Source organism: Mesocricetus auratus, unplaced genomic scaffold (assembly GCF_017639785.1).
Source record: "Mesocricetus auratus isolate SY011 unplaced genomic scaffold, BCM_Maur_2.0 Super-Scaffold_100011, whole genome shotgun sequence".
Taxonomy (NCBI): domain Eukaryota; kingdom Metazoa; phylum Chordata; class Mammalia; order Rodentia; family Cricetidae; genus Mesocricetus; species Mesocricetus auratus.
Window position 1 is genome coordinate 28,257,204 of NW_024429195.1, and position 72,089 is coordinate 28,329,292.

Here is a 72,089-nt window from a genome sequence, read left to right on the forward strand (position 1 = left end):
CAATGGTCCCACCTGAGAAACATCTTTAATTAATGTAGACTTTATAATACTGAAATATAGATGTCTTTTGCCGAATGTGTTCACAAGGTGACTAGTAGTGTACTTTTTCATGATCCATAAGTGAATCCAACTGTTTAGCATACTGTGGTTCAAAGGACTATGCATTGCAGTCATCTCTTATTTTATGTACAAGTTTTATGTGTGCAGGTACATATGTGTGTCTGGATGATCTGCACATCTGTACATATGGATGTGAAGGCCAGAGGACAAGTTTAGGTGCCATTCTTCAGGGCCTGTTCCCACCTCCCTTTGAGACAGGAACCTGCGTTGTACTGGAGCTCACAAAGTAGGTTAGCATAGCTGGCCAAGGAGACCCAAGGAAATCTCTACACTATCTCCCAAGTGTTGTGGTCATAAATAGATAAGTGCAATTTTATTTTCCCCACTGCTTTACCTGTGTTCTGGGGACCAAAGTAAGGGCCTTGGGCTTGCAAGGCGTCTTATTGACTGAGTCATCTCCCAAGCCCACATCTCCCTCTTCAAAGGACGGTTTTGAAAGAATCCACAATAAACTATATCTTAATTTCCTCCTGGCCATGGTGTGGGTAATGCCATATTATAAGTACTTAGTACAAGAAATAGTTCACCACCACATTTAGGAATACTTTTGGAGGGGGCAAATGACATAATTAATTCTCTTAGCTCATTTATAATCAAGTAAAAATTAATTTTATTCAGGGGAAAAAGATGAAAAGTCACTTTTCTTTGTCCTTTAGATGATCAGTGATTCATAGGCAAAATGTTCTCCAAAAATTTGCCTTGACTTTTTTTCATATGAAGAGGTTGGTTACTCACATTTTCTTTATTAGCATCTGTATCATTCTACTGCTGGGAGTGGGCTGCAAAGCATGAGGGACTTGGGTGAGCTGTCCACAAGGTGGTATCTTAGAGACAGACGTCCTGTGTGAATTATGTGCACAGATTCACTCAAAAGCATCGTTGTAGAGCTGCTTATTACCAGACCCCAGCCAGGCAACAAGACAGAGTTACCAAAACACACCTGGCCTTGAGCCACGGACCCATGGTGAGGGTTACTGCCCAGGGTAGAAGCATCTAATCACCCATTAATCCTCAAATCTAAGAAAGTTTTCAGGGGCATCAGCCGCATTTTAGATGTTTAACAGCCACACATGGGCACTGTGTCTACTGGACAGCACAGATGCAAGGAGTTTTGTCACCATGGAAGATCCTATGCACACAATAATGATGAGAAGTTTGGGCATGCTAGTGTGTGGCTAGCTTAGCATGTAAGAGACCCTGGACTAAACCAGGTGTTGGTGGCGCACGCCCCAGCACTCGGGAGGCAGAGGCAGGAGGATCTCTGTGAGTTCGAGGCCAGCCTGGTCTACAGCGTGAGTTCCAGGACAGCCTCCAAAACAATACAGAGAAATCCTGTCTCTAAAAACCAAAGAGAGAGAGAGAGAGAGAGAGAGAGAGAGAGAGAGAGAGAGAGGGAGGGAGGGAGGGAGGGAGGGAGGGAGGGAGGGAGGGAGGGAGGGAGGGAGGGAGGGAGGGAGGGAGGGAGGGAGAGGGAGAGGGAGAGAGAGAGAGAGACCCTGGACTGAAATAAAGCAAAACAGCATACATTCAAATCATACCTATGTACCTGTGCGCTGACCTCTGTCCAGGCTTCTGTCCTGTAGTTCTCCAGCCTGTGTTGGTGGTCTTATTCTCATACTACCCAATGATGGGAGTCAAATTTAGCATTTGGTTCTCCACTTTCTCCTCTTGTAGGGTCACCCAAATTGTCTTGACTGTCTCAGTCAGATCATCTGCACACTAAAACTACTTTATATTTCATGTGTCTTCTGAACGTCCCCATGTGTTGACAATAGTGCCAACTGTCACTGGATGGCAGATCCCTAAAGACAGGGGCTTTTGTAGCTTCACTGGGTACAATGAAGGTCTGTGAGTTCGTACACTTTGTTGATTTTTTTCTCTTTTTAAATTTTCTTTTCCTCCCTTCCTCTCTCCTCTCCGTCTTTCCTTCCTCCCTACTTTCCTTCCCTCCTTTTCCCTCCCTTCCTTCCTTTTTCTTTTCCTCTACTCATCCCTTTGTTTTATACTAGATATTGAGTTCGAGGCTACTTCCCCAGCCCCTTTCACTTTTTATTCTGAAACAAGGTCTCACTGAGTTTCTCAGGCTGGTCTTGAACTTACTCTGTAGCTCAGGCAGAGCTTGAACTGTCATTGTCCAGCCTCTGTATCAGTTAACAGGCTTGCAACACCAGGCCTGGCTCATTTGCTTTTATTCTAACTAATGCTGTGAAACATTTAAAGGCAAAAAATAAAGAAATGGTGGATATAGAAAAAATATAGATAAATATTAATTCTACTAGTAAAATAGGAAATGCAAAATGTAAAAGAGAAAATTTACTTTAGCTACACTTCATGGGTGGATCAGAATTGCAATTTTCTAATATTGGAGGATATGAAGAAAACTAACTTTACTAACACATTTAAAACAGTATAGGAATAAATCAGGCAAGTCACAATAATATGGAAGTGTGTGACTCATGCTCTCTCCTCTCCCCCATGCATGTGCATACCCAAATTCACCTGATTGTAGTGTGTATTATTTAAAACAGTATCTGTATGGTAAAACTCCAACGTGGGAGCGGAAAGAAATCACAGTCCTAGCAAAAAAAGAGTCTCCTTTGACTGGTTAGTAAACAGCACAAAACAGAACTGCATGGTTACTGGAGAGTGTCCACGTTGCTTAATCCAATTTCCTTCAGAAACTCGTTTGGTGCTCAGGGGTCCAGGATGGGTATAAGAGCTGCTGCTTTCCCAGGGACTTGGCCATTGTTCTTACAAAGACATCCTGTTCTCAGGGAAACTCCGCAACATTATCTTGTGTACCTGAACACTCAGACATGCATCTAACAACATCGAGATACTACCACAAAGCAGATTAGGAGTTACAAAGGACAGACGTGGCCTTCTAATGCTGGAGTAAAACAGCCAGCAGAAACTCACAGGAGAACAAACAAGGACGGACTAAATGACTAATGGACAGGACAGGAACCCAAACCAGCAAAACAAACAGGCAGAGAAAACAACTGGAGATCAAACAAAGAGGCATAGTGAGCCCTGGGCCCAGGAGCATGGCCTCACCTGGGGCCACCTGCCGAGCTGGTGGAGGAGGCAGCCTGGGTTGCATCCCTTTGTGACTCCAGGTAGGGTGTGGTAACTAGGAAAGCTATGCCTGTGGTTTTTACTTGATGGAAAACTCATAAATATTTTGTTATCAAGAGCCCACAGACAGGCCAGTGGTAACAGCAAAACAAAGGCATAAGAAGGATGGACTTAAATGCAGAACTGTAATGCTTATCCCATTAAAATAAAACTTGTGCTGGCTGTGAAACTAGGGTCTCACATTTGAGGTAAAGGTGGCCCTGCGCGATTGTGAATAAGTTTATATTTGTACTTTATTTGCAATAAAAATAGCCCTCCTTGGGGCTAGGAATTTAGCTCACCCTTAAAAAAATCAATACAATGAATTTATCCTTTTCTGATTTATCTACAGGTTTTTTTAAAAATAGCAGTAGTATATAACTTCATTTGCCTAATGAAATTACATTGCCCTTTGCAAATTTTCTTTTTTCTTTTTTTCTTTTCTTTTTTGGTTTTTTGAGGCAGAGTTTCTCTGTGGCTTTGGAGGCTGTCCTGGAACTAGATCTTGTAGACCAGACTGGTCTCAAACTCACAGATATCCACTTGCCTCTGCCTCCCAAGTATTGAGATTAAAGGTGTGCACCACCACTATCCGGCTAGCCTTTGCAAATTTTCTTAAGGAAAACACCTTACAGGTAAGTTAGAATGATTTCTATACTATTCAAATTTAGCCTGTTCTGCATATGAACTATGTCTTGTGACTACTGAGCCAGAGTGAGGTTACTGTAGCAAACATGGCCATTTCTTGCAACAAATGCAAAGAGGGAAATAGTGGCATGCAAGAGACAGTACCTACGTGAAAGCAAAATCAAAGAACATGGTGCCTGAGACCTGCATCCACCACCACTGTTCTAAAAGCATGGCCGATAGTAGACCTAACAATATTTGCATTTCATCATCTTCATAAATGCTTTTGCTTAAAATTTATTTTAAATTTCAACCAGCTTGAGACTGGAGAGATGGCTCAGTGGCTAAGAGTACTGGCTGTTCCTCCCAAGGACCAGAGTGCAGTTCCCAGCACTCATGTTATGCAGATCACAACCACCTGACACTCCAGCTCCAGGGGATCGGACTCCCTGTTGTGTGTGCATGTATAAATGTGCACACACATGCACATAAAAAATAAGTTTAAAAATTAAGCTACCATGCTGAGTTGTTGCTTGAAAGCTTAGAAATCTATCCACAGAATCAGACGGTGGGAAAACAAACTACACACACACACACACACACACACACACACACACACACACACTACCACTCAGTACTACTTGCTTTGAGAAACTTTGAAAATACTTTCTTTACTCTACAAAGGAAAGTCTTTTCAGGTTGCTGTGCCAGAGAATCACAAAGCAGTGACTTTCTTGGCCCTGAGAGCTCTGAGCTCACTTCTGCAATGCTCATGACAAGGGGCCGAATCCATCTCGGTCCATTCGTGTTGACCTTTGCACAGAACACACCAGAAAGAGGAGTTGGGAGACTTCGCTGATTAAAAATATTCCCCCCATCCTTCCTTTGGGCATTCACTGTTTCCCCAAGCCGGCTTTCTCACCAAAGCTGTTTTACTCAAGTCAACATTTTCCCCAAATGCTCTCTGCACCCTGTGTGCACAAAGGAGTTCTGTGCATATCTTGCAGGTCAATCCAAATAATACTTCTTGCTGGAAGCCTGGCCCAATTACCCAGATGCAGTCTCTTCTATCCTACCTCTCAGTCCCTCAGCTCACACAGCATAAGCTCGCCTCCTATGCTGCAGTGTAGACACCTGTAAAGAACCATTGTTTTCCTAGATTAAACTTTTCCTTGCCATTTCTGTAAATTCCCGTGAGCTGTAATTATTCCAAATTAAAGCGTTCAGTTAAAAAACTATTAATACATTTTGCTTCTTAATGTTTTATTGGTATGAAAAAAAAAGTCCTTTAAAAGAAAGGAAGCAAGCAAGCCCATCCCTAGAAGTTTTCGGGTTTTTTTTAATGCAAACACCGACAATCTATGATAGCAAGCCTCCATGAAGGCTGTGGTTGAGTGTCTGCATGGACATACAAACAAGTAGAGGAGGGAATTTGAGCCAGGACAAATCATTTAGTCTTGTTAAATCTCCAGTTTTTGATCTGGTAACAGGCAGTAGGTTACTTACTGTCACAATTGAGTGATCTATGGAAAGTGTTTGTATTTCATGAGTCTTGGTATTATACCACAGGTGGTTGTTATGATGGTGGTGAAGCAGGCACACACACAGCCTTTGAGGGTGCTTGGTACAGGGGTTGCAGCGTGTAACTCTGGTTCACTGACCATGTTTTCAGCTTGTCACAATTTAGGATATTCCAGAAGAGTTCTTCCTTTTCCATCACACACACACACACACACACACACACACACACACACACACACACACACGATCTAGACTACCCTTGTTCTTCCTTTTCCATCACACACACACACGGTCTAGACTACCCTTTGGGTAAGACATACAATCAGCTGGAAGTACAGAAAACTGATTCACCATCATGAAGTTCAACCACAGAGAGTTTGAAACATTGGTTTTGTGTTCATAGTCAAATGTTTTCAATTTGATCTACGTATGTTCTGATCACTGTCACACTTAAATAAAATGCTTGTGTGGAAGCTGGTCCTGGCTGAGAAATGTTAACTCATGATTATGGAGCTCAGAAGCAAGCCACAGTAAATTCTGACATTTGTAGGCTCCTTGGGGAAGGCTATGGGTGATCTTTTGGGAGAGGAATGTGAGGAACCTCACAGGGACAAACTTCACAAGTCAATGGATGGCTAGGGCCTGACCCCACGGCACCTGGTGATGGTCTGAGCCCTCAGATGGTTCCCTGGCTCAGGCTCTACCCTCCCCTCTAACAAAGAGGACAGGATGGAGGAGCTGTGTGTCCCTTATAATAGAAATCAAAGCAAGGTCAGAGGAGTTGTCCTCCAGCAGGAGCTGAGCTGACCTGAAGTCCACATGCCCTGAGTTAGAACCAGAGGTGTCCTCAGCACCCAAGCAGTTGCTGCCCTGTGATGTGCCCAGTCATTGCTAAGACCCAGGGGAGACACAGCGGACATACTCTCTGAAACACTCAGGAGACCCACCCTCAAGACACCCTGCTGCTCTGAAGGGAGACTCCAGCCAGACACACACTCTGTGCTTTTGTTACCTGACCCCCCGGAACTGGTTGGTAAACACTTCCTTACTGCCCTCAGCCCACACCTCCCCAGAATCCAGCCTCACCAGTGCTGCCCAGCTGTGCCACCAGGGTGCCATAGGTACTCTCTAGCCCGGTGTCTCCTCCCTTTCCTCCATGCTTTGGCACCAGCTGACCTTCTGTCTTCACCCTTGAAGGTGGAAGGAACCTAGAGGAGATGCTCTGTGCCGTGAGCTGGAAGAAGAATCCCCTTTCCCATGGTGACAGTCGCTCTAGCACAGAAAATCCTGTGCCTCTGCACTCCAGCAGGAGTCTCTGGCCATCCAGGGCTTTGCTGTGATCTAACTGTATACGTCACTGCTTCTGAAGCTTTCACGGGACTATGAATTTACACTCTAAGCAAAGAATTTGTTCAGCACATCCAGGAGAGGTCCATGTGGAGACCAGCTTGGCTCCCTTCCTACTCCACTACTCCGGAAGAGGCCCAGTTAGTACTGGTTGGATTAAGGAATGCAAGTTAGGGGGTATCGGATTTAGAGCCATAGCTTCAACTTCAGCTGTCTTTCCCTGTTCTTGGATACTATGCTTCCCTCATGTACAAATTCCTTAACACTAAATTTGACCACACATTGCCTCTTATTCTTTGATACATTAAAATACGAAGATAATTAACACCATCTCCCTTAATTTGGTTAGAGGCATAGTGACGGCATTTTTCTTCCCTCTTCACTGAGCTCAGTAGTTAGATATGATTGATTTTGCACTAAAAATAACCAAGATAGTATTTGGAAGAAATCAGAATGGATGGGCTGATAAATTATTTATAGGAATTTTAAGCAGCCTGCCAATCTGTTTTAAATGTAGTAGAATCTTAATTTTTAATGCAGAAATCTATGAAAATCAGCTGTGGTGGAAATGATGACCCTCTGGATGATGCTGCGGGAGCCCAGCCTGAACTGGGCCCTTTCCCAGGGTTTCCCAGGCTTTTACCTCTAACCTCCAGCTGACCTTCCCTGGACAGGTTAGAGGAGCTGCCTGGTACAAAGCCTGACGAAGACAGGAAAGGTGAGGGAGGGAGAAGCCAGGTCTGAAAGGCAGTTAAAACAAACCACCTTTGGGAGCCGTTGTTGCTGTCTCAAAGGTCTGTTCTGACTAATGCGCACAGCTATTCATCCTCGAATTCTCAGTCTAACGCATCTGTTCTCAATAATAATAAAATAAGATGGGTGGAAATCCAGGGACAGTGAGAGGGAATTCATGAAGACAAGTAAGGTAAGTGAGAGAGGAGAGCAGCCCCACAGTGGGGCTGAATAGGAACAGGTTCAAGTCCTTACCAAGGGCTTCAGCCCAATGTACCCGACTTACATGGTTTGGCCTATCAACTCACTCCCACAAATTGGTAAAGGGGGCTTTGGCTATTGAGGGAGCTCTGTCAAGCATCGTAGTCTGCCAGGGCCCTTCCCTTCCTTGTTAGGAAAACAAAAGGCAAGATCCAGAAATACTTTGCAGGCTTTTCTTTTTTGAGATGAGAAGGATTGAACCCAGGCTGCGGGCATGGAGCATTTTGTCACTCACTCACATTGCTGGCACATTTTATGGACTTCTTATTAATTTCCTCCAAAGACTTTATGGAAGAGTTTGATAGTTTCAAATCAAATATGTCCATAAAGGAATGGTTAGAGTATTTCCTTCACTTGAAGTTTTTATGTATCTGCAGCATCCTACAGTTCATAGAACAGGTTGTGTTTTAATTCAGGTGTTATACAGTTTATGCTTTGGGTTGTTCAACATCAGAATTTACTAGAATCCTGGAAATCATTTGCTTTGATGCCCTCACTGTTAACTTGGGGAATATGAGGCTCAGAAATGTTAAGTGGCTCATTTGAGGTCACACATCCATATCCTTGGAATCCACATTAGGATTTCTCCTCACCCACAGAGACTTCCACACCTAAGCTTAAGTAGCCAACATCCCTGAGCGAAGGCTGACCCTAATCCACTCTCTTCCTCCAGGCCCTCCTGTCTTACTCAGAATAGCTTACTTACACCAGCAAACTATGAGAGACCCCAGACAGATAAAGGTGGCATGCTTTGACAACAGACTCTTCATATGGCAGGAAAGTGTGACACGTGAGGAAGCTCTCTCACGGGAGGGCCATTCTGCCTGAGGAGGCTCGAAAGCTGACCTGCACTTCCACCAGAGCAAAAAGCCAGACTGCTTGGAAGAATGGGAAGTAGAGACATCATCTTCACTCGTATGAAACACCAGGTCCTTTGACTGAGCAGACAGAGAAGGCTATGAATCACTAGGGTGGTGGAAGGTGAAACTCTGTTTCAGACTCATAATGAGAAAATTGTGTTAGAAATTGCCTGTGTAAAATAAACTTACTGCAGTGTTGCAACATGCTAGAGAGACGGCAGACATGGCTTGAAAATTCTTAAAGGTCTAAATGCCTTCAGCTTTTGGAGGAAGCTTTGTAAATTGAAATCTAAATCCGTGATCCTGTTCCTACCTCGGCACACACAGGCTCACTGGATAATGGCCTCCTCTCAGGAGCTGTCAGTTATGTTGATAATATTGTAAATTGGGCCTTCATTAAATGCAAGCTTGTTTTAGGATGTCACCGCCGGCTCTGGGTTTTGCCATTACCGAGGAAAGTGCTGAGAAATGAGGCGAACAAATAAAAGAGCCATTTTCTGTGGAGTGAAACAGGATACAAATAAAAAATCAAATTATTTTAGCTCATCAAAGTAATTTTTGCACTTGTATTGCTCAGACTGTCAAGCCCACAGTGAAGCCAGTGTGTGCCCTTGAGCAGCTGCGCCCACCGCACAGGTGTGGGGATGTGTAACATTGCCCAGTTTGTCTCATACACTCCTTTTTAGTGACGATTTTACAAGTAAGCCCTAAACATCAGGGAATTTCATCTCTAAACATTCCTAGTGGAGGTGTTTATTGGGAATATCTTATGTAACAATTCCAGGGTCACAACTAAAGTAATTGAGATACATTTTCTAATATCCCCTAGATCCCACGTCTCACACAACTTTCCCAACACATATTTGATAACTGGGTTTATTTAAGACAAGACCCAATTGAAGCCACATATAACTCCTGCCTGCATTGACTGTTAGACTATCACAGGATAGACCAACCCCACTGTCCCCTCTCCCACATCTCTTCACAGGATTGAGGACAGTGGCCTTTTCTCCTATACTTGTATCTGATAATTTTCTGGTAGTGATTTAACTTTTTTCTTTCCTTCTATTTCCTTGAAATTACAAATTGGACCAGAAGATTAGAATTGAGTCAAATTCATGAGTATTTGAGGGACTGTGTCACAGGAGACCTAAAAATTCTACTTATGGTATGCTCAAGAAAAGCAGAATGTATTTGCATTTTTAAAGACTGTCAAGTTAACTTACGGTGTTAGAGATCAGAACAGGCAGCATGGGTGCTGTCTACAGAAGATCTGGAGGGAACTTTGTGCTGATGGGCAGGGCCCATGTGTTGATCCGGGAGTTGTAACATGGGCACTCTGACTCTTCAGGACACATTGAACTACTTTGACCTTTCTACTGGGCACGTGACACTCTGGTGAAAGAAAAGAGTAGTGAATTGGCATACCTAATATTGAGCTTTTTTGGATACTTTTTGAAAACAGTCTGATTTTGAGGGCACAAAATTATGCTGAGCCTTCTGAGGACTCAAAAGTGGGTTCTTCTTCAGTGAGAACAAAGGACGAGGATTGGATGATCCAGAAAAGAAATCCAATAGCACCAAGAGGAATAAAAAGGCTGATTCTAGAAGGCAAGAAACTCGGAAGAGAAAGAAAAAAGCCAGGAGAACTTGCCCACCAACAGATGGCCAAGCCCCAAACTGTTTTCTGTCAAGGTAGGACAGCTGAGTTCCCTAGGTGAATGAGAGTCTGCCAAGGCAGACACTTGTCTTCCTCCAAGGCGTGGCTGCAATTTCTGCAGCACATGTCTTTCTTTAGTCTCCTCCTCTTCTCCTCAGGACAACAACTCCAGCCACACATCCTGACCCCCGAGAAGGAAACTGAGACAGGGGATGGTCAAGCAGCATGGGAGGTCATAGGCACTTGTCAGTACTCAGCTCCATGAGCTCAGTACCCCACCAACCCCATCACAGGTGTGAAGACAGGAAACTGACTGCAAGACTTTGTCCTTGTGATCACAAGAGGGACCACTGTACCGTTGACACCAACATCAGTATTCCTCGAAGCAAAAACTGCTACTCAGAGCTGCAACTAGTGGCCTGACTTCTCTCTATTGGTGCTGTCTCTGCACAAAGCCAGAAACGCAAAGTCCAGAGCCTTAAAGCCTATCTTTACACAGTTGGTGGGATGAATGACATCATCAAAGTGTGCCTCACTCCACTCTATAAGTGACCCACTACAGATACCTGTGAATCATCCCTTGTAGAAAGATCTGGACTGTCTGACTTCCTTCTTCTCTGTGAGACCTTGGGCCCCCGATCCCCGCTGTACATATATGTTCGGATGTGATCCTGTGGTGAGTGCTTTCAATGAAGGCATCTTTCTGGGAGACATTCTAGGGTCTTGGAGCTATCGTCCTCCCGAAGCTTTTTCTTAATGGAGAAACAGAAAAGTACAGTTGCTGAAACCCTTTCTGAATTAAAGCCTATCCTGAGGTTAAGTGAGAAATCAAATAAGTAGGATGCTATCTCACTGTAAACCAAATGATTCAAAAGAGGCTAATTCTCCACTAGTTCATGAACGTCAAGCCACTCCATCACCCCTTGGTTTACTCATTTAATTTTTTAGTTTTTACTTTCTCTGGAAGAGACTTAAAAATACACTCAGTTTCATGGGGGAAAATAAAGAGCTGGACAAATAATAGAAGAAAGAGAAGGAGAAAAAAACTTGGAGAGGTAGACACTTGACTAATGTCTTGGAGTAGTAAGGTACCAGTGGTAGGCACAGATGTAGTCCTGAACCTGCTGTGGCCCTCCACTACAAAGCAAAAAATACCAGAGTCTCAGGTAGACCAACTAAGTGCTCAGCAGGCCTTCCAGTGGCTCCTTAGGACAGGGTGCTGTGGCGACGGCACAGCTAGTCTGGTGAGTGGAACCCGTCTATCTCCTTCCCATTGATTGACACTCCAAGAGTGTGGCAAAGTCTGGAGTTGAATTTAGTCAAAGAAATCAAACAAAGAACCCTTGTGTCCTCCCAAAAGAGTGTAGTCTGAGCATGGTGTAAGTCAGACAGACTTACACAAATGGTGGGCAGCTGTTTTCATCTCGGATTTTTTCCCCTTGGGTATTTTTCATTTGTATATGTGTTAAGATGTGGAGAGGAGAGTTTTTTAAGGTTATATTCTTTGGCAAGGAACAATATGAAAGCTCATCTTTATTGAGTACTTAGTGTGTACCAGGCATTCTAAGCACTTGCTGTGTACCATTAGCTAATGTGATCTCCATGGAAACCATGTGATACTGTTGCCTTCATTCTTGAAGATGAAACAGATGAAGGAGCAAAAGAAACTAAAGGCCAGATAGTTATGGATACCAAAGAATTAAGATGCAGCTGTCTATTTTATCCCGTTTTGAGGTGATTTTAGTAATGACTTTGATGTGTCCCGGGTTAGGTTCAGTCCTAGACTAGGAAGGCATACATTTTCTCAGGTTCAGCAGATGGTCCTACACCCATCACATACAGGAGGTACTAGGTGCTTTATTTTGGGAGGGGCACATGACATTGTGACAGGGAGAGATAGAGAAGATAGGAGAGGATTAGAGGGTAGAGCATGGGGGGTAGATTTTATCAGAATGAATTATACACATGTATAAAATTCTCAACAAAAATAATTGTGAAAAGGCAATAGCCTAAAGTAGAATACAACTGAAAAGATGCAACTCTTATGTAGTGAAAAACTACAGAGCACAGCATTGCCATCAGTGGTCACCCAACTGCTCAGTGACACTCTGCCGCCTCTGGAAGCAGTGTAAGTTGAAAGTAGGTGACCCCAGCTTTCAGATGATCAGCCTCTAGAAGTTCTGCATGAGGCTGTGTCGCTTTTCTTGGCCAGGCTATTTCACTTAATGCCATGATCTCCAGATCTCCATGTAGTCACACATGACCAGGTTCACTCTTTTTGTGGCTGAATAGTATTCCACTTTGTACACATACCACGTGTTTTGCATGTTCACCAGCCTGTGGACACTTAGGTTGTTTTCCTTTATTTATATAGCAAATGTGTCTATTTTCAGTCATTCCAAACATCTTGCAGAAAAAGATCCATATGCGAAGATGATATATGCGAAGAGAAGTAAGCTTCCTGAACACAGATGCCCTTCTATAGTGTGAAGGAAATGAGGGCTTTCCCAGACAGCTGCCATATAGCCTGGGATACAATCTCAAGAATTTCAGGTTAACTTTAAAAATGCAGAGAGGGGCCCGTTAAAGTGTTCGCAGTTGTCTTCCATTCGCTGAAGAAGGTTTGAGCCCTGACTCTGCTTCTCAGAGTAGAGCTTTTGCACCAGTAGTATCTGTATTTCTGCCAGAGAGTACTTGGAAACTCTGAACTGAGTCTCAGCAATCTGAGGTCTAGGGCAGACCTAGGTGACTTGAGTGTATACTAAGATCTTCAAGTGTTGTAAGCCAACACTCTCTGAGAGATCACAGGGTGGGGGGACTGGGGGGAGGGTGGTTGTGATCTCCCAGGTGGGGCTCCATTCCTGCAAGTCAAGGCAGCCTGAGAGATAGGAGAACCTAGAAAAAAAATAAAAATAAAGGTCTGTCACTGCCAATGTCTCATGTGCCCATCCCTGTAATCTGCTAGTCAAGTCTGTCATCACTTGGGAGCCTTGAGAAAACTTCACAATCTGGGACAAGTGAAGGAGGGTTTTCCCCAAGGGATATTGAGTTATTGCCACCAAAAAGAGACGGAATGGATTGTAGGAGAACAAGTGAGCCAAGGGACAGCCATTGTAGAAACTATGCTCTGTGGAAGCTGAGACTTGAGGAAGTCCACACAACTAAGAGAGGAAATGGCCTTTAACCCAGTTTCTCTGACTCTGGGTGTGAGTTGGCTCTCCTGAGGGGGTGCTTTCTGCAATGTCAGCTTATCTCTCACTCTCTTCCCATGGACAGAAGCCACTGCGGCTGTGGCCCTGCTGTGTTTGTGGCTGTGTTCGTGCCTTGAGTCTGTTCACTACCTATACTGGAGCTACCGAAGGAAAACGGTGAGCACATTCTGCTTTGGAGGTAGAGGTGAGAGCCAGGAACTGGGTGAGGGAGTGAGGGTGGGGTGAGGGAATGCGGGTGGGGGCCAGGGAATGCGGGTGGGGGCCAGGGAGTGGAGGTCTCCATGAGGGAGTGGAGGAGCCAGGGTGGGATGAGGAACTGGGGGTGAGATTCAGGAACTGGGGGTCTCTGTCAGGAAGTGGAGGAGCCAGGGAGTGGGAGTGAGGTGAGGGGTGTGGAGATCTTCATACTTAGGCAGACTCTTGCTTCAACTTGAAAATGCCCCAATCCAGTGACTATGGGGCCCATTGACACCTGGTTATTTGCACGATGTTAGAAAACTCTGTGACAAGCTGATACCACTAACTACAAGGCATTCAGAGCACTCAGAAATGCTGGGTGATACCAGCTAAATCTCTAGATCTCTGAGTTTTCCCAAATTTTGAAGCAGACATAAATGCCAAAGGACAAGTTACTTAATTCTCTGTGCCTTGGTGTCCTTGTCTAACAACAATAGCAATGTCCCTTAAGGAAATGTCAGGCAAATGAAGAAAATGGATATATGTAGCCCTTAGTGCCTCATGATGTGACATGTTATAACTGATGGCTCTTTCTTCCCCTCTCTCCTGGTCTTGTTGGTCTTAGTGTCGGATGAGGTGATGTGAGGTGCTCAGTGGTTATGGATGACATCTAAGAGCTAACTTAGGAGCAGCTCGCCAGTATTCTGCAAGTGACCAGCTGCAACCTTCTGTGATTGTCCCATGACTGACCTGGGGCTCTGTCCTGGCTTGTGCTCATCAGTCTCATGCTTCCTTCCTCCATTGCTTCCTCCTGCCAAAAGAAGAGCAGGGGATTGACCTTCCTCACCAACAGCCCTCTGCTGGGCTTGGGGGGGGGGCAGACGGACACACATGAACATGTCAATGCACTAGCTCCTATCATACCTTCTGGAGGCTCAGTGGACTCAATCCACTTTAGACTGGCAGTCGGGCTGCACGTTAAATAGTTTTGCAATGGTGCGTTTTGAATAAGCAGTAAACATAGAGGTGAAAATAATTGTTTTTGGTTGCTCCAATTTTGCAACATTGAGACATGAATTGCATACTTTTAACATCTATCTCACAAGTGTGGAAACTGGCATCTGTGCCCCACTGAAATGGCTACCAGGCTTCTGTGAGTTTTTCTGGTCACAGGTGGCATGTTTTTATGCAGTGATGGTGCACACATGTGTGGTCTACCTGACCCTCTCCCCAAGCCCAGTTCCCCAGCCACCATCATTACTAATAGTCACATCTTAGCCCGTAGAGTCAGGGGATAGCCAAAGCATTCACAACAGAGAACACTGAACCAGCACCTGTGGAATGTGCCCTGACCACACACTGGGTGGCCCAAAATCCAGTTGCTGGACACTTGCCCTGTGTCACAAAGACAGGTGTTCCTGAGTGGCATTTTGTGATGTGAGCATTTGAAGAAAAGTACCCTAAACATATCTCACAGACCTTCCTCTGTACTGTGTGGTCATTTGATTAGTTAAAGGTTGGTGCTCTCTACCCAAACTCTCAGCAGCTTCTGCCTCTTCCGTGTGCCAATATACTCCCCCCCAAAAGAATATAACCTACAGAAAGGCAGTAGAAATGGATGGTTACACGACTCCGGGAGACCCAGGGAAAAGCAGTCACCTTTTCGAGGGTTCACTTTCTCAGAATCAGATATTGGTACAGGCCGCAGCTACAGTTTCAGGTCCCCCTCAGACCGCCAGCAGGGCAGTGTGAGAGGGAAGGACGATACAGCGATAGCCTGGGCTTTCTCATGCAGTTCTGCTTTCCTCCGGCGTGGCTCGGATTCGTGGAGTGGCTCATCTGTTTGTTTCCCAGGAGTGTCCTCCTCTTCGCGTACAAGCGACTTGTTGTTCCTCCATCCCGTCTGCCTCCTTGGTGACAGACAGATGAGAACTGTGCCCTGTGCTCTGGGGCTCTAATGTGACCTGGGTTGAGCTGGTGGGGGGGGAAGGGGGGTTGTGAGTTGGGGGACAAGGGGAGGTTAACACTGGGGAAACCAGTCTTTCTCAGGAAAGAAACATGCTCCTGTTCTGGGGACCCTAGTCGGCTCTCACAGCTGTTATACTGTTGATCTAGTCACAATTGGGGAGATGTTAGCCTCACTCTTCTCAGCAGGAAAGCGAGCCGAGGAAATGGAGAACTCTTGTTTTTCTTCAGATGAGGCAACTTAGAAACTAAATAGTACCGAGAGGGCAGGCGGGGGGGGGGGGGGGGCGGGGAGGGCTCTTGTTCTGTATTTTCAAATAGATTCAGGAATCTTGAAAGCCAGGAGGTTCCAGACTTAGGACTTTTAGAGTCCACTCCAGCCAAGGACCTCGAAGCTGGGCTGTGTACTAAGATCTCCACCTGGAGAGGCGATCTCTAGATACATAAACAGGAGGGATCGGAGGCAAGGAGATCAACAGCCTGCCTAGATTCCCATGCTAACGTTGCTGGTGGGGCCGGGAACTCCCAGGACCTCACCTGTCTCGTGACCTGAGGCTTGCCTGCACTGCCAGTCTCTCGCAGACACTCTGCTGACATTTCCATGGGCAGCCACACCTGGAGTGTTGCAAGAAGTCACCTTATCTAACAAGCAGGTCTTCTAAAGACTTGTTTCTGCCGTGTATGCTCTAAGCACAATGTTTCTGATGCTTGCCTCACCCTGCCCTATAAGAATTAGCATCTTAGTGTAGAAGAAGCTAAGGGCTACAGTCAAGAGACTGCCCACAGAAGAGAAGGGAGCTCAGTGTATTGGAGCCCCTGACTGCGCCCTGTCAGGCCGCCAGAGCTGAACTCACTTTAGGCCATGCTCCTTCCTTTAGATTTTTCTCAGGGAGAACTTTAACCAGCCAATCCTGACTCGGTATGTTTATCAAAGACAAACAAAAGCACAACGTGTCTTGCCAAATCAGAGAGGAGAAATGAGATCAATTAAGTGTCTAGTTGTGGGTTTTAGGAAGGGGGTAGAGGAGAAGAGGGGTATCCCCTTGGCCTCATTCACAATCTTACCCGGTTTGTTTCCAGGACAGGCTGCTGTCACCTGGGACAGTATTCAGCTTTCTAGGCACCAGGCTGCGGAAGAGAGAAGGCCCGACTGTTCCATTCTCTGACTACAGCCTTTCTGGGTAGACACCTTCACAGATACTCAGTGGTGCTCCTTCAAGCCCCCTCATCATTCCTGCTCTGGCCAGGACTAGTCATGCCCATGCCACCCAAGCAGTGTCCTTTATGCACAAGAGGAAAAGCATTCGCTCAATGTTGTTTGTTGCTTGTGAGGGCCGTTGAAGGATTGCTGGTGATGGCTACATTTTTTTTTTTTGTTCATGCCCCTGGGATAAGTCATGGTTCCACTGCCAGTGCCCCCTCCAACAGATCAAGCCACATATCTGTCACCCACATTCAGAGGCCTTAGTTCTTGAATTAATTTCTATGTGCAGTGTAAAATAGGCTACGTTTCTTGTAGGTTCCTTCTCCGAGGTGATCCGAAGCAGATGGAGAAATTGGTGTTAGAGAAAGGTCTTTGTACCTAACTGATGCAGTTAGCAAGTTTTTAGCAATGGATACCCTTGTGGAGACATGAAGATTTGGAGATTCTCATGGAGATGGCAATGCCATTGAGATACAAAGGACAGATTGTGATGGGGACCAGGGCACCTGAACAGAGAACGGAGTTCAGAGGTGATGTAGAGAATGACGGAGAGTCAGCATGAGAAATGGTGAGGAAGGAGCTACGTGTGACTGTGGCTTTGAAGGCTGAGTGACTGGAAGGGTCACTGGGAGGGAACTGTTTTGCAAGAAGGAACAGTATGACTAAGGTCAACCAGAGGTAACTTTGTTTAGAGAAATGACAAGTGAAACAATGCTGAGAGACTGGGGTGCAGCTCAATGGCCAGAGCACTTGCCTGGCATGTAGGAGAAGCCTGGGTTTGACCCCTAGCATAGTATTCATTGGACATGCAGGTATACAGCTATAGTCTCAGCATGGAGGAAGGAGAACCAGGAGTTCAAGGCCAGCCTCGGCTACAATATGGAGCTTGAGACCAGTTTGAGCTATATAAGATCCTGTCTCAGAAACAAGTAAGGGAAACAAAGCAAACCCACGTGTGGACACAGTAGAAGATAAGATAAAGTAATTTGGGGAGGATGCTTAAGCTTTTATAAAAAAGAGGAGGGCTGGTGGAGGGTTTGAGGAAGACAGCCCAGACAGAGATCAGGCACATTTCACAGTCGCTATGTGGATGCCCAGGAAAGCAAATTGTGCCGTGGAAGCAGGCGAGGTAAGTGATTTCATGACTATTTTCTTTGATCCTGGGGTAAGAGTCCTTCGAAGCATTTACCTTGCAGAGGCCATAAAACTACATCAAGACGAATCATGCCACTGTCACCCTCTGAGCCTCTGGCTCTGGTGGGCCTGATGTGATGCTAAGGTTTACTGAAATTTCAGGTCATCAGCACGGGAGAAAAAATCATTTCAGCAAACACAAGCCATTTGTGTGGAACTCCAGATCGACCCCCAATCAAAGTCTGTGTGGAGAAGAGGAGAGAGTCGCAAGCAGCTGCCCAGAGCCCTCTTGTGCCCAGTAAGCTTCACCAGGCTGCGTGGGGGTCCATTGTGTCTCACCCAGGACGGTCATGGCTTGAGACACCTTCTGCAGGGAGTCGTGGAACCTTAGCCGTGAACACCTCTCCTGGTTGAGGTAGTTTGTGTTTTTGTCCCCGGCATAATGCAGCCTGGCACTTAGAGGCACATTTTCAGCACAGTGTGTAGGGATTTAGCCACACACCTCCCATTTGAGTTAATGGAAATCCTGCCAGGAAATCTCCATGCTGGGCTACACTGCAAATCCACCCCTGATTGTTCTGTTTGATTTGTTTCACCTGTGTCTTCCTCCATTCAGCGGCACCGAGGATCTTTGCTGCCTCCTTAGTGGCGGCCTGGGCTCAGGGCTGAATCTTACTTAACCCCATGCAGAAGTGAGGAGCCACAGTGGAGGCAACGACTCAAGGACTGGGAGGGGCCTGTCCAGGAGTTGAAAGGCTGCGTTTGAAGATATATTGGTTACACAGAAAGCCAGTCATCTCCTATATGTGGCTCTTTGGGTAGGAATGCTGGTAAGTTCAGAGTTTAGTCTTACCGTGTTCCATTCAGAGTGCTTTTTTTAAAAGTAGTATCTCATCTAACTGGGGAGGCCCTGACCCAGCACCTTGACATCAGGACACAGAGGAGTCCCATAGATGGGAAGGACCCTACGAGGAGCCAGGGTCTCTCCCTTTCATACACAGGCCTTGATGGCATGACCACTGTTTACGTGGCGTGCAATGTGTGGAGAGCAGAAATTGCCCCTAACGGGCCTTCGTAGTTGTAGATTTTTCTCTAGGCTCTAATTTAACAGACCCCTTCGCATTGGCCCGATTTGTCTTGCCAGTCTGCGTCATGCCACGCTCATCACTGGATTTCTCTTTGTGACACTGGAATGTGCTTGGCAGCAGTGACACCAGGACTCAGTTGCTAAGTTGCTTCTGTCACCAGCCACCATCACATATCCCGTGTGATGTTCATGCTCATCAAGCGCCACTTGGCTTTGAACCCTCTCCCATGCTTCTGTGTGTCGATCAATAAATGAGACCAAAGCTGGGAACCCTAACCCTTCCCTTAGCACCTGTATGCTATCTGCTTAACCAAGAGCTTGGGAAGTTGATTTGGGATTCAGGTTTGAACTTGCTTTACAGCCTGCTCATAAAATGTGTGCTTAAGAGTGTGTGTTCTAGAGTCAGATTGCCAGGTCCGGTAGCCACCCTGAGTCCCTGAGCAGATTAGTCAACCACTTTGATTCCCAGGCCTTTGTTTTCCACCCCATAGGCAATTATAGTACCTGAGACAGGCACGGGGTAAAACCCAAGTGAGAGAAAGCATGCAAAAATAGTGTTTCTGTGTCTCCCTTACAGTGCAGGATCAAAAGTGCCATTACTTCTGCAACTCCCCAACTGTACAATGTTTATATACGGAAGCTAAAACCGTGGAGAAAGAACTGTGAGTATGCTATCTTTCATTCTGTGTGTTGTCTGATTCTTTATGTGTTCTTTAAAACTGAGTTTGTATGTTGACTAAAATATTAATTATATTTTAGCACCAGCAAAGACAGCAATGAGCCATTTCTGATTCCCACATAGGAATTCTGGGGGCCAAGGAGAAAGCAACACCGATGGTCTCCATGGTCCTAGAAACCATGAGTTTCCTCTCAGTTATCCTTTGAGCTCTCAGCTAACTCCTTAAACTGTCGGATGATGCATTTCCAACTTCAGGATTCCTGTAGCTTATTGTTTAGTGCAACTGTCAGTAGCAAGGTGGACATGAGTTTCTATTCTGGGTCCTCTGTCCCTAATTACAACTCTCCCAACACCTATCATGGGCCTGGTAAACATTTCAGAGTCATTTTTTAGTAGCTCCCTTTCCAACATTCTTTCCCCTCACCCAAGGGGAAAAAAGCTTTTGTAAACATACTATCACATGTATCATATTTTAGCATTCATCCCTCCTTTTAAAATACATGTGTTGAACACCTGCTCTATGTTAGGTATCATTCCAGGCACAGGAAGATGACCAAGGTCATCCTGTGAGAAGATGTGAGAACATGAGGAGGGAAGGCATTGCTGTAGAGAAGAACTCTAACTACCCCAGAGAGACGATGAAGAGGAAGGTTTAAACTAATATCCACCTATGATCCAACACACATGAAGCAGAAGCAGGAGGGTCGCTGCAAGTCTGAGGTCAGTCTGGTCTACACAGTAATTTCCAGGTAAGCCAGTCTATATAGGGAGAACCTGTCTCAAAAACACACAAACCTTCACCCACAACCAAGTGCATATGGGCTACATTAACCGGACTCAGTGGGTTACTAAAAAAGAATAAGATAGTAGTAGGCTGCTATGCTCATTCTAGGAATGGTAACAGTCTCTCTTCTTAGTCCCTGCCCCTCCCTCCATCCCAGAGGTCCCAGGATGGTTAGGTCAGTTTTAATGGTTAACCTGAAACAACCTGAAATCTGTGAAGAGAGTCTTAATGAGAGAGAGAGAGAGAGAGAGAGAGAGAGAGAGAGAGAGAGAGAGAGAGAGAGAGAGAGAGAGAGAGAGATTGTGTAGATCAGGGGGACTGTGATCATGTCTCTGGGAAGTGGTCTCCATTACGCTGGGGGTGGGGAGGCCCACCCTGGGTTTAGTTCTGGATTATCTATGTGTGGAGAAGGAAGAGAGCTCAGGTAAGCATGCATGGATTTTTCTCTCCCTCCATTCATCACTGTGGGTGCCACATATGCTACAAGATCCTGCTGTAACTTTCCTGCAGGAATGCACTATAACCTGGGATTGTAACTAAAATAAGCCCCTCTCCCTTCCTCCTCTCTTCTCCCCTTTCTCTCTCTCCCTCACAAAACCCCACCAAAACCATAAATCAAACCAAATAAAACATTATCCAATATACAGGTGGGCATATGGTGGGTATCAAAGAGTTGGCTGACAGGGTGTTGAGCTGCCGTCCTTCCGGCACATCTCTGGAAGCTTCCTTCCTACTTCCAGGAATGTGCTGCTGGTGTTCTCACTGAAGGTCTGTTGGCCTCTGGCTATTATTCTACAACAGACCATTGACACTGTCTCTGATCTTATTGGTTCTCTGGTCAAGGAATTGGACCCATGGGCCAGTGTAGCAGTATGGTGTCTGAGGTCAGGAGACACTCCAGGTTTACTATACTGAGAGGCATGTGAACCCTGCTAGTGGTAATTGTGGGAGGCATTCTGAGCATTATCATTTCAGCCTATGTACTGGATCAGCACCTGTGGGTGGGGACTTGGGCTTTCCACCTAGATCTCCTCATACGACAGGAGATAAGCAACAGTCTGTTTAGAATGGCCTCCCTGATGGAGCCGAGCACGATTGTGAGTTTGGTCTACAGCCTCATTGAGTGGGCTTTTGGTGAGCTGCAGCTGCGTGTAGAACATAGAGCAGGAATAAACCAAACCTGCCCAGCTGTTTGAAGCTAAGACTTGCAGCAGCCCCCTTATGCTCAAAAACAGCAAAGAAGAAACTAGCCAATGCACAGATATATGCATTTAATTTCCTTATCGTCAGAGTTAGCATCCTCCTTTCATTTGGTCCTGAAGCAGTTAAAATGAACATGGCATCGGAGAGAGGCTGCAAACATGGGTTCTCATGAGAGAAATGGGAAGTGGTTCTGACGCCGCCAGCAGTTTCCTGACACACATCTTTCCTACGGGGTTTTAACAAGCGAGACTATTTTTAGGGAAATTCTTTGCCTTGAACTAAATTTGTGGCCTTAAAGTCTTTTCTTCCATTTCTCGTGCGTGCATGCTCCGATGGTCCAATTTATAACTGGCACCTCTACTACCCACCGGCATATCAGTTTCATCTCCCAGAGGAAGAGAAAACCAGACCCTGTGACTAGTGAACTGCATTGAAAATCTAGTCTAATGCTGACAGATAAATGCACTAATTTTCTTCTGCAACCGGTTCTGCATTGCAGGGTGAGCCTGCTTCTAACAACTCCCTCAAAAGGCTCTGTAACCCGTCCAAAAGATGATGTCAAGTGCTACAAGGGCCCAGGTCAGCCTGCATCATAGGTGACAGTTACCTCAGTGATAAAGTTACCAGGCAGGTTTTGAATGAGATTGTGTTTTTAAATGAAAGACTGGCTGGAAACGTAGACTTGGATCAAGCATTAACAGGGGAAAATTTGAGACAAACAGGGGTTGGCATTTGGTTTCTTTGTGGTGTTCAACAAAGGTCAGAGAAGGTTCTAGTACAGAAGGGACCCAAGTTTCCATCGAAGAGTCATGGTGTTCCACTAATACACCAGTGTGTAGTTTAGACAAAGTGAAGTCTAGGCTTAGGCAGGAGCAATTTCATGACATGGAGGCCCTAGTCACTCAACTGGAACTGGTCCCTTAATTCAGGTGACTCCCTGGGCAGTTGAAGTCATGTGTGATTTTATTCTGAGGAAGAGGTAAATCCCCTTCCACCACCACCCGATGCCAACTGTTGGGACCAAATGGGGGTGGGTGGTGCTTAACCAGCAGACAGGGTACCCGGAGAGCCTCTGAACTGGACTTTGTTCCCCACTTTTGTCAGCAGAGTCATGGCTGTGGAGGCAGCTCATGAATCCACCAGAGCCCAAATGGCGACCCCGCTCCCATTATCCATCTGCTCTGCTTCCTCACAAAGCTGTAAGTACAAGATTGATTGCGCATGTCGGACAATGTGAGGGACCTCAGAGTGAGGACAGGAGGGGCCGATTCTCACTCTGGACAAAAGAGAAAAGTCGGACACCCACAAGATAAATGGGGAACACTCAGGCACTAAGTATGCAGGAGATACCTGTGGTGTTTTATTTTGGGTTTTGATTTTTCTTGTTTTTTTTTTAATGTGGAAAAGTCTGGGGTTTGAAATAATTAGGTTTAAAGTACCTGTACAAGTAGATCTTTAAAATAAGCACATTAAGTATACTTCAAAATGAACATGCCTGTGTTAGCTATGATTCCCCCGAAAGCCAGCTTTATACGAAGTGGAAAATTTTAAACAGCAAAAAATCTAATATTATATTATCTGCTACTAAAAGACAAAACCAGATCATTTGTCCAAGTGAAGAGTTTAACATTGCTGGCAAAACAAACTTGCAATAGCTTCAGCTTTAAAAAGACAACAGAGGCTTGAAACTGGTTAGTGTAACTGGTAACGAAAAGTGGGTTATACATGAGGTCGGCCCCACACGCTATTGCTAGGTGACCAGCCTGAGGATTTTCTGTGCCAAACTGTGTGGGGCTTTGTGCACAGAGAGCTGGTTCCTCTGGGCAGAGCTCCACCCAGCAGCCTTCCCAGAAACCACCTGGTCCGCTGTGACCCTTTGTAATAGGGATGAAAGCTGCTTTGTCAATGACCCCCACCCCAGAGCACCGCAGAGCGGTTCCTTTCCTTCCTTCTTAGTCCTGAACCGGGAATTGCTTTCAACATCCCTACAGCCAGTCAGAAAGCCCCTTCACCATCCTGCAGCAAGCCATCCTGAGCAGCCCTTTCCCAAGCTTGTCCGGTACTGTGAGGAGGAACAGGTGTTCTGTAACCCACCTCTACCTCTGGTGACAACCCCAAGTGTCAGAGAGGTTCAGGTTTGTTCACACTGCTAGGGAGAAAGCACCAAGCCCAGAACTTTAGAGGCCCCAGTCTGTGATTTCAGCAAAATGCATAGGCTTTTACACTATAAACATCCTACAGATGTCTGAGGGGTGTCATGGTGACTGTCCTGCCATTGTTGCCTGTTTATATTGTTGCTGCCGCTTTACTGTCACATCCCAAAGTGATTTGTTTGGTTGAGAGGTAGGTAATTATGTTTTTATATGGGTTTCCATTTATGTAACTATAGGCTTATGGTGGGATCATAGGCAGAGATAGAGACATCAACCATAAATGAATGACATGGATAAATGGCAAACAAATCCTAGACACACTTTTCATATTGAAAGCAATACGTTCATTTTAACTTGTTTCCTAAAGAAATCGCTTGAATTGATGATCTTATACGTTTTTTAAGTCTCATTATAAACTTACTCATATTATTAACTTAAAAAATTTCAAATAGAGTTTAGAAAGAAATCTGGATGGTCGTGCACCCTTAATCTTCAGTGATTTCAAAGTTTCACCAGGGGGCGCTCCCACTTCACAGCCCAGAGGCAGGAAGGACAAAGGACCACAGTGGTCTCATGTTTAACCTGAGGCATATACTGTCTGGTTTTAAAATTTCCAACTCTTTCTCCTTTTCTCTCTCACACACTGTATTAAAAACCCAAGTGAGATTGTGCATGCCTCCTCGAAACATCTGAGCACAAACTGACACCACCACAAAATTAGCAAACACAGACAGTTGTGAATTACACTGCTCCTGGCACAGGCCACTGAGTTATTTGAAATCTGCATTGAATTTTTGGTTGCCATCATCAGTCTAAGAGTACAGTAACTTAGGGTATCAAGAAATATGCCTCAGTTGGGCCACCCTGGGACGAAGCCTGTGGCTGCTCTGCTTTGGTCTCTGGGTGGCAGAAGCTTTGTCACCCTCTGTGGCAGATCTTTTGGTAAGGCCAAGTCATAAGAAAAATGCAGAGTCAGGAAACAGAATAATTAAAGAAAAATCTCCAGGGACAACCCAATGACATTGCCTGAGAAGAAATTATCCCCAAAGCCCGCTTTCCAGTTCGTGTGCAAGTTTCATATACTAAAAAGTCTGAAGATCATTTTAAACACCCAATTTAGGCAAACAATAAATAGAGCATTTCTTGTGGGAGGGAACTAAGGTATTTCAAAGTCAGAAGGGAGTGCGCCAGTTTGCCAAGTGCAGAACCCCACAGAGCCCTCTGGCCTGAAGTTTCAAACTGATCCAAACCCTTTGGGGGTTTGAATTTCTTTGCTGTTGGCAAAACACAATTCCTGCTTCAAAGAGAACCGGCATTAGGAAGGCTTGTTACAGACAACTCAAAAGACTTCTTGGGCACCAAATCACTCTTACAAAACATCATTTTGATGAGTTTAGTACAGATTAATGGAAAACATATGGATTAAGTTTTTCTTTAAAATTACATTGGTTTATAACATGCGCGAAAGGAGCTGTTAAATACATCCCCAGCCTTGCTGGGCTCCCAAGCACTTCAGCAGTGGGTTGAGTTGCTAATGAACCCACGGAGCTAGCTGGACTTCCCCTGCAGATACCGCTGTCTGCCATTGCTGTCCATAGGGGGCCATGGACCCTGCCCCTCTACCTCTGGTTTTGCAGACACCAGTGGTGGACTGATCCCAACTTAGGTGTTTATTTCACAGCGATGCAAAACTCTGTTTACTCACGTGTCCTGGAAGGCTCCTTCTGTGTTGTTTGAATGGAAGGCAGAGCCTCTCAAGGAGCTGAGAGCTTCTCCTGAAATGCATGACAAACAACTAGTTATTGGAATTAGGTTCTTCTTTGAGGGCCCCAGGAGGAAGATACATCTGTTCCCAGGACTGAAGTGGTCATTGAATCAGGGAGACCCTCCCTACAATGGCAGCTATCACAACACCCTCCCCATCAATCACCAAAACCAAAAACCAAAGCAAGCCTTAAAAACATGGTGACTGGACAACCAGCAACCCAACAGAGTCTGGAGTCTGTGACAGAGGCCACCAGAATCAGGCAGGCCCCATGGCTGTGCTTTTCCCTTATGCAAGGAATTGTCAGAAATGAAGCACAATAAACAAAATGACAAAGTTGGAGTATGAAACAAAATGCCTACCCTTTCCTGCAGGAAGTATCTGTGCCTCTGGAGCAGTGTGTGTGTGTGTGTGTGTGTGTGTGTGTGTGTGTGTGTGTGTGTGTGTGAGAGAGAGAGAGAGTACATAGACATTTTTATTCTTATAAGTATTAAACAATTATTGCCAGTATAATTACACAAATTTAAGAAGTCTTGCCTTTAGAAATAGTTCTAATAAATTCTGTCATTTCTTACAACTAAATGAAAAGGTTTTCCTTGGTGAGTATGGTCTGTAATCATAACTTCAGTACCAAACATGTCCAATTTGCTTTCGACCACATGTTAGATTTAGTCCTGTACCAGGAGTAAAGGTAACTGCCGCTTCTGGTTTGGGCAGGCATGTTCCTAACATGCGTTATCCTAATCACAAGGTCTCCAGTGATCCACCCATCCATCATTCTTCCTGACAAATGTTCCTTTTTTCTATCCTGCCAGTAGTTATTTCAGTGTGGGCTGGACTTGAGGACGGGCCACACTGTATTCATGATGTAAGGATAAGGGAATAAATGTCCTTTAAGATACTTGTTAGTTTCAAAGATGAAATGAGGTTTTCCTTTCCCTGCAGAGAACCACAACTAGTCAGCTCACCAGGGAATGGGCCCATAAGTGAGAAAAAGAACACATGCGCAAAGTCTGGCATCTATTGCCTTTCTCCTTTATTGTTCCGTGATGTTAGCATGGAGGGCTCTCTGGAGGGCTCAGGGCTGACGTTCTGTAAGTAGGGGCAGTGAGCACACTGCTAAGAGTGTTTGTTCTTGCTCCATACGCTACGTGCTGCAGAAACTGATGCTGAGTTTCTAGGAATACCGTACAGATCCTGAAAAGAGTCCCCGAGAGACACAGTAGGGAGCACACTCCTCCTGATCCCCAGTCAGTGCTCCACAGCCACAGAGGAAGAACACAAACAGGACTTACTGAAGGGACAGCCCCACCAACCAGCACTACTGGTGTTCTGAGGAAGACAATAAGAAAAAATCCAGTGGCACATACCCGCACACGACAGCCATCCCACATTTGCCTTTGAACTGAACTGAGCGGTGCCGTTTACTTTCGTCTGGTGGAGAAGAAAAACCAAACCAAAACAAAAAAACAAAAAGGGGAACAGTCTCATTTACATGAGATCTTGATCTGTTTTTAAGACTGGGAGCCTTCAAACGAACAGGCCTACTCTGAGGCAGGAAAGCAAACTCTTCTCCCGGCATCATTCACAAGTGGATGGCAGGGATTTTCTGGCAGTCACCATTTTCTAAACCATAGCCACCCGATGCATCTGAATAACACAAAAGAGCAAGGAGCATTTTGATGCGCTGAGGAAAGTTGTTTTGACAAATGTCAGTGCCTGGGTCTTACGGACTGAGGCCTGTTGTTCCGTTTCCCAGGCTGCCTGAGTGCAGCAACTCAGCGGCTTCTGTCGGGAAATTGGACATACCCAACACAATTCCATTTCCATTTCTCTGCAGTGTTACAAGCTTCCTTGGCAGCAAAATCACATATTCTTATCACAAAAATAAATGAGAGAAAAGAAGACATACATTTCTGTCAAAGTTATGTCAAGACATATTTGGTATGTGTTTCACTTCACTGCCACTGACAGCAAAGATGTCACTCGCTCCCAACACACAGCAAAGAAGTATTTTCCCTTCTCCCGCCAGGCATCAATTTCATTTTATTCACTTATAAGCGCCAATGACAGGAAGGTGTCTTTTTAAGACAAAGCTTTAAAAGGGGAGGGGGAGAATAGTTTTGTGTATCACTGGCTTTCTGAATGGACATATTGTGTGAATCTAGCCTGACAATATCATAACAACTGCAATAATAGCCAGCCATCAGCACTTATTAGCCATTCCGCAGCGCAGAATCCTTGTTCTGGACGATTCCTTCCCATGAATGGGATGGACAGAGCTCACAGGGGGCTTGTGTTCTCTTTTCTAATGGAATAAGAAAATTTAAAAAGAGGGAGAGATTAAAACGTCAAAGGAAAGAGAGGAGCGGGAAGGAGGGAAGGAAACAAGGAAGGAAGGGAGGAAAGACAGGAGGGAAAGAGAAAGGAGAGAGAAGGGAAGGAGGAACAAAGGAAAGGGGGAAGAAAAGATGGAAGGAAGAGAATCAGGGAGAGGACAGGGAAGGGGAAGAAGAGAGGAAAGAAAGGGCAAGTGGAAGGGAGGGACATAAAGGAAAGAAGAAAAGGAAAATGATTAACACATTTGCTCAGAAAGAGAAGCATTCCCTTAGCTCTAAGCAAAAGAACGATGTTGAAGTGTGATGCTCTAGAGACGGCTAGCACTACAGCGGCCTCGGGATTTCACTTTCTCTGTCATTATCCTCTACTCGGCTTAGGCATTGTGGCAGATACACGGAAGTTCAGCTCAATAGAAGATGCTTTACCATCAGCACAGGGATAGAACCACACTTGACCAACCAGTGACAAGTCTCTGGGGCCAGTCTCACCCCTGTTCTCGGGGGCTGGGGGGAGCCATCCCCAGGGATGTTTTGTTGACTCTTGTATCTGTAACACCCATAAGCCCGTAGAATTAGGAGTTAGCAATTGGTTCAGAGCCTCCTAAACAGCCTTGTTTATAGCTGAGACTGAAAATTCAGTGAAATTGAGGGAACAAATCTGTATACAAGCTAGCAGGAGATCTGTGCATGATTCAGAACTATGGGAGATTTCTGTGTCCTAAAGAATTACGAAAAAGAATGAATGCCAGTTGCCGTTCTAGTATAAAGATACTGGATTTGGTGATCTCTCAATGGTTGTATATGGGTGTGTGTTAAATGTGTGTGGATGTGCTCATTAGTCTCCACCTTGGGTTTTGAGGCAGGGTCTCTCACTGAACCTGGAGCTTGCAGATTAGGCTAGACTACCAGCTCCAGGGGTTCTTCTCAGGCCTAGGATTACAGGTACACACCATCACACTGGGCTTTTCACATGGGCTCTGAGGATCTGAGCCTAAGTCTTCATGCTTGCTGCAAAAGCACAGCCCTCAAGGGTGAAATAAAACCAGCACAGCTTTCCACTGGCAGTCTGCCTGAGCATGGGTGCTAAGAAGGAAATGCACAGGAGCAGGTTCTAGAAGAAAGCTGAGCTGTTGCTCAGGGCATCTTAAGTTAATTATCAAAAGCCTACAGGAACATCTTAAACTCACTCATCTCCTTCCTTAAACTGTCCCCCACCCCATTCATGTTCACTGTTACAGCTGAACCCACAGGTACCAAGAGCACTCCCATATGAGGAAGCTATGGACTTCACAAGTTAGCCCCCCCCATCATAGTGAGCAGAAACCCTTTCACTGAAGACCCGCAGCATACCCTCAAGGTTGTCCCCAGCTATGTCCTTTCTCAAACACAACTGTGAAGGGTTTACCTGTGTCCCCCCTGCCTGTGACTGCACCTTGGCTGTGAAGTACATACACTGTATATATGCTTACACACCTACAAAACCTAAGGTGGCTCACAATGACACTCTCCAGGGAGTAGGTGCCTTAATTCATTTGTTCCTTTCTTTGTTGATTCATTCACTCATTCATTCACTCATTCCTTTACCATGATATGACTCTAAAATATTTGGTAAATGTTTCTGATGCTAGGTTAAATACCTTGCTCAAGAAGTCCAAGAGTAGGAGAAGTAAAGGCAGCAGGAAACAGAAGGTGTATGTGGAAGATAACGGCTGGAAGTACACATGAAGAGACCATGAAGAGCAGTGTAACCGGAAGAGCGTTATAGATGAGAAGTGAGCAGATTCCGGGAGATCGGGGGATAAAAACTTCGTCAGAACCAATCTTCACTTAAAATAAATAAGCAAATTTCTTTTTTTCTCTTGAAGCTCCATTGTAGTTTACTTATAACATTGGTCCTATTCAATTTTGTTTTATATTTGGTTGTCCTGGACTTTATTTGCATTAATTTCACATTTAAAAACGATTGCAATTAGGTAGCACTGACTTTGATTATGAGTTTCTTGTCTCCCCTATCCTGACTTGTACTCCTCCTTAAATGTTAAGTTAAAGACTAGCTCAGTCTCTTGGTTAGGGATATAGGTCAGCGGCAGAGCATTTGCATGGTGTGTGGAAAACCCTGAGTTCTAGACTTAAAGAGAGAAAAAAACCAAGTGACAAAACCCTCTCATCCGGGCCTGGACAATCATCTAAGGAGAAATAGGTGTCCTTGCCATTGGTTCAGAGGCTTACACTGAATTCTGAAGGTGACTGCTTTTTGAGGTCTAAGGAAGCGTTCCTACTTTCCCGGCCTTCCATTGTCTATGAGACAGTGCTTCACTAACCTGTCCAGGCCAACCTTGAACTTGTGACCCCCTTGCCTCAGGCTCCCCAGGAGCTGAGGTTACAGGCCTGTGCTACCAGGTTCAGCAGAACTTCCGGTGGGTTTCTTGATGGGACTTGTTTACAAAGCAGAAAGTGATTCTGTGTTGTTGCTTATCTTATGTTCTATTTTCTTCGGAAACAAAACACACAGAATTCTTCTGTTCATTTCTTTGTCTCCCCACTCCCCTTTAACGGAAGAGAGAAAGTTGGATATGAGGCAGATTCATCGGCAGATGAGAGGGAATGGAACAGGGATGAGTGTGAGTAACATAGCCAGGGACCAGGAAAGCTGAGAGAGGGAAGCTCCTGGAAGCCGTGTTTTAAGAGAGCTAGAGAGATAGTTCAGGGGTTACGAGCTCTGCAGCTGCCGCTGTTGCTGCTGCTGCTGCCGCTGCTGCTTAAGGCCCTAGGTTTCCAGCACCCACACTGACTCACAACTTCTTGTGACTCCAGGTCCAGACCCTCCTCTCCTTAGGTCTTCGAGTACTGCATGCCTGTGGGACTCATGCACATAAAGTAAAGAAAGGTGTTCTTTTTGTTTTGTTTTGGTTTGGTTTGGTTTTTCGAGACAGGGTTTCTCTGTTTTGGAGGCTGTCGGTCCATCCTGGCCTCAAACTCACAGAGATCCGCCTGCCTCTGCCTCCCAAGTGCTGGGATTAAAGGTGTGCACCACCAACGCCAGGCAAGAAAGGTGTTCTTAAAGTCACATTTTGAATCTCCCCGTAACAAAGCTAAGTAAAATTTGCCTTTAGGCTAAAATAATTAGTTTCTTCCCAACTGTAGCAGTGTAGGGTTATTCCAATGAGTGTTTAAAGCGCTTTCAAAAACACTACACTTTATAGTTCATAAAAATGAAAACTACTCACATTAGGCATGAAAATGCAATGAGCTATCGCTTTAGCATCCAGAGATGACCATGGCTGTATGTTGTTGTAATCTCCTTCCACCTTTATTGCTACTCATTTCTCACTCAACATTTGTAGTTCTAAATCCCTTTTATTTACTGTATGTCTTGAGCAGTTTTTCACATCTTTAAAGTTATCAACACTCATCTTTTTTAGTACGTGTATAATATTTTACTGTATAGATTTAGCAAGTTCCTGCTTACTGAACAAAGTTTATTTTCAATATTACTATTAAAACAACTCAATAGCAAGTGTCTGTGCATATTAATTGGTTTACTATCTGTCAGTTTTGACTAGCTATATTCATAAAGGTAAAATCCTTTTGAAAATGTGTTTTCAAGAGCTTAAGGAGTTTCACTCCAGTTTTCAATCATTTTTAATTAAGCACCATTTGATACTTTATTACACATGCACTCTCCTAGTCTCTCTGATGATTTGCTGAGAAATGCCCTACCTCTTATAATAATTTGAAAATATATGATTAAAAATATTAATAGCAGATTTTCAGCTTGAATGTTCCTGACTGAGCACAGTGGCTTATGCCTGTGACCCCAGCACTGTGAGGCAGAGGCAGGAGGATGAGGCCATCAAGGCTTCCTAGTGAGACCTTGTCTCAAGAGAGGGAAGAAAAATGTTGCCTGTTCTTTCTGATGCTTTCCACTTGGGACTCCCAGCCATCAAACATTTCCACTCATAGTGTTTCAGGAAGAAACGTAGCTCCTTCTTCATTTCAGTTCTGGTTTTCACAGGGAGAGCTGGAACTCTGGACAGGCAGACTCTGAGGACATGACCATGTTTTCTTTACTTCTCGAGTCTAGCTAGTCTGTTAGATTTGAAGAGTGATTGTGCAGACATGTTTCTAAGTGTTCATTCTTGCACACAGAGGCTCTTGCTTTCACAGGTGGCCAGCTGAGGCTTCCCATAGTCAGATTCTTCTTGACCTGCACTCTGACCAGTCACATGAGAGCCACATCTCTCAAGCCCATGAGCAGCAGATGGACACAGACTTGCAAGAAGTTCTCAGGAGCCACTGGTGGCTGACTATGACATTTTGGCTGCTCAGAGTGAGCTAGAGGCATCTATGGATTTACCGGCTAACAAGCTCCTCGTCCCTCCTGCCTCCCAGTTCTGAAAGTGGTATGTGAGAATCTTCTTTCTTCAGAGCTACAGACATGTGTACTTTCCAACATCTGTTCATCCTCAAGACAACATCATAATGTGGCTACTGTTGCTATTTTCACTTCACACATAAGGACTCTGAACACCAAAGGACTCCAAATTCAGGCCTCCAGAACCTAGGAAGGTATTATTCTATGTGACCAAAAGACATCTCAAACTCAGCTTCTATTCTCCGGACAGACAGGATTTGCAAGGTACTCATGGCAAACTAAAGCAAGAGCCAGAGGCCAAAGGTTCCTCTTTGGGATGTAGAGATGGGTTGGGGGGGCAACAACCAAATGTCTCCTCCTGTCTTCTTCTGGAGTCTCCACCCATCTCCCACAAGCATTTCTGTCTCCATGTAGACACCTCCATGTCAAGAGCTCAATATCCTCTGTCTCAGGGTCACAGGTGCCCACTCAACAAAGTGCCTCCCATCCACCAAGCTCTGGAGACCAGAGAGGAGGCTCCTTCTCCCAGTCCCCACAGACACCACTGAACCCATTAGTGACATAGCTTAGTGTTCACAAAGGGACAAATGGTGCTGGGGTCTGCCACATACAACTGCTGTCCCCTCCCATGCAACTGCAGAAGAACTAGATGACGATGGTGAACACTAGGCTTCTTGCCCTCGATTTGTCATTTGTCATAGATTATCAGACATTCTGCAAGTGATTGCTAAGGACCAAGACTACATAGATGCCAGCATCTTAGAATGCTCTGGGAAGCCCCATATGGGTCATCTAACTAAAAGGGGAAGGGGAATCATGAAAAATTTGGTAAAGGAATCCTGAATGTACAGGGATCAAAATTTAATTCAAAACTGAATGCATAATGAATCTGTTGCTGGCAGATTTCACCTGTGTTGTATCACACAACCTCACTGCAGCCTGAGTTCCAAACACAAATGTGTGCATTGATATTGTACCATGAATGACATCATAGTATCAACACCAAGGAACACCGCCTACAAACCCACACATGCTCAGATTTAAGATTATTATGTTATGACCTGCAGTGATTTTACTGTACGTACAAAGCTGTATGCAGAAGTGTAAGTTTTAATTATGGAAAACAAAATATTTTCCTTTTCATTTTAATTTTTATTATTTTTGAATTATTTGTATGCATTGATGTGTCTCTGTGTATATGGTTCTGTGCATATGAATGTAGGTATGTGTAGAAGTCAAAGGTGTTGGGTCCCCCTAGAACTGGAGTTGCAGGCAGCAAGGAGCCACCTGAGAGGATGCTGGGATTTGAACTCAGGCCCTGTGGAAGAGCAGTGCATGCTCATTATCAGGGATCCAACTCTCTAGCTCACAAAATTGTTTCCTGTTTCAGCATGGAAATAAAAAATTATCATCCCTTTGGATTTTATTGTGTTACAATGACTGTTTTTTTTAAAAAATTGTTGTTTGAGTTGCTGATGTGTTTAACAAAAAATTAATCAAGTGAATTTTAGTTTAGGATTAGGACAGAATTTCTCATAATTTCTGAAAGGGCCTGAGATACATAAAATTTTCTCAGGTGAAAAGGGGCAATGAGTTGATAAAGTTTAAAGAGCCCTGGCCCAGACAAAGGAAAATAAACATGAGTAAAAACATTATTCTCCTTGAGAAGCTCTAGTCAGAGGCACTGAAAATTGGATCAAGCAGACTAGCTGGAATTCATGAAGTAGCATCCTGCTCCGTTCCCAGCAGCTCCTCTCAGCGGCCAGCAGCTCGCTTTAAAGCACAGCACAGCCAGTGCTGCTTCCTTGCCTAAGAGGACAGGGACTTCCCGCCACCCCTCTCACTGGTCTGCTGGGCCAGGCCCTTTCTGGTTAGACACCTGCCTGCCCATCATACTTCTGCTGCGTGTCCCTACATGTCCCTGCGTGTAGCCGCGTCTACACGTTGCTATTGTCTCCTCCAGCAGGACGGTCACCAAAGTTCCCTCAGTGTCCCGGTTTCCTTCTTTCGGCCCCTTTCAGTCTTCTCTCCTTATCTGTGAACTTCTAGGAAAGGAAGCCTACTTCTCACAGTGTCTAACTTCTAATAGGTACTTAACCATGATCACTTAGAGAGGGATGGCCAGCGAGATAGCTCAGGGAAAGGTACCTTCTGTACAAACCCAAGGGCCTGACTTCAATTCCTGGCACTCGTGTAAAAAGCTAGTCATGGTGGCTCACATGTGTGACCTCATCAGTAGGGAAGTGGAGACAGGGAAATCTCTGAGGCTGGCTAGATAGCCGACCAGACCTAATCAGCCAGTCTCAGGTCCCTGTGAGACACCCTGTGTCAAGAAACATCAGGCAGACCTCTGGCCTCCACACACATACACATATGTGCATGGTCACCCTAAGTATACACACGGAAAAAAGGAAGATCCCCAGAAAATACTCAAACTGCCTCAGAAGGTGTGGGTCAGCAGCTTGCTCTCCTCAGTGAACCACGGACACACAACAGAGCATCTGTCTGGGTGTGTCCTGTGCCTGGAACGGGAACAAGTAGACATTCTCATCTCTTACCACTTTTTTTATGTCATTAAAAGAGCGTTTTTAATAGCAGTAGATACCTTCTGGGCTACAGTAATGTGTAGGTATTCATCAATCATGGATGTGCGTTAGTCTACAAGATAGTTTCAAATGATTCTATCAAAAATTACAGATTAAGAGTCAGGAAACAGTCATCTCCCTTTCCCAGCTCCAGCACACAGGGTAATCCCCAGCAGGGATTGGCCAGGACAACAGGTGACTCAAGTCAGCAAATCAGGGAAGACCTTAATGGGAACTAGACGGAGCTATGGAGGTTTCAGAGTCTCAAATAGTCTGGTACTAGCATCTTTCAGCCTAATCCAGAAACGTCCCTCTCTCCCATCACTCCTACTCCACCTATTACCTGGGACATTGGTATTCCTGGGGGGACATGGATCTTAGATCTTACTTTTCCTGGTTAATTTCAAACAGGTAACCTTAATCAGAAATGGACTCAGAAAGCCACCCCTGGCTGTAGGTTGGACTCTGGTCTGTCCCACTAGCCTGTGAAGTTTTTCCATAAGAAGTAAGAGTTGATTCAAATGTGAATAAATTCACAGCTGATGCCTGTCCTGTCAGGCTGCTCTTCAAGGTCACATTCAAGAGTTTTGACCTTCAGACACCCCCCTCACCTCCCATCCTCTATCCCCTCCCCCGGCATCATGGGCCTTCATGGCTGCCTCTGATGGACCATCCCAACCTCATAGCCAGTGTGACCATCTGCTACCCGGGTGAAAAGAAGCAGAGATGATGATTTACAGTAAATCCTTCTTCGGGACTTGATTTAATTTTGTATTCATGTTTTCTTATGTATACATATTCTTTGACACAGACTGCTCATCTTTGTACTCCACTGTTAAATCTTTGCTCATGGTAAATACATACTTAGAACTTAGCTGGGTTCAATTTGTCTTTCAAATTCATTATGATCCCCTCTCCCTTCGTGCTCATGTATTCCTCAATCCAAACCCATTTTTAGCCCTCATTCCATATTTTGAAATTGTAGGCTAATGTCTTTTTTCCCGTTGGCCTCTAAGCCGCATTCAGCATGTATCTTACTTAGCTCCACCTCAGTCCTGGGAATCATGGTAGATGTGGTAAATACTGGCCAAGGCCTACACTGCCATGGGCCGTGGAACTTTTTTGATCTCAGCCATTCAGGTTCCTGCCTTTGTTGAAGCCCAGTTGTAAGACTCAGTACATCTAAGACTATTCCATCAGTCTACTCAGGTCCTTCAGCCCCAGTCCAAATTACAGGAGCCTTCCATCAATCAGTCCCCATTACCTAGAAGTGCTGTTTGGAGAGAAATACAAAAGCAAAGCTGTAGGGTTCTTTCCTAAGAAAAGGGGGTAATTATAACCTGATCATGAACCACAGCAAACACCGTATTTTCTAGGAGTGGAACCACCCTGGCCAAAGGTCTCTGTAATTGACTTCCATTTACCCCAGGTTTTCTGCAAGCCAGCATTGTTACGTACATGAACACTTACTTCTCAGGATAGACTTTTTTTTTGTCCTCAGGAGAAGACACACGAGAAAGCAGAAGGTAGGGTTCAATGACTCTCCAGGGTCGTCCAGCTCGTTAGAAGACCCACAAGCAATACTGGGAAGATCTGCACGTAATGTGTACTCTTCCGTCACTACAGGACTCGGGCAGAGGGGGGACTCTTGGAGCCTTCAGCCCCGTGCTTCCTCCGTTATGGCACAGGTCCACCACATCTCCCTTGGGGATTAGAGAACTGGAGGGGCCATGTTAGGTTGGACTTTTATGTGTGACTGCATTTCTGTTGACAGTCCCGGATGTCATCTTGGGGCTTGGGAAAGCCCAGAGGCACCTGAAGCAATCTGGTTTACCCAGACTTGAGATCTTAGAATGACCTAGGCCAGCAAGGAGGCCCCCAAGGGTCAGTGCTAATTGGGGCCGATTCCCCAGGGGTACACAGCCCAGACTGTTCCCAAGGAGTTCAGCTGGAACCAGAGAGCTTCAGGAATGTGAGCCAGGCAAACAACTGCTCAATTGTTTGAGCCCCTGCGCTTGGTCCCCGTGCTGCTTCCCAGCTAAATGTAGGCCAACAAGATTGCTGAAAACTGTTGGCAAAGCTAAACGCAACACTTCCTTCATTTGCATTTAAAAATTAAAGCTCGGCCTTGAAGTGGGCATTAGGCAAGCCCTCCCCAAATGAATACTGAACAAGTGTATGAGATCACCCTGGTTCCCCAAGCATGCCGCTCCCCAACTCATGCAAGCAGAGGGCCGTTTTCCCCTAAAACTCTTTCTCTGTCACACTCAAGACCTTGAAGCTGCAACTTTCTCCTCTAAGACAAAATACTTTAACTCAGGGCGTTGAGGGTAAATTTGGGCCCTCTCTGCCATCACCGCTAAGACCGTTTCTTGAATTGCCTATGTTGAGCACATGTCCAGAATCAACTCCCATCTATATCTGGCATTTAAGCTGAAGGCAGATTCCTGAGGTAAACATGAAGATATTCAAGGTCAGTCAGAAGGGGTCAAGGAGTCCTCCATTCAGCCGGTCTGCTCACCCTTCTCATTCCCAGGCTGCCTACACTATGGATTTTGTTGTGAATTTGGCTAGTTTACTGCGCTCTTAGGAAAGCGAACATTTCTCTGCTTCCAGCCCTCCACATCTCCTGCATGAAGGCTCTCTAAAACCACAGTAATGATACCAGAATAGTCAAAGTTGACAGATTTTTATCCTGCATTTTAGAATCACACTCCTTCCAGGAGTACAGTGGCAAGAGATTCCGGGCTCCACCCCTGTGGAAGCATGTCTGCAGACAGACTCTCCACTCAAACTGATTAACATTTCTAGGTCTGTTTGGAGACTTTATTGGATCTTACTCACCCTCGTGAACTCTATCCACATACATCTTATCCTAACACATCCTAGACATCACCACAGACTTAACTGAGCTAACAGGACAGATGTGGCCAGACAGGCCTGGTTAATGCATGGCCAAAATGCTTATAAATTACATCATAGAGACGAAGTATTTTCCCTCCACCTGAAGATTTCCTATCATCCTGAAGCTTGCATTTCTGATTCCATGGGATGGGTATCTTAAGGGAGTATCATCCCGGCAATGTTCTAACATTAGATCACTAAACAAAACCACTACGGCTTACTGGCTTAAATGCACTTTCAGTTTCTGTGTGCATGTTTTTTGAGAGGTGTCGTTTATATTTAGGGGTCTCCAAAGAAGCTTGGTTTGTTTTCTGTGTCCGTAATACATTATTTGTAAACGACGCATAGGTGTTGTCTATTTGAATTTTTTTGTTGGAAGGACACACACACACACACACACACACACACACACACACACCGCGATTGAATCCACCAAAGCTTCATTTTAAACCATGTGGGTCTATAGGCCATTTCCTCCAAAACAAGGTAAGATGCAGAAGTTGACAGTTCGGTTCCCCTGGGCCTTTTAAGGAGGCAGACCCAGATAAACTTAAGCGTGGCTTGTTCATGTCAGTGATAATATTCATCAGTGAGCCCGAGTCTGATTCTGTGGGCTCGCTCCAGCTTTGTTGCTCTGTCATTTCTGAGACTCCAACTCCCCTCTCTCTCTTTTTAATCACGGCAGAAAGTTTCTTAAGAGCTTAACTTACAGCCGAGTGCCAGCTCCCCCATTTAATTTGTACGGCTTCCCTGGCACTTGTCATGTGTGTTCAGGCAGGGGTGAGGCCGGTTCTCAGGGCCCAGCTCTCTGGACACCCTCAGTGATGACCTCATTAGAGCCACAGATGTTTGCTGCACTTTGGGAGGTGTGGAAAAAGCAGAGCAGTAAACTACGCCAGCTTGCAATAAGGCTGCTACCCACAATTCAAGATAAAATGCCGGATAGTTCCCACTAGGTTCTGGTCGGCTAGGAGACGGCAACTTATTAATCTTGTGTCAGAGAGCCAGCTGCAGCTTGGCGGTTACCATATTTCACCAGCAACCCTATGTCTGGACAGCCATTGTCTTTTTTTATGAAAAAACTCTACAAATCAGCTGCGTTCTCTCTCTGCCTCTCTCTCCTCTCCTCCTTTAGCTCGGCAAAGCCCCCCACTTGTCCTCTTTGGAGAGTCGGGGTGCACCCTCCAGCCTGGGCCTGGTTTACTAATTCAGAGCGGTGCTTACTTTCTAACTTTAATGATATTCCCTCAGCGTAGCACTTTGGTTGCTTGGCGACCGGATTTGAGCTAGGCCTCTCATTTGATTCCCACACATCAGACCCTGAAAAGCACTTTTTTCCCGTCCCTCGGCTTTTGATTCTTTCTGCTCTGAAACCCTTCCCCCGCAGTGTCAGTATGGGTGGGCAGAGCAGTGGGAGAGGGAGGCCAAGGGTGAAGGGCGGCCTATAGTGCTCTGGTTACACATCAAGGCCTCCAGACAAAGCCCCCGGGAACCCTCCCTGACCAACACAAATTCCCCTCAGAAAAAGCAAATTTGGCTTTCCCTCATAGTGTGGGTGTCGTTTTGAGACTCTGCTTAGATACTTTATTAAATCTGATGCTTCTCGTTGTTTTTCTGCTGTTTCTCCCCAGAGGCTTCCCATATCAACAAGTTGCTGTAGGGCATAAGCAAACAGATTACGGAGAACTAAAATCATCCAACAGACAGCAGCCTGGTACCCATGCTTCCAAGAGCTTCCAATTAAACCATAGTATCTGTTAGTGAAGGATTCTCTGTCTTCATGTTCCCCACAAGGAGGAAGCATTTTATGCTAAAATTCGTATGTGCTGATCACAAAAGATGATGGAAATTTGCTTCTTTTTGTCTATGTAAAGAAACATAAAGATGCTATATCTGTTGTTGAAAAGGCTCCCTTGTAAAAAAAAAAAAAAAAAAAAAAGAAAGAAAACAAAAACAAAAACCAAGGCGTTGAAAGTACTTCTGTGTTTTATGTTGAGGCTCCAAAACATGAGAACAGTAAAAGAAGGGTTGGAAATAAAGGGCACTTGGGTTTTCCTATAGTGTTGTTTCAGTTGAAATTATATCATACAATCGTTCCCTTAAAAAGCACATGACACACATGTAGTCATGGCAAGAAGTGAGCTGATCTCCTGACTAGGACAGTGAATGGCCATACTTCTACATACAGACTTCAGGCACGCAGAAATGTGCTTTTTGCATGTATGTAGATTCACGTCTACATTAAGTCATATACAGTCTATTACACAGGATTATGTGTAGTCTATTATATGTAGGCATGGACAGTCCATTATGAAGTCAGATAGGTGGTAGTGTGTTTCGTACATGTATGTAGATTCTTGTCTGTTTGTTTAGACATGCATGTATTGGTCTGTTACAGAATGTAGCTCAGATATTCTTGTTGGTTTATTTTCAAACAGATCCCTAAGGTCTTGCTCGCATACCGCCCAATCTCACACACCAATCCTGTGTTCCGATGGATGTCTGATCTCACACACCAATCCTGTGCTCTGATGGATGTCTGATCTCATACACCAATCCTGTGTTCCGATGGATGTCTGATCTCACACACCAATCCTGTGTTCCGATGGATGTCTGATCTTCCCACTCCACAACTCACCCGAGAGATGGATTCTTACCCTTCGTTGACTTGTTTGACTTACATGAGGCTGACAAAAGTTTGTTACCTCTTTCTCAGCAATGATTAAAACAGTGCACAAAGTTCTTGCCTTCCATTCACCTTCTCTGGACTGTGCCCACGTACTCACCCAGGCCTGCTCCGTTCCCTGCACCCATGGGGGCTGTGACTGCCTTCACAGCTGCTAGGTGAGCGAGGAGTCAGGTTCATACACTGTAGTCCTAGTCTACGCAACAAAGATGCTTCTAGATTAGTGTTTCAACTCAGCTCTCTTCTTTCTGTCTAAAGTTTTAATCCATGCATCATTTGCATTTTAACTGCACAGATGGGCAAATCAGATTGGTTATTCCATAACAAAGTGTATTGGTCATTCTAATATATGGTATGCCAGAAGCGTGTTGGTTTGGGGAAAATGTAGGACATGGATACAGCAGTAGAGAGTTGATGACTACTGTATATCTTGGAGGTAAGAATTCTGGTAAAACAGTAGAAGCAATGCCCTTCAATTCTACATTTGTCTTCTGAATAGAATGTTTCGTGGATGACAGCAAGAAGAGAATGTTAGAATTCTGTTTGACCACAGATACATGCACACTTGGACTGTGTGTAAGGAGGCAGAGGGCGAGTGAAAGGGGAATAAAACTCTTTGCAGGGTAGGAGATCCATCCAGTTCCTTGGTGCAGAGTTAATGACATGACTGAAGCAGCTTGGGGATTCCTCAAGTGGCCCAACCACTCCTGTGTTGAAATCACCAATTGTTGATCTGAGTTTTTGTGGCTTCTTGTAAATAACATGTTAATAATAAAGAACAAATCACAACCTTTTCTCATCTTGATGCAAAGCATAATTGTTATTTCATGTTTTTCTTCTTATTTACTACTACCTCACTCTAATTTGATCGCAACTAACTAAAACTAAAAACTCAAAAGCACATGAGTACCTTAAGAAAGATCTCCTTAAATGTAGTCTTAATCTTACCCATATCAAGTTTCTAAACTCCTGCAATGAGAACTTGGTCACGTTCCACCCTGTTCTGTGCTGCCCCTGTGTGAAGTGTGTTTTTGGAAGCTTGCCTAAGCTGCTGTGTGTACATTCCCACCACTAATGGCAACTACATACTCTGCAGGCTTGTCATGCTTCTAAACCTGTTCATACAACAGGACCAGGAGACACGTGTAAGAAATGGCTGCCTCACTCTTTGCTTCCTCAGAGCACAGAAGAAGATCCAGTCCAAATGTGGATGAAGACAGGCTCGCTGTTCTCATTAATGAATGGATGGCCGGCCGTGAGAAACAAGATTATTTATTCAGTGTTAGTTATGGCCATGGCAACAAAGTGAGTGTTACAGAAGATAAGATAATGGGGGAGAAATAAAATAGCTTTGATCTATTACTGTGGAACCCAAAGAGTGCATCTTTTTCCAGAATGGCCCATCATGGCTTTTGTTGTTCTTACTGTTGATGTGTATGTAGTGTGGCTCCCTCAGCGTTATGTCCCCAATTGTGCCCAGCACTTGTACATTTCTCACTCTTATAAATAACACTCACAAACGAAGAGCTGTGTGGTAAAGAAAGAGTGCAGAGATGTGTCTTCATCCTTGCCATTGCACCGTGAGCCTCAGTTTCCTTAAATGCAAAGCTGGGGAGGCAGTCACAGAGAATGTCAAGCAGTCCTTCGTACTTGATTCTTTCTACATGGTTCCGTGATCTCTGGGAATACAGATCTCAATGATTGTTCCCATTTATATGTGATAGAGAGAAAAAGCCCCGCCCACCCACACACACACACATGCGTTTACATGTGCTGGAGATAAAAGAAGTTTCCATTGCATTGCATCTATATGTGTGTGCGTGTGCTTGGTGTGTATAGTACCTATAGTGTGTGTATGTATGTGTGTGTGTGTGTGTGTGTTTACATGTAAGATATGTGTGGTGTGTATGGTATATGCTCAGTATGTGTGTGTGTATATGTGTGTATCACATAGTCAACTAACCTTTCCACCCTGATACTGCGGAATGATCTGCGTGGTCACAGCTTTAAAAACAAAGGCTCAGGAAAGGTGGGGTGAAGAAACCATTATCTAACCTGCCCCCAGAAGAAATCAGAAACCCTTCAATTTACTGTTCTTTGTGCCGCTAAAGCTTTTAAAAGTCAAAACAGATTCTTTTTGAACATTTCTAGCAGACCGCACTGCTCCTGTTGCATGCACAGAGTTTTAAATTCTCAGCACAGAAGAACACAGCCCAGCGGAAGTTCTAATCCTCCCAAAGTAGACAAATAGCAGGGGAACTCCAATGGCCCCTTAATACAGCTGAGCTCTCAGGCCTCCCCAGGATTCAGGATTCTGAGGAGTGCCCAGAGCTGGAGTTGCTATTTTGTTTGTCCCCATGGGCCCCACCTTGGCATGCCTACGCACTGATGTAAGAATTCCAAATGAGCTGCTCAGAAGGGCCCAGATTAGCCGGGTTGCTAGGCTCTGGCCATTCCAACCCCTTTTCCACTTCAGTGGCCTGAGCTTTTGACACTATGAAAAGCACCATTTAAAATTAATTAAAGCTTCTTATTTGGTACCAAATCTCATCACTGCTGACTACATTTAATATGTTTTATGTGTGGCATTAAGTCCCTGTCACATCATGTGTTGTATGATCCTTCGGTGGAGCAGCTGGGAGTTAAAAACACAGAAGCAACATAAATTTAGCTCTTTACTATTTTATCTGGAATGTGAGTGAAGCTGCAGAGCTAGTCTCTCCCCTGGGCCATGCAAATTTTATAAAATGACAAAATGGTGTTGTCTGGAATGGAAGGCGCGGGAACCCATGTTCTAGATCTGCTCAGTGAGGAGTCTGCAGCCAGAGCTAGAGCAATGGAGAACTCCTTTTCCAATCCAATTCCCTTGCTGTAGAGGAAGGGGCCTGACCCAGCCCAGATGAATTTGCAGATGAAATGGTTTAGAAAGATGATTTGTACGTTAGAACTACTAGCCTGGGGGGGCGTCAAACAGACTTGGGGTTCACTTGCACCATAGTTCTGAGCAAGTGACTGGACTGCCTAACCTCAGTTCCCCATCTGGAAAATTGGGCCAAGGACAGCACCTCTTCATTCACCGGGGTTGTTCTGAAGATTAGAGAGGATGCTGAAAAGAGACCAACATAGCGTTGTGCACATGACTAAGGCCAGCCAGTGTGTACTGTGCTGCTATTGGGAGGGTTGGCGGGGCAGAGTTGTTGTCACTAAGATGTCACCACTGGAATTCAAGGTCATCAGTCACAGTTCCAGTCATCTACTCATGAATATCCCTCCCCTGGACAGTGATCTTCAAATTAAGTACATTTGTCACTTAAGTGAGCCACAGATTATTTTTCATTCTATTAGCTTTAAATGAGTTACCAACTTTCTCTAAAAGTCAAACCAACTTGTCCATCCCCACCCCTTTTGTTTTTCAATAAGTGTCCCATGTCTTTTACCCCGCCCTACAGCAGCTAATGGTTATTGGGAGAGGAGAGGCATTTACTTAATGTGTAACCACAGGTAAGGTGCTCATGCTTCTGTAAATAGCTCCTTACCTGTGCTTAGGATAAAATTCACTGGTATATGCACACACACACACGTGAATACACACACATATGGCCATACATACACATATACACAGATACATACACACAGTCATATTCATACCCACATATACGTACACACATAGTCACATACATACACACATATGCACACTCACACACACACATAGTCACATACATACACATACACACATATACATATACATACATACATACAATCATACATACACCATGAATGTAGAAAGTAGACTGGTTGGGAAGAAGAAGAGGATTAGAAGGATTGGGAAGGGACAAGAAAGTGTGACCTGGTGATTCTAGTCAAAATACACTGTATATGTGTAGAAAATATTATAGCAAACCACATTATCATGAGTTATTAATATATGTTAAAGAAACATGAAAAAGAAGCTGCCCAGGTCAATTACATTAAACAGTAGTAGCAATTATATAAAAGATCCTTTAATGTTCAGAAAAGACTTAAGGACGAGCAAAAAGGAGGCAAAGCTATTCAAATGGTGACAAGGATGTCATGAGTCCTTGTTCCCGCCGACTCTGAGGTTTCATCCATCTCCTTCATTTCTCATGGTGCCATTTTTAATAGCAGTCTTTATGACACCCATCCCTTCCTGATCTGTTTGCACTTTTGCCTTAAAGGAGAGAACAACATAAACTCCGAGAATAATAATTGTCTTGAATCATATCCTGAAGACTTCTTTGGTGAAAAGGAAGGTGTTTCTTCACTGGTTGGAAATACAACAAATATGTACTTATCCAGTACCCACAGACATATCAGTAACCTGCTTTGGATGGTTCTCAAAGATGAAACAATTGTCAATACTACTCAGAAAACAACTCTTGACATTTAAACAATAGGGTGTTTCTGAAACATCTTCATTTTTTCTTGCTCACACTCTGAAACAGTTTTCAAAATAACAACTGCACAATGGGAGAAAACCAGATGGACACCCACAGTCAGCAGGAAGCCCCCCCGCCTCCCCATGCCCAAGCAGCAGAAACAGGGGTAGCCATACCACTAGGGTCATCCCAGGTTTTAAACAAGCGATGGATTCAAACAGGAAGATTCTCTGGTTACTATTATTTGTTGAACTGTCCTGAGCAAAGTGCCCTTCAGAGCTGTTCCAGACAACAGAAACGTCCGTTTTTCGATATCAATTGGCAAGCTAATCAGATTTACCTAATGTCTTCCTTCTATAATCTGTTGGCAAGCTGCTCTCCCAGAGCCCCAGCTTTATCTTTAAAATGGGACACATAACCAATTGTGGCTTGTGAGAGCGTGGTGGGTGGTAGTTTTCACCATGCATTTGCATTGTCTGTGATGTATGTTGAGCCTTGCCACATGGCAGACCTTTTTTTAAAACTTTGTCATGATGATTGCAGTGGGACACCAAAGTGGTCTGAGTTTGACTGTATGTGGTCACGAAGTTGATCAGTTCAGAGCCATCCGCTTGAACATTGTGTATAGTTGACTTAATAAGAAGTCATAACAAAACCCAAGGCTCAGAAATTACCAGAATGCTCTTCTTAGTGTAGGAGTGCCAGGACCACAAAGGGGTTCTTGGAAAAGCAAATGGTACTGTTTCCATGCACAGAACCAACCCCTCCATATAAAGACCAGCACAGCTACTTCCAAAAGAAAGCCCCATGCACCAGGCCTTCTTTTTCCTGAGCATGGCTGAGAAGAACAGAAAGAAAACCATAAACTTGTGATCAATTACTATTCCCTTCCAAAATGGCTGTGTGCAACTTCCAAAATGCTTGTGTGTTTGTGTGGGCCTCTTTCTAAACAAAAGTCTTAATTAAGTAAGTGAATAAGTAATGAAAAAGCCAAACAGAAGTGAAGGATGAGAGAGAGCCATTCATTCTTAGGAACTTAAAAAGAGGAAAGAAATACTAACGTGTTTGTTAAATTTAAATTTCATTTGTGTGTGTGTCTTTGTATTTCAACCTCCAAGTTTTATCATAAAATATTTTAAGAAATCCAACTTGAATATTAAATGTTTTCACTAACAAAAGGTGTGTTGTGTTTTAGAACACATTGTCCAGCCAGTAAAGAACAACTGTAGATGAGAGGTTAGAAAGGAGAAGTTAAAGTATGTCTCCAGAGAGAACATTAGGTTGCCAGATGGCCTACAAAATTAGAATTACTATAAATGTGAGTCCTCACCTCTATACATGCAGAGTCTGATGTACCTACTGTTCACCTAGCATTGCATGACACACAGAGAAACACTCATTTCTTTTTCTTCTTTATCTGGAAAAAAAAAGTCTTAAGCCATCAAAGGCATAATGGGCTTACTTAAGTTCTACTAGCAAACTATGGGTAACTGCTTCCACCTCCGCCTCCAGTGCATGATAAACCCGAGGGTAGTTAACATCTAAGCAATGGTGCTTTGACCAGCAACTGTAGAAGGAATATATTTCTCCTAAGTCTGATTTAACACAATTTTTTAAAAAGTAAACTCTCTAACACCTGGCAAGCATTCTCATTCAAATAACCTCTAACACAGGGATACCAATCAGTAACTCTGCTGACAAAAGACTTGTTATTTTTAGGTAAGAAGGCACCAGAGCTGCCCCATTGCTAACCAGTGGTGTCACTAGAGTCTGGATGAAACAGTGAGTCTAGCCCACCACTGCCACACTTTCAAATTGCATTATTTATTAAGGTGAAAATGATCTGCTATAACTATGACTAACAATCCCCATGGGTCCAAAATCAAATGCTAAATTTGATATGTAAACTATCAATTTTTAATTCCTCCCATATATTGTGTACACTCACATGAATGCTATCTCTTCTTTGTCTCAAATAAATCTTTGAGGAGAAAAGCAAGGTAAGACTGTGTTCTCCTTTCTATCAGGACATGATCAAGAAGGGCATACTGCCCGGGTACAGTTTGTTTGTTTCTTTGTTTGTTTGTTTGTTTTACTCTTCTCTAGGGAAGAGTAAAAACATTTGCCCCTCTGTTGTTTTCCTAAACAGCTCTTGAGAAGCATGAGTCTCCTGTAGAGTCTAGGAAATCTGTTGATCTGTTTAGGAGCTGGCACAGAAGTCAACATCCCCTTTCTGAAGGCTGAGGGAAACCATCAGACTCACCACTTGCCACTGAAAGAGAACCGGGTGTCGGGAACTGACCCGTCAAAGCAGACTCCATCCCCAGGTTGCCAAAGCAATGTCTACTGTGTAACAACAGTCAAATGGCTCTTTCCTATTAGAATAAGCACAGTCTGCTGAGATTTCCTGGACTCTGAGTGCAAAACCATCCCTTAACTTTGAATCTGGTGTGCATAATGAAGACTCATCTCAAAGCATGGGAGTTTGGAAATGGTAAAGAATTGCAGTGATTTCACGTTTAGAAGTCATTGAAAGACTTCAGATTTGGGAAGAGACTTGCTTCCTGTGAATTTGGATCTTTTCTAGCCATCATGAAGAAGTTGTTCCACCGTGGGAAAGGAAAGAGGAATGCCACGGTAGCAATATGTCAAATCTGAAGCCGTGGGAACATTTCACCTGCATCGAGAGATGAAAATTCCCTGATTTGTCCAAGAGGACCAAATCTGGGTCTGATAGCTAATTAGACAGTTAGTACCAATAGTGTGTGCAGACAGCTCCAGGGGAATCCTTCAGACCAAGTGTGGCAGGGTGTGCATCCCATGACTCAGGAAGTTTCTAAAGGGGGGCTGACGGAAAAACTGACTTTTCTTAATTTGTGCACTTGGTCTCTATAGCAATACAAACAACAAAAGTAATTTCTGACAAGTAAATAATCTAATGTCTTTTCATTTTATTAAGACAATGGACTGTAACAAACAACAAAAAAGGAGTCCATCCAAAAAAAAAAAAAAAAGCCAGAAGCTTCCTTCTGCAGTGGACCATCTTGATGGAGCACTGACTGTTGGGGCCATTGGTATCCTCACGAGCCACCCCCCACCGCCCCCCCCTCCTCCCCCGCTGGCCCGACTCCAGAGAGGCACACATTTTTCTCTCACTGCAGAGTGCACTCCAAAAGCATTCTTCTTTACGGCATATGTGGCATTTCCTAGCACTCAGAGGGAAGGTCACCCTATGATGATGATATGTGTAGAATGAGTTGGTCTCTTCTTATGGGATGACATTTGGTCACAAAATTAAAACAATTAACTACATGTAATCCAGGGAAATGGTAAGTGAATGCAGGGCAAACAGCTTTCAAACTGTAAAACGGGCTGCCCTCTAAGGGATTATTCCATACCTCTGTTTGCTTTCTGTGTTTATTTTCACTGTAATACAAAGCCTCGAGGAAGAGCTTCTCTTGTTGTGCTAATTAGTTGATTGTCTTTTATTCTAAAGTACAGGAGATAAGAAGTACACACCTGAATGAAAAAACGAAAATAGTTAATAGAAAAATAGTTAGCTGTCAGTGATGTCTTGTGGATTCTAGGTTCTTTGCAGGAATCCTGAATTCTACAGTGACCGGATTTGCCTCGTATGGCCCTGGTTGACATTACAATAAAAGGTTTGGGGTATTGGCTTTCTGAAATGAAGTTGATTTGCTTAGAAGGAAATCACCAAAACTAAAGGTTAACTACGTGGCCCTCATATAAGGAGAGTAGACAGTGGTACATTTTTTAAAACTGCCATTCCAGTACTCTCATCCATACTGACCTCAATAAAGACAAGAAAACAGAAGGGCTCCACTTAGTCTCAAGTTAATTCTGTTTAATTCTGCATATTTTATCAAAATGTTTAATGTACAGGTAATAATTTACTTTGAAGATAGCTGTTGAGACAAACCTGATGTGTTAAAAAAAAAAGTTGATACCAAAAATGTTGAGTGTCAGTGAAACTCAGCCGGATGCCGAGAGGACTGGCCGTCTAATGGCGATTAAGTATGCTATAAATTTACGTCTTTGAAATACTTGTTGAGATTTATTCAGGCAGACAAACAAAGATAACAAAAGTCTTTTGTGTGTTTGTCAGTCATTTCCACTCTTCTGTTGTGGTAGTGTCAAATAATGTCAGTTATTTAAGGGCAATTACTGTAATTTTAAATTCCCAACAAATTAAACTATAAAGCATAGAAGTCCAAGAAGGAACCTGCTCAGCTTTCAGCTCCCTTTCCCAGCCTCCATTTTTAAAGGTGTTTTAATTGCCTGAATATTTAGAAAGGAAAAATTCTTTTTTGTCTCTTGGTGCTTTTTTCTTTCTTTTAACCGGCTATGTTGCTGGTTAAATTCTTTTTCAATGAGCTTGGTTTTATATTAAAAAATAATGATATCATGATTTCTCAGATGTGTGAATGAACTTGTTTTTCATTAGACTTTGTTGTTTTTATATTGCAGCAGCTTTTTAGCCTTCACATGTTCTATGAACACTCATGAGCATAGAGTTCAGAAGAGAAAAAAAAATTTGGGATGTCAAAATGAGACTCAAGAGAAGCAAGAAAAGTCCATTCTCGTGTGGTCTTTGACAACAGATGTTCTAGTGATGGAACTGAAATGTGTCTTCATTACCTTGAACAGGACTATAAAAATCGTTTCATAAAATAATCTAAGTGGAGCAATAAAAAACAGTTTCTTGCCATAATCTTTAAGCAGTGTTGACTACATAACTTTAAGAGGAAGGATTTGGTACATTTTATATTTAATGATTTTTTTTACGATTTAGTGCTGCATCTAGAATTTCTGTGCAGCAATAAAGACAATGATCCATTATGTTCTTCTGTTACTAATGATTCTGTAAAGATAATTACAAAGGACGAAACCTAATTCCATTAAACAGAACTCTGCTGGGACAGAATGAAATTTTGCTGTGAAGTTGAAGACTTTGAAACCAAATGAAAAGCTTTTACACAGACACAGCAAATGGTTTGGTAAAAGTCAGTCTTATATACAGAGAGCATCTTTAGACAGGCTAAGGTGGGATTGTATTGGCTACTGATGCATTTTCAGTGTTCAGTTAACTTGAACATTTATATTTTCTGCTTCTCTTTTTTAAAATATAAAATAATAGACACAGATACTTTAAGGTTACAGATTTCTTCATTTATTCAATAAATATTTTGTGTGACTGATGATGATGTCTCAGTATGAATTGTGGATCAAAGTTAGTTGTGCATGTATGTCTATGAGTATCATCGTAAGAATATACTCATTTGACCCCTAAAATGTAAAGGGTCCTAGTCACCCTCTCCTTTCTTCTCTCACAGATAAATAAGTTTATAATTCCGTGTTCCTCGAGGATAGCTATGAGATCTCAACCCTTGAAACTCATGAGGTCAGCTGCTCTTGTGAGTGAGACGGCACCAAGGCAATCCACAGGACTGCTGTAAATGAAGGAAGGGGTGAAGGCCAGAGAACAGAAGGAGGCTGACTTGGGCAGGCATTGCTAATTTTAAAGTCAGGAGTTGGAGATTGTGAGTACAAGGATAGAGTGGTCTGTGGAAGCCGGATAAGGCAGATGGAGGAGAGTCTCCTGAACATCCACAGGTGAGCAGCCAGCACAAGGTTGGCATAGTGAGTCCATTTTAGATTTTACACCTGGAAGTGTAAGAGGAGACAAACCTGTGGTCTTAGGTCACCGGGTTCATTGCAATTTGGCATTACACAGTTGTCTTGCCATTACTGGAAAGCTCACACACAAAGGTCCCAGTAGGTTCTGTCATGCCACTACTGATGCCAGCCTTCTCCAGGAAGAAAGACTAAATGTGCCCTTAAAGAGTCCAACTGATAAATGGTGGAGGTAGAGGAATGCCCTTTAGAACTCCATGGTAGCAAATGTTTCAGGCCAGATCCAAGATGCCTAGTGCAGGCAACTCAGAGAGGAACAGAATGTCTGTATAGCCAAAATGTCCCCACCTCAAACACTCACTGGTTAATGGACAGTTTCAACATCTTCACAAAAGCTTTAGTTATCCTCGAGAACACAGTTATCCTCCCCACCTCAAACACTCACTGGTTAATGGACAGTTTCAACATCTTCACAAAAAGTTTGTCTCTAAGAGGTGAACATTACGTCCCTTGTCTCTGAGCGTTGGCTGAATTTAAGGCCTTGATCCAAAGAATTGATCAGAAAAAGAAAAAAGTGGGAGCTTGATGAAAGAAACAAATAAACTGACATTTTGTAAATGTTTAACCAGTGATCTTCAAAAAGTATCAAGGTTTGACTGGCAAGGTGACCCTTCAAGTTAACACTTACCACTAAGCATAACTACCTGACTTGACTCCCCAGAACCCACATGATAAGGGAGAGAGGATGCCCAGTTTGTCCTCTGGCTTCCATGTGAACTCCATACTGTGCACCCACACAAGCTAAAAAAAAAGTGTAATAAAAACAGTCTTTAAGGGTCAAGGCCATCAAAATTAGGCAACTACTAAAACAGTCACAAACTGAAGCCCAGGAAGGTTGCCTGACAAAAATGAATCCGATATGCTGCCCCAACCGTTGGCAAGAAGGATAAAATAGATCTAATGATAGCTGAATGAAAGCTTTAGATGTGTTAATCACCTTGTAACCACGTTAATCTTGGTAACTATATGTGGACATTGCCTAGCCTAGCCTTGTTAGTAAGAAATACAGGTTGAAACATAAGGGAACATGATTCCAACTCGTGGGAAAAATTGGAGAACATGTTTAATATAACTTGGCAGGAAAACTAAACCCACTGAAAGGTGAGAAAGGGAAAGAAAAAACCAGTTCATATTGAGAAACACAGACATGAGAACACAGCCTTGAGATCTACAGCCACCAAGTACCAAGGCCAGAGCAATGAAACCATACAACTCCCTGCAGGCTAATCAGTAAAAACTGTGAAAAGGTTATACTGTCTCCTTGAGATCTGATAGAGACATAAGTGGATTTAAATTTGTGGTTAGTCAATTGACACATAAACTTTAAAAAACTACCATTTGAGATAGAAATCCTATCTTTTATTGTAGGATTGGTTATAAATTTTTCTTTCTTCTTTGTTGTATGACTTTCTTCTCTAATAATGAATTCATGGAACCTTAAAATTAGGTTTGTAAAGAGATTTTCTTTAAAAATAAGTAATTGTACACAATGAATATTGTAAAGGCAGAAAAATGATACTGAAGTCAAACTTTCAACGGCTTTCAAAGATACTCTGTGTATTCTGTGATGTGAAAAGAACCCTGGTTAAGTCATCACTGTGACATGCTTTGTTTTCATAGAAAGCATGCTTTTTAAAAGATTGGAAGGACAGATACCAGAACTTTAACTGTGGATATTTTTGACCAGTGGGTACAATCCCTATCACTGCTTAACCACTGTTCCGCATAAACACATGTCCATAACTGCTTAAATTGTGTGCATGTCTAAACCCCAGCAATGAGACAGTGGAAGCAGATCAGAAGTTATCCTCATTCACATTTCAACTTTGAGGCCAACCTGCACTACCTGGGACTGGTCTCCATAAATAATAAAAAAGTAAAAAAAAATCTATCAGCCAACCAATAAAAATGGCAAGAATGTAGTCCTAAAGACAGTGCATTTGTGCCTGTCTCCTGGTGCTTCCCTGCCTGTCTCCAGGCTTTCAGGATGTTCACCTGTGCCCCTGGTCTTGATGATCTGGTTTTGATGTTTGTTGCAAGGCTGTGTTCGTTCCAAGCTCACAAGCCATGGGGAGCGAGCTTTGAGCTGACACTGGCCCTGGTAAGAGCAGGAATGAATCTTTTGTTGGGAATACTATTTGTTTTGACATGGTGATCTTCCAGAGACACTGAGCAGAAGATGCAAACCAGACAGAGGAGAGTGGGGTGAAGCTCCCTCTCCTGTTTTCAAAACAACAAAAAACAAAACAAAAATAATTGGAGAAGCACCTCTCAGCTGCTAATTTAAAAGAAACCACTGATGAAATTTACAGCCATACCCAACTCATGAAGGCACAAGACAATTCACAAAAGTCCAGGATGTCTGTCCCAGGATAGTAGTGACACCTCATTTCCCCCATAGTGCAAGTCGCAGAAACAGAGGTTCCTGGAGAAACACCAGTTGCCAGACACACACACACACAAAGTTCTCTGTACAAGGCAAAAGGCAGCAGAGGGTCATTGTCACAACTGTGCTTGAAAATGGTGTGTCCGCCTTTTCCCTAACCAGTCACTAGCAGTGACCTGCCCTGAAACAAACACAAAATCAGCCCAAAGCACAACCAGAGCAGTGTGTCTAGATAGAATGTGAGTGCAGCACTCAGGGAACATTGCTAGCCAAGGTATGCTTCAGAGCTGAGGAGGAGACGTAGTCTTGCCCAAACATCCCTGGAGTTAAGGTACTGAACTTAACTCCAGGCAGCTGAGGAATACCATGACTACATTCTACTTTTTGACATATCCTTCCTTTCTAATTTTGGCAAGTGTGGGCCATATAAAATATAATGCACCAACTGGAAAGTCAACCAGGAGTGTGCATTGGAAACTTGTCACCAGGCAGCACTGAGACTTCAGACAATGCCCTAGTCTCTTTGTGGTCCTCAATCTCCTCATCCATAGCCTGTAGATGAAGGATTTTCAGGCAGTAGTGCCTCTTGCAGTGGCTACAAAGTGGTGGCAGATCACATGGCAGGCACCCTTGAGACAGCTGTCATCACTATGACCCTCACACACATGGGCTGACTGACCATCTGAAAATATGGCTCCTGATACCTGCCCTGAAACATTTAAAAGGAGCCAGCACGGAGCTAGGAGCATGAGATCCTTTTGTCGGTGACGTAACAGAAACAGCCAAGTATAGACAGCTCTGGCAACACCAACGCAACATTCTAGTGACCCGGCACTGTCTGGCTGGAGATGTGGAAAATTCTTCCCGTGATAAATTTTTAACAGCGAAATCTGACTTGCCTCTTGTGCTCCACTGCCTTAAACGCATTTTGGAAACAAGTGGGGCATCAATAAATAAATAGTCAACTCTTCCTTTGATGTTTGGGGGAAAGCAGATGGTGAATGAGAGGACACAGTGAAAATGTGTTGTGTACTGTTAGCAGTGTGGGGGAAGTTGGGAAGCTACGGTGTCCCTTCCTCTGTCGATCTGTCTTTCCATCACTGTGTGGAATCCCACATTGTTTGCTGGCCTCTACTTAGACTTGAGAAATCTTTTCTTGTTCCCTTCATCGGCTTGGTTTCTTCCCCTCCTATCTTATTTGTCCTTGTAGGTTTTTTGCTGTGGTTGGGGGTGGTGGTTGGGTTTTGCTGCTATCCTTTCTGTTATCTGAGGTTGTGTGGTCTTGTGTTGGCATGCCATGCAAATGTCCTAGGTCTTCTCTCCACACTAATCTCACGTGTGTGTTTCTCATTAGTTACTTGGAAGAGACACACGAGGACACCTTGGAGGACACTGCCTGCCAACTTATTTCTCATTTTAGTATCCCTGACAGAACATTCCACATGAGCTCAGAGCTGGTGCTGGGTGACTAAAACTGCCAACCACTTCTCATCACCCTCTGCTTGGACCAGCAAGTTTCTCTCAGGGGTGCCAGCCTCCAATATTGAATATTCATGAGGAGCTGTGCCTCCATCTGTATCAGTGATGAACAGTTGGGCAAAGTAGAGGCGTTAAAGACAGCAAACGTTAGAAACACCAACATGAAAAGCAACAACAGCAACACAACAAAAATGGAAAACACAAACAAAAGACAAAGAAGCAGTCTTTTACTTAGAAGAACATTCATGTTTTGAAAACATTTAAGATGTGTTTTGTGTTCATGTGGGAAGGAAACACCACTAGCCTTCCAGAATTTGAGGTCTCCTCCATTCCTAAATGTGGAGTCTCTGCTTAGCCCTAATGAAGGAAGTTTTAATTAATTAGTTTTGTGGTTTCATATAGTCCAAACTAGACTTAAATTCCTGGTCTCCTGCTCCATCTCCCTAGTGCTGAGATTACAGGTGTGCACCACCAGACTCAGCTCAGGGGTGCTGGGTATCAACTAAGAGCCTCCAGGCACTCTACCAACTGACCTACAACCTCAGCTCCTTACAAGTCCTACGTGAGGTCTGAAGCCCTCGCTAAACCCATGCTCAGCAGCAACTGTGCATCTGCACATTTTAGACCAAAGTTGAGAGGCTGTCCTCAGGTTCCCCAGGGGCTGAGAATCTGCTGTTCGAGAATGAGGGACCAGCAGGCTACAGAGATGGCTGTGAGTCAGCTTGTCTTGCTCAACCGGGGGTCAGGGCAGTGTTCAGCATGGTGGTAGACAGTGCTAGCTGGCATGCCATGGGTCTTAATTTTCAGCACTTGTCATGCATCCAAGGGACAGGATGCATGGAATTCTGTGATCCTACCCTTTCATGGTCAAGTACACGACAGCCAACTTCATTGTAAAAGCACAGGTTCTTGTTCATGCCACACATGTGCACATATACCACACACACACACACACACACACACACACACCACTTTCTACTTCATATATTAGTGGATGATTTCATGAGCTTTTGAGCTCAAAACAAACCTTAGGTTTAAAGTTGTTAAAATTGTTGTTTGCTGTGTTTTAGTGCTGAAACTCCTTACTATATGTCAGAAATGTTTTTAGGTGCCTTACCTTCTCTTTGTGTATTTTAAGTCAGTTTTTTGCTTTGTTTTTAAAAATAGATGTTCCAAGAAGCCAAGACACATTCATGGACAGTATTCTGCTGTGAGAGGCCCTCCACCGCCAGATGCCAAAGGTCAACAGGACAAACTCTATACCGATTCTGAGACAACAACACTTCCACCAGGCCTTGACAGCCAGGGGCACACTCTCACCACTGATTGAAGGTTAAACCTAAATTTAGGAAAAAGGAGTGTGTATCCACTCTAAAACTTCTCTTTGAATCTGCATGACTGTGAAATAAAAGAAATGAGATGTAAGATACATGATTCACTGTCGTGACTGGGATACTCTGTTCATCCTAGTGACTGTGTATAGAGGCCCCTTCCTTGGGCACACCAAACATACAAGGAAAACAGTGATTCTTTGATACAATAAAGTTATGAATGTTTTAAATTAGTTGACAAATTAGTGTTATTCTGTTTCACCTAGGAGTAAGTAATTGAGAAGGGATGAGTGATTTGCCCGAATTCATCATTGGTAATTCTGCTACATAAATGCCCACTTAGCAACTCTGAAACCAAGGTTTGTGCTAATTTGCACCCCCACATGTGTCCACAGCTTATCAATACCCCACAAAGCAATCACCAAACAAGAGATTTTCCTAGGGTGTGGGAGACTCAAAGAAGCAATTTGGTGTTCGTTCCATTGTGCCTTTTGGGAACAATAACCTGGTGTCTGTCACAATAGATGTCTGCCCTTCTGTAAAGATCAGAATGAGCACATATGTGCCCTTTAACATGTTAAGACCTGTGCCCTTAGTTTTGCTGTCGCTGTGGCCATAGTGATTTCCAGTCTATGTGAGTTCTTGTGAGCTGCTTTACATACCATTCCTCTTGTAGACTAAGCATTCTTTCCCCCACAATTCATATTTTGAAGTTCGAACCTTGAGAGTTAGGGCACTAGACCTTTGGAAAGTTACTGGGGTCAGATGACAACATGTGGTTGTGTTCCTGATGAAATTAATGACCTTATCTGAAGAGACTTTTCTCTCCCCTCCCTCTGTGTGTGTGTGTGTGTGTGTGTGTGTGTGTGTGTGTGTGTGTGTGTGTGCGCGCGCGCGCCTCTCTCTATTTCTGTCTTCTCTTTCTCATCCCCACGCCTTCATATGGGAAGTAGCAATGGTTTCCTGCAAGACAAAGAGGCCAGTCCATTCAGGATTTTGGCCAGCACCTTGATCTTACACTGACAATGTCTAGACTGTGAGAGTTCTGCTGCTGCTGTGTTGTCACGTCACTTGCTCTGTGATATTTCACGACTGCAACCCAGACTGAGGCTGGACTCTGAAATGAAACAAGCACAGAGAACTTGGCGGCATTCTCAAAGACACACGGCTTGGATTCGGGCCAGGCTTGTCCGACTGGCTTTCTGTCTGTGCTAACCTGTTTCTTGCCCCCGCTCTCTGAAAAGGTGGTGAAATATAAAGCCGCACCCCACTGCAGAAACATTTGAGTCAACAGAGGTCAAAGAGTGCCAGTCCTAGGGGGGAAGTAAACTAAGGTGTGAAATACTGCAGGTAGAGCTGTGAAACTGGACTCCTGGGCAATGCGGGGAAGCCTTTACTGATTCAGAGGATGCTGTAGGTATCAGGACTTTCTGTTTTTCTCTGACATCTCGCCATCACCGATAAGGGGAGTTGCTTCTGGGTGATAGCTCTGCCATATGCACAAACGCTTACAGAGAGCTCCAGCCACCAGCACGCGTTGCAAGTCACATGTGGCGCATTAGTAAGCAAATAACAGATCTGAGGCTCGACACTTCTGCTTACCCTCTCCCAAGGTGTGTGAACTCCTGGTTAGCTCACTCATGTCCAAAGTGGGAAGTGACCCTGCAAACTTGCCTGAAGGAAATAGCCAAGGCTGGCTCTCAGAAACAAGTGAAACCTAGGGACAGTTGTTTGCAGAGCCCTGATAAATGCTAAATTTTGTCTAACTGAGTCTCCAAGAGCATGGTGTGGGGGCACATGCCTATTCTCCTATCACTCAGGAGGCAGACGCAAGAGGACTGCCATAAGTAACCAACTAGTTGGATGACATCTCAATGCCATCCTCCTCTCTAAAGATAATCCAGAAATACTTGTGGTGGAAAACCCAGCCTCAGGCTTGGCTAAGGCACCACTCTGCCATTTCTCAGTCTGGAACCTTGGGATATGTTAACTGAATCTGTAGGTGGTGCCTCAGCTCCCTCACATAAAACAGCAGTATGAAGAACCGACTCTGGGCATGTTGGGAGGTTTGTATCCGAGCTCTTGTGTCTGTAGTTGCCACCTCACCCACACACTTTGCAAATGTTTCTGTTGGTGGCTTTTTTTTTTAAACTTACACACAAAGATGGGTCTTCCTTGATGACGTACTTTTCTTAAGTAAAATAACAGAACATGCTTTTAGCATCAACTTGAGTCTGGAGTTTTTAAGAAAAATAATAGACAGGATAAAGCTACAGAAATACTCTAGAATTTTCTTGAGTGAGCTCTATTAGTATGCATGAAAGAAGGAAAAAAAACACCTTCACTATAGACTGAGAAGGAGGAAAAGGGAGAAACCTGCTTCTTTCAATAATGAGGGATATATATTTTTGTCAGTATTTTTAAAGAGGCTTTTCTTATACAAACAGAACCATTCGCTGGTCAGTACCCAGGTTTTTCCTTTTGATGTACATTTTAAATTAAGAGGAATATTCTTAGAAAGACACCTGCACCTGGGTGAGTCACATTTGATCAGTCCTGTGAACCAGGATTTCAGGGGATGTGCAATTATTTGCTCAGTTAGGCTTAAACTTTTTATTTATCTAATCACCCCCTGTGATGCTTTGATCTGAACTCCCGAAGCCCATTTTTCAACCACTTTAGCTACATATTTTAAGTCTTATGGTCTAATCAGCCCCAGCCCATAAAACATGCAATATCCTGTTCAGTGGATCCTATCAGGAAATCAGCCGCCACATGCATGCTATAATCCTCCACTTTGTGACGGGTGAGCTATTTGGAAGTGTCCTTGTTGTCATTATTCTGGGCGAGCTAGAGCGAATCGGCAGGCAAGCGCATCCTCCCATCCAGGCTGGCTTCTCGTTGCTTGCATTTGCAGAGTGACTCAGTGGTGAGTCACTGGTTTCTGCAGGTGTATGCTTGGAGTCCTGGAAGCCTTCCACCTCCCAGCAGGGCAAATGTTTACTTCATCAGTTCATGGGGTTACACAGCAGTTCCAGCCAACTTCATCTGACTGTTCAGCAGTTAAAAATTACATGGGCAAGCATGTGTGTGCTTATTGATTCATGTCCCAGGAGAGCACTGTCACTTAGAAGTTGAAACAAACGTGTCGGGTAATTCAAAACATTACATGGATTGGAAGCATTTGAAGGGAAAAAATAATTTCTGGGTGTATCATCCTGTAGAAGACACGCTGGAGATGTTCCTGCTTCTCGCTGTCTCTAGCAGGGCAGCTGTAGGTGGCAGGGTCTGCAGCAGTTGACAAATTGGCACTCTCTTTTCTTTCTTACCCTCGGGACTTGCCCAAGAGTCTTCAGGAGATTTAGCTCAGCGAATACTTTCCTGTTTCTGAGATGCTTTAATTTCTGGCGTTTTTAGAAACACAAAAAACAAACATCAACCACTTAGTTTTCCTTATTGATCCTTGACTAAATCGTACTTTTACCTATTAGCATCTCCTAATGCAGACAAGTGCATAAAGGAATAAGATTGTAAACTCTCTGACAATGACCACAGGGCAGACTTGCTCAACTCTGGCTGATAGGCTAGCACACAGGCAATAGCTGCTATGTGATTCTTTCCTGTGTTCGGCACAACTTTAAAGGCTCCACCTGGACTAATTTAATTAATTATCAGAACAGACCTTAGCCAATGAGAAATTGCAGTCAGAGAGAGGCAAAGCAAACTGACGAGGGTCACCCACAGACAGCGAAGAATGAGAGCTGAAGCTAAGTGAAGCTCAGTTAGCTAGATCTGGGGGCTGCAAGTGCATGGCTATGCTCTAATAAAAGGTTTTAGTTTTTATTGGTACTTGTTTATTGATCTGCACAGTGCTAGAAACCAAACCCTAGGCCTTATTACACTAAATCTAGAAGAGAAAGAGACCAACTGAAAATGAGTAATTGTGAACAGTTAAATAAAGAATAACCTAGAAAGCTGTTTAGCTCTGCTTCTGCCCTAGAGAGTGCCAGTCTCTGGTCACTGTTAAGAGGAGGACTGGCTTCCAAAGCCTTTATTGGGAGACAGAGTCAACCCAAGTGGTGGTAAGCAGGTAGAGATAGGGAGTCCACACCTTCTCTCACTCTCCTGCCCTCATGAGCAAAGTCAACCAGGCCAGAGACAGCAGAGGCCCTTTTCCCAGAGGCAGTCACAATGCTGGAAGGCACAGAAGACCAGAGGATCAGAGAATCAAATCTGGGCACAGAGACCCCATCTGTCACCACCATCATGGACAAAGCCTATTTCCACTTAGTTGCCACACCTACTTTTCTGCTCATTTGTAGCTTTCTGCAAGGGCAGGAACCAAGGGGCGGGGATATATTTCATTAATAAATTCTTCCACATTACTTATAGCCCCGAGAAGGGAAGGGAGAACCCTGATAGTTACTGAGTGCCTCGGTGTGCTAGGAGCCTTTCCCTATGGTCAAGACTGATTCTGTGAAGAGATGTCCACTTTATATCTGTGACTTCCCTCCCCGGAACCCAACACATTCCAGTTATGAGGACACCATGACTAAGTCGTATCTGTATTGAAGGGCATACTACAAAACAGCCAAGCAGTATCCTTGAAAACTGTAAGTATCTCAAGACCAGGAGTTCTGGGAAACTGCCTCAGCCAAGAGGAGCCAAAGGAGACATGCCAGATGGCTCCTGGGAAAGAAAGGAGGTACTAGGTATGGTCTGCGGCAACTCACACAAACTGAAGACTAGCTAACCACGGTGACTCACCAGTTGTGACTGGACTACACCAATAGAAGAGGCTGCTGATGGAGAAAACTGCGTTGGATGAAACTGTCCATGTGGCCATCACGATTCCTCTGTAAATCTACAAGTATTCTAGAATAATTTTTAAAGGCCAGGCAGGTGAGATGTCTCAACAGTAAAGATGCTTGCTGCCCAACCTGACATAAATGTCCCAGAGCTACCTGGTGGAAGGAAGAACCACACAACACAAGTTGTCCTCTGACCTCCATGTGTGCACTGTGGCATACAGGTAGGTAAGTAAATAGGGAAATAAAGAAGTGCCTAGGCTAATACTTTTCTTGGAGAATTTGAATGAGAGAAGAAGGAAGAGATGTCACGGCTTCTCTCTGGCCATGGGGTCCAGTCATTGCTGAGTTAGTCAGTGGATGCTGCCCTGACTGATTGGATACCCTTAACCAACCACCTAAATGCTCTCACCTTGCAATATAGACTATCCCACTGGATGATTAAGCTTTAAATTTCTGGAAGCCTCATGCACCAAACAATAACTAAGTAGTGTGAAGGCTAAAACACCTTTCTCTATTAAAAAATTTAAAAATTAAAAAAAAACTTGAAAAAGGGCATATGTCCAGTAGAAATCATGTGCCAGCACATAAATTTTACAAGAATAATAGTATTCTATCTGACTTCAATACTAGAAATAATGAATTATACACCTGAAACCAGTTCTAAACACTGAAAATTTAGCAAAAGAGCATTATCTTATAAATATATTCTATTTCTTTCTTGTAAAACTATAATGTGTACTATGCAGAGAGTAAACATGCATTCTGTGTGTATGACATCTGTGTGTTCAACACTGCACACTCTATCCCAAAGCATACATCGAGAGCCGGATGGGGGAGCAGTAACACAGGAAGCAACCTGCAGTTGAGCACAGCCCCCCCTCCATCTTAGCAGGAAGCCTGAGGAGGGCCTCACATTTCCATCCTACTCTTTACTGAGCCGTTATATCCCCTGGGACTAGAGAAGCAGGGCTGGAGGTCTGACTCAGAGGGTGACTGCTACCTACCACATTTATTTGCAGGACAGGCTGCTCTGTCCATGCCTGTGTGGCCCTTCCTAGCTCACCCAGTCACCAGTCTGAATCTCCACCCTCTCCTTCACACCTGTCCCAGGCCACTCACCTCTTGGCACAGTAGGTTTGGTTTACAGTTCTTCATGCATGTAGAATCTGTCCTGTTGCGAGCACAGCAAGAAAAAGTACAGCCCCAGCCTAGAGCCTTGGATTGATGGTTACTATGGATTGTAAGCTTGATCTAGATTCACCAAGGCCTTTGGGAACGTCTGCGACAGAATTTCCAGATTGAGGTAACTGAGGTGGGAAAACCTTCCCTGAATATGGGTGGTACCATCTCATGCTCTGGGGTCACAGACCGAATAAATGGAAGACAGCAAACTGGGCACCCGACTTCCTGACGACACACACAATGGGACCAATTGCTTCCTGTTCCTGCCACCATGCCTTCCTCACGTGATGGGCTGAGGCCACAAGCTGTGAGCCAAAACAAACCTTTCCTTCCTTAGCTTGCTTCTTGTCAGGCATTTTGTCATGAGACAAGGAGAAAAGGAAACTACATTAGCTGTCGGCCTGCGAGGGAGTCTTGTCTTTCCTGAGAGTGTGGGAGGGATGATCAAAAGCAAAGTCTTGCAGTCCTCCTCCTCCAGCTGCTGAGTACACTTGGATAAGTCCCCAAACACCTGCTCTCTCACTCAGAAAAGCCTGGGAGCAAGAGATCATGCCGAATGTAGTGGAGGGCACTCTAGTAGAGGCAGGCATGCAGTTCTGTAGCTAAGGAAGTGGCCTTGTGTCATCTGAGGGTGTGAGAGCTGGTATTTTCTATCCTGCAACCCATTCCATGTATTTGTCACTTCTTGGCTGGGCATTTTTAGCATCTCGTGTTTTACTGACTCCTCCTTTCTCCTTCACAGACTAAGTCTGGGGTTCCTGAGACCATGCACTTGTCTAGGGGAGACATAACTGAGAAAGATTTATCTAATGAACAAATCAGTGGACCCAGAGGAGGCAATCTGGAAGCCACATTCCCAAGAAAGGAGGGTGTGTGTGAATGTGTGTACACATGCACAAATGTGTCTCTGGTCCATTCACTAACACACACACACACACACACACACAGCTCTGTGCGCTACAAAGTCGTTCTTACGCAGGCATATTCATGACTCAAAGAGCTGGGTTGCCCATCCTATGGTTTTCAATGGTTCAAACTTTCTATAGCTTCAATTCAGGTGTTTGAATGTGTGAGTGAACAGGTGTTGAATGGGTGTGACTGCCCTAGAGAGTCTGTGAAATTGGGTGCTAAAACATGTTACAATAAATAGCCAAGAGTAGCTACATATATCCATGAGCAAATTCTCAACAATACGCTGCCTTTGGGGTTTTTAGAACATTTTTCAAACACAGAAGTGAAGATATGCTAAGCTCTGGAGAGCTCCACCTCTGTCAATAGAAACTCAATTCTGTCAAGAAAATGTCATTCTAACTGCTCACCAAAAATAGTGGCCACATCATAGTTATTATTAGTGCTTTTGCATTCTGAAAAAAATCATTCTAAAATGTTAGATTCATATAATGCTTGCTAGCTTGGTCTTGATAAGGATTCTTTCCTTCCATTGCAGAACACATTCCATGAATGTGACAAAGACACCCACGGGCATTGTGTCCAACCCAGGAAGTACAGGAGAAGCAGGAAAACATGAGAAGTAGGGAATGCAGAACTTCATCTTTGAAGGACAAACCCAGCAAGGTCCTTTGGGTTTTGTCTCCTTTTTAACACCAGCCTGCTTATGCCTTCACAAAGCCCACCTTTTATGAACTCTTTGGGCATGTCAAATGAGATGATGAAAAGAAAATATCTGGTGTATCTGGTATATATTTGGAACTGAAGGAGGGAATATTTGGTTGTGAAATGGATAACTATAGACCAAAGCAAAAGCCAAGCATAAATCCCAAGGTCATTAAGAAGATCCTTTCCAGGCTGGAAAGGTGGCTCAGCTGTGTAGTCATGAAGACCAGAGTTCAGATCCCAACTCCCCTCATAACAAGAATATTGTCTTATGTTTGCCAGTTTCTGAAGCAGCTGCAGAGACTGGAGGATTGCTGGAACTTCCTGAGTTATAGACCAGCCAAGAAAACATTAGCCTCAGGTTCAGGGAGAGAGTCCTTCTCAAAGAAATGGATGAAAAGTGATAGGACTCCAGACAGCCAGTTCTGCCCTATGTATGTACATAAGTACACACACACACACACACACACACACACACACACACACACACACACACAAAATGAACAAATACTTTAAAAACAACTTTTCTTTCTTTGTAGGAACCTAATCCTTTCTAACACAGCTGCAGTAGTGTAGCAAGGCTGACTTCAGCTGTGGTGATACTAACTCCCAGTCTCCCCATACCCAGTGCATCACTTGGTTTGGGTAGACTGTTCACTAGACAGTGACCGTTGCGGGTTTTGAAGAAAGCACACTTTGTTCATGAGTTAGACACCGCTCAACAGTCACTACCTCAGCTGTCTGTCATTCCACAGTTGCTCCTCCACAGCTGCTCCAGAGAACTGGATGGGGGTGGGAGGGTGTAGGAGTTAGTGGAGGGGGAGCCCATCCCTGAGATTTCCCTGTATCATTCCCAGGTCCTCCACCTGCCGATCGGACCTCCCTGACATCACTGGAGCAGCATCCATGGGTTGCTTTTCTCTGCTCTCCTCTTCCAGGGATAAACTGTTCTGTGTCCTGTTCTTGCCCAGTGCACAGAGTTCACTATCTGAGCTCTCCCTGGAGCAGTGCACAGAGTTCACCATCTGAGCTCTCCTCGGGGCTCAAGTGCAGTGTTTGGGCAACACTTTTGTACTTTCCCTGACTTTGTCTTCTACCTCTCACTTTCCCCTAGGGCAGGAATTGTCTCCAGCATCTTGAATTTTTTTAATGAGGTTTTAGCATATTTAGGCAACACAAGGGGCTTTATTTATGCAACATGACTTTAGTCAATGGTGCTTCCCTCAGAGAAGAGAGGGTCTGGGGAGCCACAGAGCAGACAGTGAAGAATGTGAAAAGATTGACAGGATGAAAGCAGTTTTTTCACACATTGTTCTATCAGGCCACTGGAGGAGGCACATGTGAGTCAGGCTTGGAAATATCATAGTAGAAAGTGCTACGGAATGAGGAGAAAAGCAGACACCGAGGCACATGGAGGGCCAGGAGGGCTTCAGCAGACATTTTTCTGTCAACTTTGGTTTAGAAGGGTCTCCACAGTCTTTTACTTATTCAGCACCATGGTCAGTTAAGGATGACATCTTATCTGTCTTTTGCCTGTTTATTTTGATCATTCATTCATTCATTCATTCTTTTTTTTTTTGTTCCTTGTTTTCTTTGATGTCGTTTTGGTTTGATTTTTATCTCATTGTTTGTTTTAAAGAGAGAGGAAAACACTTAAAATTGGGTGGGTAGAGATGTGGAGAGTATCTTGGAGGAAGGGACCGGAGGCAGGAAAAAACATGATCAAAACATTGTGTGGAAAAAACTTTAAATAAATAGCTAAATGAAGGAAGGCTGAGGTAGGATGAGAAGGGTCAGAGATACCAAGAGACACAGGCAAACAAGATGTGGCCATCCACTGAACTGTAGTTTGAGCCCACACCACATCACAGAAGCTTCCCCTTTACACGGGGCAATGGTTCCTGTGCAAGCTTGTCACCATCAGTGATTGATGGGAAACAACTAGGTTTGGAGAAAGGGTTAAACCCTCCCTCCTTGGGAGTAGGGTGCATTCCAAAGTTCTGCGTGTACCAGGAAGCATCCTGGGGACACTGGGCACCAAAAGATGGGATTGCATTAGACGTAGCACTCCGTGTTATGGGTCCTCTGGGTTATCTAACAATGCCTCTGAACCTGGTTCAGAGAAATGCTTTTAAACGCATTTAAAAAATCTAAAGAGCTTTTTATTTTGTATTTATATTTTATGTATTGTTTATGTATGTATTATATTTATGTCTTTCATATTACATTTCATTGCTAAAGTATTTACATGGTAATATAGGTGCCTCTTTGTTCATTGACTAAATGATAAGAGCTGGTAGCAGCCATAGAAGTGTGAAGGAAGGGGTGGCTTTCAAATGTCACCACCAGCTACTTGAAGATATGAAAATACCTGTTGTGGCAGTTGCAGATGCCGTGTGACTGATTTGTTCAATAACGATAGAGGAAAATGCACATTTTTCAGTAAAGCATAAAATTTCACTACTTTTGTTTAAGTTCATAAGCCATCTTAATTATCAAATTCTCTTCAGTAACCTCAAGCTAGACACTCCTAGCCTAGGCTGTGCTCTCTTACATGGTCAGAGCATTGTCTGGGGGGATCTTCTAAGTCCCATTTCATCCTGTGTTGTTGTAGGGATTGTGCTGAGGGGACAAGGGGCCTAAAGAGTAACTTTAGCAGGTTCAGAAGATTGCTCAGATAAGCCCAGAAACAAGACCACAAGGTTAAAAGGATAAACATGGAAGAGAGGTAGAGTCAGAGGGAGGGAACTATGGGATGACTTGGTGTCTAGGTAGAAATATAAAGAGAAGAGCTTGGGATCTAGGCCATGTCCTTTAACTCCTGTTTGTCCTGCAACCAAAGGAAAGACTAAGAAGGGGAGGATGGAGAGGAGGGAGAAGTGAGCAGCAGGGACACCCTCATTTCCTTCTATTGCTACTGTTGTGGTAGAAACAAACCCCAAAAGAAATCTAAGCTGGCTCAGTCACCAGGTGAGGGCCTCACTATATGACATTGTACCTCAGCTCCACAGACTCAAGCCCAAGGCAGAAAGTCTCAGATAAATGACATTGTCCCTTGGTACCATGGTCTTATTTTCCATGCTAAGCAAAGGATGCTGTCCCTCAGCCTCAGGGTCTTATCTACAAGGAGGAGTCATTGCAGCATTGGGCAAACAAGCAATTTGAAGGACTCTCTCAGTGGTGGGCACTGGACAGAGCTCTTAGCACACTGAAGTTGAACCACTCAGTGTTGCTAATTCTGTGTCTTAAAAATAGCCTTAATAATAGGTGTGTGTGTGTGTGTGTGTGTGTGTGTGTGTGTGTGTGTGTAAGTACTGTTTTTAGCAAACAGAAGTCAGTTCTCCTTGGTGGATCAAGTTGTAGCATGGTCACCCTTTGTCTTTGCTGGTAGGTGGCATTGGAAATCCTTCCTCACACCTGCTCTGTGGTCAGACTAAGCTCTGTAAGAAGACATATATGGAAAGTTCTCTTTGGTGTTTCTGGGTAACGTCAGGAGTGATAGTGCTGCAGGCTATGCCCTCAACACATCAGTGAATGAAGAGACGAGGAGAAGAAAGCTGTACTTCATGTTCCTTGCACCAGCGTGATTTTTCAGGTACTCACAAGACAGTCAAGAGGATGCTAGAAACTTACAGGCTAGCTTGGTTGAACCTAGGTTCTATCCCTACAATAACTTGTGTGATATTGCAACCACCCTGGACCTCCTTTAGAAGAAGATACAAGAGTGTCACCAAGTCCTGTCATGGGTCACGTGAAGTGTCTCTTTGGTTGGCCCCTGGACTCAGACACCAGGATGCTACATGGTGTTCTGAGATTCACTTTAGCTTTTGACTCAGCAGTGCTGCATCTAGACCAGCCTCACAGACTTGAGAAACCTAAATTTGGGGTGTTCCCTGATCCCAAGGGTGCAGAAGTTGATATCTGTACAGGAGCCTTGAGGTGAGACAGTGGGGACACAGAACTGTAGCTGCAGGGTTGGGAGAATATCTACCTGGGGTCATTTTGAAGTACAGTGTTTTTCAAAGTTCACTTCATATTAAGTTGTAAGGGTCTTGTGCAGAAGCAATGACAAGCTCTTTCGTTAACAATATAACAGCCGATGAGGCGGGAAACACTAAGGCGGAATACGGTGGAAACTACTTGGTTTTCCCTGGCTTGTTGAAACTGGAGTAAGTGTGCAACAACTGACTTGGGGAGGCCACACCTTTTTCTTCCCCTAATACCATTTTGGCAGCTTTTCCTTCTACCTAACCACAAATCTTTGCCAGAGCTTGAATCTCCTTCTGTCAGATTAACCATCCATCTCCAAAAACAAAGTTATGTGTCTTTTGAGGGCTGCTGTGAAAAGGATAAACATGAGTGACATGTGTCACTGACTGAATGGTGTCACCAGGCTGGGAACCAGAGCTGGGAGAGTGGCGGCTGGCTCTGTCTACATTTGGGCCTTCCCATGCAGGGCATAAGAACATGGGAAATGGAGGTGTGTATACACACTCCCCACAACCTTACAAATCTCTCAACCACGGCTATGCTCTATTCTAGGCCCTTTGTCTTAAATCCCACTTTCAATAATTTTACCGATCAAATTAAGCAGGGTTTCCCACAGCTCCAAATAAACAGAGCGCCTCTTCTGGTAGAATGCCTGTGGAATTTGAATGAGTATATAGGACCAAAGAGTTCTCTAACATTCCACAGAGGAGAGGGCAGGGACAGGGAGCCAGAAGAAGCCTTTACTGCTCTGTGTCCCCTTGATACTGTTCATAACCCAATCCCTCCTGAATAAGAGTCAGGGTAAACGTTATTTCCTATGCAGGCTGGGCTTTTTGTCTGTTTGCTTATTAATTCCTTTTGAGCATACATATGTTGGGGGAATCGGGAGGGGGCGAAAAACAGGGCTGCTGACTGCTTTAGCAGGTTACAAATCTGAATGACTGCCAAAGGCAAGATTCAATTGAGTTATTGTTGCAGGAACTTGGTGCAAATGTGGACTTTGAACGCCTCAGCTGTGTTCCCCTCAGAGCCACAGGACACGGAAATGGAGGGCCTTACCTCAGGCTGGGGAGAGGTGTGGAACCAACTGCGGGCTGTTCTCAGTTCTCTAATCCTGAGCTGAAACCAACCAATTAATGAGATGACACAATAAGTAGTATTACTTAGTTTTATAACAGCATTTTTATTCCACCAGGGAAGATATAGGGTCAATAAATACTATTTTTAATTCATTCTAAGAAAAAAGTTGTCCATATTTACACATAAAATTTTATCATCAGCATTCAATTTTCTGCGAATGAGATGCTTCTTGGTTTACATAAACAGTGTTAGATTCATATTTAATGTTATCCATCATGGAGAACACTAAAAATAAGCAGTCCATTGTTTTGCAGGTAAGTTGTTGTGAGCCAATAAGAAACTGACTAACATGGAGTTTGACCAGTTGCTGCTGACCTCTCCTGCTCTCCTCTGCACCCATAAAAAGCTCTTCTCATACTCTGAGGGGTGACAAATACTCCACAACTTGGAATTCTGTATAAAAACTTGCTATGAGCTGAGTTAATTTTAAGAATTGACCTCAACCAGGGTCAGTTAGGGTTTCTATTTCTATAATGAAACAAAATGACCAAAAGACAAATTGGGGAGGAAAGGGTTTATTTGGCTTACACTTCAGCATTGCTGTTCATCACTGAAGGAAGTCAGGACAGGCATTCAAACAGGGCAGGGACCTGGAGGCAGGAGCTGATGCAAGGGCCATAGAGGGTGCTGCTTATTGGCTTGTTTAGCCTGCTTTCTTATAACACCCAGGACCACCAGCCCAGAGACAACCACTCACAACAGGCTGGTCCCTGTCCTCCCATAACTACTTAAGAAAATGTGTTACAGCTGTATCTTATGGAGACATTTTCTTAGTTAAGGTTTCCTCTTTTCAAAGAAGTTTGTGTGTCAAGTTGACATAAGACTCACTACTCAGTACAACCAGGCATGGCAGTGTACACCAGATGTGTCACTACTCAGTACAACCAGGCATGGCAGTGTACACCACATGTGTCACTACTCAGTACAACCAGGCATGGCAGTGTACACCACATGTGTCACTACTCAGTACAACCAGGCATGGCAGTGTACACCACATGTGTCACTACTCAGTACAACCAGGCATGGCAGTGTACACCACATGTGTCACTACTCAGTACAACCAGGCATGGCAGTGTACACCACATGTGTCACTACTCAGCAAGCTGCGGTAGGGAAAATTCCCAGTTAAAGGCCAGTCAAGGCTAAACCACAGAACTCACACAGTAAAGCTGAACATCACTTTGGACGCCCTTGTCAGCTCACTCAGTTGAACTCTCTGTGCGAGGTACTCAGTCACCACAGTAACAAATGCTGTCTCAGGACCCCATACACATTTTCAGACCTGATCTTGAAACCAGTCGGTATCGGTGCCTATCCTGATGCACCTGCCATTTTTTCTATTTAAGTCACGGGGCTGAGAATACCTCATTGAAGAAGCCTCTTCTCTAGGCTACCTTATAAAATAAGATTTATGTTTGTTTGTAATAATAATAATTAATAATAAGGAACCAAAGCAAAGCTCCCGAGAGTCACGGTCAGTAGCTGTTGTTCCCGAAGCACATGTTCTCTCGTAATTACCGTAAGAAGAGGAAAAGCACAAATGCAGGAGTTTAGTTATCAGTGCTCACTGCTGCTTGAAAAGGGAGCCCATTCTCGGTTGATGGGACATGGGAGAAAGGTTTGTGAGCCAGTTACGAAAAATGATTATGAGCGTGGTATAGTGCAGTTGCTGGGATGTGCATGGTTGGCAGGATACTGGCCTGGCATCCACAAAACCCTGGATTCAGTCGGCATCGCTGCAGAGACTGTTTGTGCTGACGCATGCCTGGGACTCCAGCACTTGGGCGGTGGAAGCAGAAGGATCAGAAGTTCAAGTTCATCCCTGGTAACTTAGCAAGTCTGAGACCAACCTGGGTACCATGAGACCCTGCCTAAACAAAGAAAACAAAAGAAAACAAAAATCCATGATAGGAGTGTTCAGGGCCTACACTGGAATCAGTGTGTCTCATCCCAATGCTGAAGTTCCCTCCCGTTGCTGTCACATTCCCTGACCATCCTCTTTGTCACACACCAGCCACCTCATCTCCACCCGGCTTCCAGACACCTGCTAAGGCACTGGAGCTGCTTTACCGGCACAAACATAAATGAACCGGGGAAAAGGAGGAACACTTTAAACATGACTTGAAACCGTGACTCATGCTGTTCCTCTTGACTAGAGCTTCCCAATATCATGAAATAACATCTGTTCATTATATATAAAATCTGGTGAATACAGAAAAATGAGAAAATTAGTGTTCATAACTGCCACCCACCACAATTATAGCTATATGCTGCTATATGGTCTTCTGATACTTTTCTTTCGCATAGTTGTAAATATGTTGAGTATGTGGTTTTGTGCTCTTTTTTATTTTTATTTTTGCTCTAAAAGTCTTTTTTATTACAAAAACTTTCTAAGCATACATTTCTGTGGACAGAGATTATCAGGTGAATATTTTCATACTTTCATATGCTCAAAAATCCTTGAGGAAGAAAAAAACCAAGGTAATGCAATCAATAGAGTCACAACTTCATTCCAACTCTAATGAACAATATGAGTGGACAGAATCCTTGAAAACACAAAATGCATTTTCCTTTTGAATGAATACCGTCTGCTTTACCTCTGAACTTTGTTCAGGTTGCATGGTAAAACTTCATAAAAGAGAGGGAAAGATATCCTGAGAAGGCATTAGCTGGCAGAGGAAAAACATGGTTTTTTTTTTTAAATTACTGAAAGTTTATAAAGACTTCCTGTATTTTGTTCCTAGTTAAGTATCACATGAAACATCAGTGGATGCTGTGTTTCTATGTCTTAAGATGCCATTACTTAATGAAAGACCCTTCTTGTTTCTTATAAGATTGCTAATGTTGCAAGGGAGAGCCCTTGTCCAGTCAGCTGTCTTTGTGGGTTTCACCAGCACAGTCTTGACCCCTTTGCTCATCACTCCTCCATCTCTGTCACTGGGGAGGGTAGATATTTTTAATAGTTCTGTACTGTGTGATAAGAAAGTCACTGCTGTGGATGCCATGCATCTCCACTCAACTTTTAAAAACTGGGACCTCCCATTATTTAATTCCATATTACGAGCATCTAGACTTGCTTGGTGACTTTTGAGTGACACAGACTCAGGGATGTAACTCACCAACATCTGACTTAAGGAAGCTTGGGAAATGAAGGGGAATTGGTACTTGGTAAGTGAAAGTCTAGATTAATGTGACTGGCACTCCTTTAGAGCCATCTCCAAACATAAACTTCATCTTAACGGAAAGTTAAATTCCACCACTCTACTTTTTATAAGAGGAAACTATTCCCAACCTTACCTGATTCCCTGCCTTTTGTCTTATGACAACATCTCGTGGTTTAATCTATAAAATGAAGATGGGACTAAGAGTGGGGAGAACCAAACACACAGATCTTTTCCTAGAGAGACTTGGTGTTTCCAATGAATTCATTCAAAAGCAAAACGATTCAATCAGTTGGAATGTTATTTTATGCTTTGTATTTTATATTTCACACTTCAATCCAAGTTGACAGAGGGTGAGAGGACTCGACAAAGTGTCTCACCTTTTA

The 72,089-nt window shown here is 44.0% G+C and overlaps 1 long non-coding RNA gene across 3 annotated transcripts; it reads left to right on the top strand.

The window, feature by feature from the left end:
- Positions 1 to 13,498: 13,498 nt before the first annotated feature.
- On the top strand, positions 13,499 to 33,748 carry LOC106021101. Of its 3 annotated transcripts, XR_002382646.2 has the most exons (9): positions 13,499 to 13,613; positions 18,100 to 18,352; positions 18,554 to 18,767; positions 19,602 to 19,686; positions 20,231 to 20,452; positions 22,190 to 22,269; positions 22,798 to 22,889; positions 29,576 to 29,719; positions 32,115 to 33,748. It is a non-coding gene; the product is annotated as an uncharacterized LOC106021101 (long non-coding RNA). The 3 variants fall into 3 exon arrangements; XR_005880397.1 differs by lacking the exon at positions 32,115 to 33,748 and having other exon boundaries at positions 29,576 to 29,860; XR_002382643.2 differs by lacking the exon at positions 32,115 to 33,748 and having other exon boundaries at positions 18,100 to 18,235; positions 29,576 to 29,860.
- The last annotated feature ends 38,341 nt before the right edge of the window (positions 33,749 to 72,089 follow it).